At 41.2% G+C, this 72,089-nt stretch overlaps 3 protein-coding genes across 7 annotated transcripts in view; all 3 read right to left on the bottom strand.

The window, feature by feature from the left end:
• fgf24 (fibroblast growth factor 24) overlaps window positions 1–4,927 on the bottom strand; it is a 12,783-nt gene extending 7,856 nt beyond the window's left edge. Inside the window, exons 1-2 of the mRNA XM_034092341.2 lie at window positions 4,249–4,927; window positions 4,031–4,067 (exon numbers count right to left, since the gene is read on the bottom strand). Of these exons, the coding sequence (XP_033948232.1) occupies window positions 4,031–4,067; window positions 4,249–4,280 (69 nt within the window). The 5' untranslated portion in view covers window positions 4,281–4,927. The remainder of the gene's footprint in view (window positions 1–4,030; window positions 4,068–4,248) is intronic.
• Window positions 4,928–22,833: 17,906 nt separating this feature from the next.
• On the bottom strand, window positions 22,834–48,635 carry npm1b (nucleophosmin 1b). 2 transcript variants are annotated; one of them, XM_034093018.1, is made up of 11 exons: window positions 48,557–48,635; window positions 48,170–48,252; window positions 47,137–47,256; window positions 45,456–45,549; window positions 44,619–44,710; window positions 42,681–42,730; window positions 42,513–42,579; window positions 36,652–36,750; window positions 27,034–27,129; window positions 26,862–26,936; window positions 22,834–25,667 (listed from the first exon to the last, which is right to left on the bottom strand). In XM_034093018.1, exons 1-11 carry the CDS (start codon window positions 48,603–48,605, stop codon window positions 25,614–25,616), a joined length of 879 nt encoding a protein of 292 aa, XP_033948909.1. In that variant the 5' UTR covers window positions 48,606–48,635; the 3' UTR covers window positions 22,834–25,613. The 2 variants fall into 2 exon arrangements, with proteins under 2 accessions (XP_033948909.1, XP_033948908.1); XM_034093017.2 differs by lacking the exon at window positions 22,834–25,667 and adding an exon at window positions 26,041–26,255.
• Window positions 48,636–56,999: 8,364 nt separating this feature from the next.
• Window positions 57,000–71,268, bottom strand: tlx2 (T cell leukemia homeobox 2). Of its 4 annotated transcripts, none has more exons than XM_034093677.1 (5): window positions 70,133–71,268; window positions 62,915–63,127; window positions 61,794–62,031; window positions 57,783–57,963; window positions 57,000–57,365 (listed from the first exon to the last, which is right to left on the bottom strand). In XM_034093677.1, exons 1-5 carry the CDS (start codon window positions 70,635–70,637, stop codon window positions 57,357–57,359), a joined length of 1,146 nt encoding a protein of 381 aa, XP_033949568.1. In that variant the 5' UTR covers window positions 70,638–71,268; the 3' UTR covers window positions 57,000–57,356. The 4 variants fall into 4 exon arrangements, with proteins under 4 accessions (XP_033949568.1, XP_033949569.1, XP_033949566.1 ...); XM_034093678.1 differs by having other exon boundaries at window positions 61,794–62,028; XM_034093675.1 differs by lacking the exon at window positions 57,000–57,365 and having other exon boundaries at window positions 57,372–57,963.
• Between the last annotated feature and the right edge of the window lie 821 nt (window positions 71,269–72,089).

Below are 72,089 nucleotides of genomic sequence, written 5' to 3'. Positions count from 1 at the left end.
TAGTGCAGCCTTCTGCTTCAGATTGAGACAGCGGTATACTATGTGCCCCGGGCGATATTGAGAAACCTGTATTCCATTTCCACAAGCAAGCAAGCCACTAGCAATTATACACCTGAAGCATCCAGACCTGTTGCACTATCATCAAACAAATATCTGCCTGCAGGCCAAGTACGGTCCATAAATTAGGAAACGCAGCGGGCGGAAGACAAGACGGAGGGATGGCATGAGGCACCTCCAAAACAGGAGGACTTTCTGATTCTGCAAATTCACCTTTCAGAATTTAGTAGAAGGCTTTTTATGAGTCACCTAAGACCTGACATAAAAACCGAGGAAACCGCAGACTTCGACAGCTCGTCAGAAAAGCAAATGTGTCACCCAACATGTGGAAGAGGAAACGTATACTTTCAGAAGCCCAGGAATCTGTGTTCACGCCAAGATCCCATTTCCCCAGCTGTATGGTGTGGTAATTGCACAGTAATGGCTTTTTATGTGGCTGTTCTCAGGTGGCTAATTATATACACATTACATACCCCGAGTTCTTGTTATTCTAACTTTAGTAAATTAATGACATGTAGAAAACACGAGGGGAAATCGCGGGCTCGGAAGAAGATATCTTTAAGCTCGGACAGGAAAAATAAACGTTTGCAAATCAAATGGAGGCTACTAACATTAGCTCTTAAATCAGGTGACATATAACAATACTTTAAAGAACGATGTACAGAAAGGTGAGTTTTACACCGCACACGAAAAAGCAATGGTTTAACCTCCCAGAAAAGATAATTGGATGTTGAGTTTGGACACCAACTTTAAATGTCTTCTTAAGGACTTTGCCCTCCCATTTCTGAGCCACATTTGGACTTGGGGCTTTTTAAATAGTAAGGACTCGTTGCCTCATTATGACGTATTTGGTCTAGAAATGTGGACCTCAGAGGATTCAGCCCCAGAACTGGGACACAGCTCCTGTATCTTGACATTTCGGAAACACGCCCGTAATGTTACTTTTGGCAATGTAGAAAATGAGAGGCATGATATTAAAATGTATCGGCGACTAGTTTGTGATGTTAATAGTGACATCACACCTTAAATTGGGCCGACTTTACTTCATGCAATGGGATTTTTATTTGGGAAGCAATTTGTTTAGCCATGTATCTCTTATGGAAAATGATGTAAATAGACTTTTTTTTAAACTAACCCTAACTGGACTTTTTCTCTAGATCAGGTATATCTATCTGCATGAAACAACTGCTCAGCCATATGATATAATGTTCTCTTTAACATGTTTCTTACAAACTACTGCAGTCAACACCAAATTGCAGAGAGAAAATAATCAAGAAGCAGCACTTCCTAAAGATAACCCTGATAACATTTAGATTAGATCTGGGAACTGATAACCCAATGCAACCCATTCAATTCAAGACAAGGATTTGCCATGCTCAACTCAAAAGCAAAAGCTATTTGACTCATTCTGTCAAATGTATAGACAGAACTGCATTTACTGTACATTGGAACTTAATGGATGTTCAGTAAGTTCTGGAGACCAAGGAGCGGCGATGTCAATGGAGTTTTTCGTATAAATGTTGCACCCAACAGATAGTACTACTTTTATATTTGATGCTCTTAACATTCGGTGAGACTCCAGACAATGACTCATTTGAGAGCCGAGCAGTTAGCAGCAGTAGCCTCAACATCTGAACTAACAAAGAAAAAAGTAGCACCTCGAGGACTTTTCATTCAACCAAAAAAAAGATTCAAAGTAATCTTCACAAACCACTTGGATCCCTCGCTGTTACTAAAAAAAGATACAAAATCTCCCTCAGATTAGTGCAACCGCCTGGTGTCCATCCAGAACTGCACACACAAAAATGTGTTAAAAGGATTTCGAAAGACAAACATCGGCATCGTCTGTTGTCAACTTTCTCTCTGAATGAACCTCAAAGCTGACGAGCAAGAAAAAAAACCCTAACACAAAACAAACCGTGGCCTCTCTGGGCCGCTAAGGGATTTATCCCAAATCTCCCCGTCTCTAAACAAACATAAAGGTGTGTTTGGTAGACAGTTGCATTTCCATCAAGGGAAAGGCAAGCCTAAGCACATGGCTGAGGTGAACACTAGCGACAACAGCTTTTTTTTTTTTTTTTATCACGCTGTCTCCTTTCTTCAAAGACACAGCATGAAAACGGATATGGTTGAAACTTCAAAAGTCTGGCACTCATCTTCACCCAGGAAGCTTAGTTGTCGCATCCATCTAAGATACACCTTGCTATCTCTCAGGGTCACACACACACAGGAAAACACACAGTCTCACATGTTGGCAGTGCATTCAAAGTTTACTTCCAACTGTGGTTGCGTCTGTTGTCTTTCCTCGTGAAATCACAACCACGGCATGACACGTAGGAGCCATTAGCCGCAGAATGGGTCAACAACACGGAGAGGGAATGTGGAAGGGGGGCATTAAAGAACTGTTCCTGCATTTCTTCAGTTTGATCATTATCCTGAAAGCACTCAGGGAACCACAATGCATTTCCTTTGTTTGATAAATGCCTTTATCTAATCTGATTTCTTTCATAATCACATCAAACATGCAACATCCCATAACAAACATGGACTATTAATTATCAGTGCACCTCATTTGTCTGTAAGGTCATATTCTGAATGGGGTTCGTCCTCGCTTACATTTGAGGAGTGGTCAGTCGACACGCTTTGTTTGTGCCAGCTCTGTTGGAATAATCAGAGCCCTTAGACTTATATAACTTTTCTAGTTTTTAGGGTTCCAGGAATTCATATGTTGTTGATTCATTAAAACAAATCTGGATCAGACAATTGACTTTCAGGTTGGACCTGTTATTTTGTCAGAGAGCTACAGGCCCCCGACCGTGATGCCCTAAATGAAAAAAACCCTGTTGTCGGCGAGTAAAACACTAACATTGTGCAACCATGACATTTATTTATATAATTTACAAACAAACTTTCCCTCTAACAGGGTTGTATTGAATCAAAAGGTCAAAATGGCAGCTCTTAATATTGGTATTCTTTAGTTTCAGTGACTGAAATATAGCTAAGATAAAATGACTTTTAAAAATATATCAATAAGTTGCCAACTGTTGGATGCTTATTTAGAATAAAATATACCCCCGGAGTGAATAATGGTTAGAACCTTAACAACACTTTTAAAAAAAAACAAAAAAAAAAACGATCCTGTTTTAATATTTTAGATCAGAGGGAACTATTTGAAACATCAGCACGTGGAAAAATGATGATTCAACACGTCATAGCTATAAAGTGATCGGATAACTTTATGAGAGAAGGAGCGTGCTCTCTGCCTCTTATGAATCACTCCGCGCAATTAGGTGAGTGGATGCCTGCAAATCATTACTGTTCAAAGGGAGACGCGACTAATAAAAAACTAAAGCGCACAAGCAACCCATCTGTTCAAAGGACGAGTTAAACCCCAGGCATCAACAATATGTATTAAACATTTCTGTTGGAAAATACGAAAGCTACTAGTTTATTTCCAGGTTATAAAACTATCTTAAAATATTTTGTACAGGTATTTATAGCCTTTAGGAGATCAATCTTCAGACCAGTTTCCCTAATATCAAATGCGTTTTTCTTTTTCACTACGGGTTATATTATTTTAGCATTGGTTATTTTATGGGGATTATAATGGTAAAGTAGCTGTTATGATAATACTATTGCAGGGAACTGTTTTGTCCTTTTCCTTAAATGTATGCATGTTTTTTATATTATATCCCACCGGAAAAAAAGCTTAAGTGTCCTAGTTCTCTCGTTTTTTTAAATATCCTTGTTGATTTTATCCATTTATTTTTCGCATATCAAATGCTTTCCTTTTACAATTAGAAGCCGATTTTCTTCTCAAGATAATGTAATATGCAATTTGAAATCTGCCTTTTGTGCGACCACTTTAAAAATAACCTATCATCAGCATTTTTACTTTAAAAAGCAGCACAGTGACATGCAAACGCACACACACACACACAACAAAGGGAGTTGAACGAGGGAGTAAACATACCTGTAGCTGGAAATAGAGTACCAGAAAATGTAAACACCTATGTGGAGAGAGGGAGAGAAAAGGGAGGAGGGGAGTGAATCACACAGGCAATTACATGAAGAATACACGCAGCCTATCTGGATTAAAGCAATGCGCAAATATGAAGCTTTTAGCGACTTCTATTGGTAAGAATGCATGGTTTTATGTGAGAAAGGCACGCGGAGAAGTGGAACACTTACAGGTATATGAACCTCGAAGGCAGCACAGACATCTTGACTCGCAGAAATACACCTGAAATACACCTGCTTCCACAGATTTGGAAAGGTTGGCGAAATCGCCCCCCTCTCTCTTGCTTTCGCTCCCTGGCGCGTCCTTTACGCACACATCTCCGGGGGTAAGTAGGAGATTGAATCCCAGTGCAAGGATATATCACTGGAGAGCAGCAGCAACAGAGGCACGGAGTGCAACATTAGGTGTTTCCTTGTTGGGGTGAATTATCCAGTTTTTTTCTCAGCCCCGAAATCCCGGAACGTCTCCGTAAATCGGTGCCAAGCGTGGAAATGATTCACAAGTCAACCTCTCCAAAAATCCCCTTCGCTCATGAAAAAATATCCTTCGAGTTTTGCGCACCTATAGCCAAGTTTCCCCACAATCCAAATCCTACTCCAGAAATCACAGGCTCCTCAACTCCGTCCGTACCTGCGGGGGCTTTCTACACCTTGCATGTTTCATTTTATTCTACCAAGTGCTACGCTGGGAAAAAAAGTTAAAGTGGTGATAATAAAACGCCCTTCCACCACTCGCTAAAAGTGGGCAAACAAACTTATCCAGGCATAACAAAGTTATGTTTTTCAAAAAGAAAAGCAGAGTGGAAATCGCAGTCCCTGGAGAGGTTTGGGGGCTGGTGATGGCGCAGCAGTGCCTGTCAGTGGTGTTTGTGCGTCTGCGGCTTGAGATTTGGGCACAGAGAGGCTTTTTTGTTGTTGGTGGGAGGAAACATGTCAGCGGTTTGCACCTGATAGGGTAATCCTGGAGAGACCATCAGCCTGGAGAGGGTTTGTTCCTCTCGGTGGGCAAAGCGATGCGCAGTGCTCTTTGGTTTGGTTGCGTTTAGATTTTTTAAATTAATAAAATGTGTTTTCCTTTAGTCAGGTTGGATTTTGTTGTTGTTGTTGTGTTCGGCTATGGACAAAGACCACCTGATAAGAGATGGCGTTTGACGATATCCACTTTCTTTTCTAAATTATATAAGTTTCATTTTCATTTTTGCGTCAAACCATATGTTCAGGTTATATTATTTAACCCCTTTATGACTTAAATAATAATAAATATCAACAGGTATCGTAATTTTCTTCATTACATTGTCATGGTGGGTGTAGAATAAACAGCGGCTGCGTGACAACCACAGAAACTGCTCCTCTCAGTCGGGGTTTTAAAGCTCTACTGCTGGTTTGTGGATTGGCCTCGGCTCCTCCAGACAGCATTCAAATGCAGGTTGTTGTCGACCTCGATTTTTTCAATAATGTGCTATAACTTATCCCGCATTTAAATGAAAGAGAGGTGTGAATCTGTTTACGAGCTGGCAGCAGTAAAGCGAGCCCACATCCCCGCTGCCATCAAAAAAACAGAAAACCTTTGTGGTTCGCCTTTATTGTCCCATTAAAACTGGATCCTCGGCATTCCGGCCCCATTGATATTCAAAATGAATCTAAATGATTACATACAAACTTCCCATGTTGGGGATTTCAAAGGGCCTCCTGCCGTGAGTTTAGTGGGGACTGAAAGGAGTGTTTAACTAAGAGCTCCAGCTGCTGATCAGCATAAGGCAAACACACAAACACAATCAATTATTTATCTGGAAAAATATAAATGCATGGATTCTATTTATCTAAGTGTTTATGATTTATAACGACAAGTTGAGTCATGTGTGCTTTGTGCATGTTGTAAAGAGGATAAAGTGGGTTCATGTGGTGTTTACCCTGTGATTCATGGCTGTCTGCCTAACAAGAAGGCTTGATCCTGACAACCACAGTGCACTTTAATAATCCCTGGAACACAACTGGGGTAGAATGTCAATTTAAAGCATGACTAATTTAGCCTTGTCCGCCTCAAGGGAGGGGAAATCACAGCAAATATTGGGCGAATAGTAATTATCGAGGAAGATAATTTAATGATTTCTTCACAAATTTGAGGCATTGGTTCTGTTTGATCAAGTAAGGCTTACAGTTCAAAACAAAAGCACCTGACAACTGGTTTAAAGAAGGCAGGATGATAAACAGCAATTACCACGCCGACTGTGATAGAGCCAGCATTGCGGGGTCACTCACCGCCTCTTAAGCACATGTTTGTGACAAAGTTCTCAGAGCATGACTGTAAATCCACAACTGAGGGGAGAGCGCTGCAGCGAGCTTGATGTGGCCACCTGTGACTCACAAGGAGGTGGGGATGTATCTCTGCTCATGGCAAAGGGAAGATACACTTTTGTTTTAAAGAGGACTTTTATCATGAGTCACAAGAATAGGGAAATAAATAAGTTATGGCTGCAGGCCAAATGTTGGATGTGTCAGCTATGCACTTGTCTGGACAACCAGTGACATTGGCAGCTGGCCAGGAGTCAGAGGGAAATATTTATTTTAGAAATGTAAACTTATTTAATGGCACAAAAGAAAGCCCACTAGACCAAAAACAATTCTTTTCATACATGGAATCTGACTGACAAAAGGGATTTAAAAGGACCTACATGGAAGGACTCCATTGGCTTTGTCTCGCACTGAGAACCTGATTGTTTACATTGTTTATCCATATCACTGTTTAGTTGTTAAGCTGTTGGAAGGTTTGGCACCAAATTCACATCCAGTACAACCATCGTTTGGAGAAGAGAAGTCTCAGACAAGGTGCCAACAAAACACTTCCTCTGTAGGACGCTTTGCAGAGTTAGGGTTGGTTCACACCATTTCAACATATCGGTTTTATTTGTCTTTTTTTAAACCAAACAATAAAAGTATTGTAAGTAGTTTGATTTTGGATTATTCAAAGTAAGTGGGAATAGGAATTTGCGGAGGATTCAAAAGATATCTAGAATCAGTCAATGCTTTGAACACAAAAAAGTCAACTCCAAATATCACAAAACCGAACTGAAATGTAACCGCATGGCAAGAAACTTGGAAAACACGGACCCTTTAAAAAGGAAGAGAGTTCAGATGTGGATTGAAAACTACATTTTCACACCATCACTCAAAAAAGTTGGTGCTCCCGACAAATTGCAAATTGCCCGCTGACACTATATGAAGAAGAAAAAAAGATAAAACAGCGAGAATCAATCAAAAGCAGTATGCTGCTGGTCGAGCATGACAAGAGTGAGCTTTATGAATGGGGAGAGCTGTTTCTCAGTCCAGTTTCTGAGGCACGGAGGAGGGGAGGGGGGTGAGGCGAGGGGGGTGGGGGCAGCCACTCAAGAGTTGGGATAAGGTTACCCACAGAGATTAGCTGACAAGAGTGAGGGAGTGAGAAAAACAAGCAAGCAAGTTAAAGGTCTTAGTTTACCTGGCTTGCTGTGCTTGGCAGCCAATGAGAGTGCTTTGAAACCCAGATTCGCCTGAGATGTTCCTCGGCGGCCACATTGGCCAATTCTGTTCAGATTTCATGAATACAAATTCAGAGCTACAAAGTGGCGAATGATGTTATTTCGACGACTCCCAGACTCCTTTCAAGTCTTTGAATTTGAACCTCGCCGCGTCCCCGAGCAGCAATGCGTGTCTGTCCGCAGCGACGGGACTGTGGGAATGTCACCGAGGATATCTCATTGAAGCTAGAGGAGGAGGCATCTGAAGGCGGGCGAGCGCTCAGCGGTTCAAAGGGCCCGAGCAGGCATTTAGGGCTCCACAAAAGAACTTGGCAGATCAGTAAGTGAAGCCCAATGTACTACATTAGTGTCAGGACCCCCTCCGCGTCCCTCCCACTTTGCACTTTCATCTCTGACACGGACATATTGACTTAAAGGAAAGGAGGGGTGCCAGGGCCCGCCGAGGAAGGGTGGGTAGTGGCGGTGGGTGTCAGGGGGGGGGGGTATATGTGTCCCATTCAAATATCAAGGTGAGGCGATTGATGCCCAGGGGTGACCACTGACTCATATAAGCCACCCAGAAGCCTTTTTCTTTAACTAGAAGTCACAGGCCGACAAGCGTGTGAGACCCAAACGGGACGGCCCTCTTCCTCTCATCTCACGGAAATCAGCCTCACCCCATTAGTGTATGCTGACCCCACCCCAACCCCCCTCTCCAAACACACACCCACTTCCCTTTTCACACTGTGGGTGATGCCCTTCCGCGGGGCTACTGAAGTCCAACGGTTAACGTGGGTTTGGGTCGTGACGGGGTCGCGACACCTTGACATTGCGGAGGGTGACAGAGAGAGGAGCCAGAGGAGGGGGGGGGGGGCTATTGCCTGCTACCTCGGAGACCTTTCAAGTCTTACCTAAAGGAGAGGGAGGAGGAAATAAAAAAAAGCGGGAAGTGTTTTAGTAATTTGTCCCCCGTCACACGTTGTTTGCATGGAGTCATTAAGGGCCATTTAGGTTCTGCCTTGAAGGGAAGAGGCCAGAGCATTTGGGTGCGGGTGCTCGTTGGGAGAGAGGCCGTGGGAGTGAAGGGTGAAAATTAAAGCGTTGCTCTTCAACAAATCATCCCTGTAAGCGCCGCGTACATGCAGAACATATTACCGTCTCCATTGACTCGGGTCGCCTGTTTGACATTAATGGTGATTTGCTCCATGTCGTCCAGCGGGGAGTTGAAAGTTGTTGCTCTCTTGTTGCTAGTTGCTAACACGTGAAACAACTTTATGTGACTACACGAGTTTTGAAGACATCACTAAACTATTCTCGCTTGGATGAGATCTTTGGCCATTGTTCAGCGCAGAGTAACTGCCAACATGTGTCACCGTGCTCCAAGTGAATAACAATCGGCCGACAGACCCCATGTGTTTTCGGGTTTTGGCCGGTGGTCGACAGATACATGTCGAATCTCCTGGATGAGCAGAGGTAATCGAAAAGTCTCGTTTCGCTTCTCGGACTTGTGCCTTAATGACATAATAAGCCTTCGGAGCGGGGTGGACTGGTGGTGAGCGTTTGGGAAGTCAAATGATGTAAGTGTTCTTTGTCAGCTTCTTTTCCTCCCTGAATTGAACGACCCCATAATTGTTTTTCTAGGACTGCCATAATTACCACATTAAGTGGCTGGTTGTTTTGTAACGTGGCGTAAAAGTGCTTTGAGACTCACAAACTGGCCAGAGGCTTTGACTCATTCACACGAAGTGAGGAGGAAAGTAACTAAGTAAATGTACTCAATTACTTTACTGGAGTAATTCCCTGTTATGCTACTTTATACTTCTACTCCACATTCATAGGCAGTTATAGTACTTTTTACTTCAGTGTAAACATGTAACACTCATAGGTACTTTAAACATGATGTGCTTATATGATTTGATGCAGTGATGTATTATATCGCCCTGAGATTGATAAAAACAGGATCATATATTAAAAGAGTCCTTTTACTTTTGATACTGTAAGTAGTTTTAGCTAAGTATGCACTTCTACGAAAGTAACATTTTGCATTCAGGACTTTTCCTAAAGTGAAGGATCTACTTCTTCCACCTCTGGTTATCATTAAAACAGTAATTAAAACCCGTAGCTGCCCTGCTGTGTTTTAAATGCATCTTCCTGCCCTGATGAATGGCACTTTATAGATCTCATTAAGGACACAAAGGCCCCGCGCCGTAAATCAGAAATCAGCTTTGAAACACATTAGAATCAAAAGGATGTCGAAGCCCACCAAGAGTGCGACCCGGACTCACCCGCATGATTTGATGAGGACTTTGATTTGAAGTCATTACCTTCATGTTAGGGGTGAGAAGTACTAAGTGAGTGTTCAAAGGCGAAACCTGTCAGGCTAATGTTGATCTGATTACTGCTGTGTGTCTGAAAGCACTTCCTCAGGTGCAACTGGGCTGTTGTGCGGCTTGTTGTGGCAACACACTGGTCTCATCGTGTGTAACTCGTCCAATTCAATTATAACAATGTCGTTTTGAAAATGATGGAAGACTATTGAATTATTAAAAAATTAACCGTTCTATTTATGATGTTTTTTCCGAATAAATCCAACAATGTTCTCTTTTTTGATTAAGGAAAACATCGTTTTGCAACTATATTATCGACTGTGTGTGTTTTTAAATATGTATTTGAATGAAAAAAGAGGAAATGTAAGAGAATGTTGATTTTGCTCCAAATGAATGACTTCCTTTTTGCCAAAGAAAGTGTCCAAACCTGAGGACACCGCCTCATTAAAGGGGTAGGTAATTCACTCAGAAACACTTTGTTATATTCCATGGAATGCTCTTAACACCCCGATAGCAATGAATACATTAAATGCGGTTGTGTATTTTCAAATTCTAGCGCACTCGAGCTGGTTTCTCCATTCATGCCTTTAACTGGATGAATGCAAGGCCTCTCATTTAACCACAAACGGTTTACATTTATTTTTAACATACTTTTTGGCTTTAAGAAGACGTGCTTCGTGACGGTTGCTGTAGGGCAGGGGTGTCAAACTCAAGGCCCGGGGGCCAAATCCGGCCCGCGACTTCATTTCATGCGGCCCCACAAGAGCTTGCAAGAAATATGATATGTTTATTATGCACGTTGCCAGTAAACTACATGTCCCACAATGCATCTCAGAATTTGACTTTAATTTTTTTAAATGTAACTTTTCTTTCAAAATGTCACTTAATTTTTTTTATTTTGACTTTTCTTTTTAAATCATTTTGTGACATTCTCACTGAAGAGACTTGCAATAACTTTCCCTCGACTTCTGCTTTCAGGCGTAGTTAATTATGAAGTTATTACCCTATCCGATAATAATCCAAAGCAGAGGCAATAATGTAATATATAATACATTATTTTATATATATTAAATATTCATATATGCATTTTTATATAGTCTTACAACCGGCCCTTTGAGTGCAACCATAATGCTGATGTGGCCCGCGATGAAATTGAGTTTGACCCCCCTGCTGTAGGGTAATAATACACATTCTACGTGAACCTAAGGACCCAGGTTTCTGTTTTGCCGAGAGACAACCCCAATTGGGAGAAATACAAGGGGTCAGTAAGTCCACGATAAAACGCCCGATGCGCCCCCTTACAATTTAAGTTCAACAATAAGTCGCACTGGAGTGCAGCTGCTGCACACAAGTCCTTTTCCCAGTCAGGAAAGGTCCCACCGCAGTTTGGAGTCCCTCCTTGAGCTGCCTCTGCTCTGCTAAGCTAGCCTGAACCTGCAGTTCCACTCATCCTAATCGCTGAGCCCAATCCATTCCCCTGTCTAGCACCTCTTCAGAGGCCGCTCGCCCCTTTGTTCTGACAATACACAAACGACCATTCAAATGGAGGGACTCTGTAATCAGTGAAATACTAGCCTCTGGGCTTTGTAGAATAGAAGGAAAAGGGAGGGAGCGAGAGAGAGAGAGCAACATAGAAAAAGAAAATCCAACCATGACCAATCAACTCTAACTACCTGTCTGGCTTTTTAGCTGCAGATGTTATTTGGCATACAGGGGGGAAAATGTGCCCGTTCCAGATGTAAGATGTACAAAGGGAAGGCAGGCTGGTACCTCCACCCACCGGACCCTTCCACACCCATCCAGCTTTTGATATGGCTGTTTCTGCTCTTGCATACGGCATTTCTTTCTAATAAATACCGCACGCTGCATTTAGACAGTAGAGAGATAACACAAAATATGATTGATTGCAGTCTCACTGTCAAAGCATGCGCTGGATCCTGTGGTGCTGGATTTCACCTGGAAATGTTTCTGGGGCATGTATTCCTGTACACAGATATTCATATGGATGGTTTGTGTGATCCATTCCTGGAAAATACTAAATACTTGAGAGAAGGCTTTGGTATTAGAAATGCAGTCAGTCTAAACATTCATACACCCTGAAACGTCAAAAGTACAATATAAGAATATCTGATATGTGCACTTTCATTCAGCACCATGCAATAATAAAAAGTTAGCTGGGTATTTCAGCGTCTTAAACCATCTTGGATGAGGTGACTTTTGCACTGAACCCAGGTGGAATAGTTTGCTTTGTTGTATTTGTGTATTAGGTTCACTTAGTTTCACCCTGATCCACAATAAACAAGGCAGGGCCTGTCAACAAAACTCTCATGGGTCAGCGGGTTGTTTATTGAGCAGAGGATCGGTTACCTGTAGGGTGTTGTCGTCCGCAAAGAAACGTGTTTTTCTTTAAATTATTTGCCTGTGATTTCAAATCAATACTAATGAAACCAATGTACCTTGAAAGTGACCATATCGTGGTATTTCAAGACTTTCCCGGTGGTCAATTTAAAAAAAGAACATTATGTTGTTGCTGTTATTTAAAGTCAATCGACTACTTTGTCGGAACATTTGTATTGTATTGGAAATGTGTGTCTCCGTGTCATAACTGGTAGCATAAATAAATACATTAGGAACATGAGAAAAGGAGCAGCTAAGCTTAAATAAAAGCAGTCAAACCAGTGCATCAGGTTAGAGCCAATTGCAGTGTTGGTAGAACATGTGTTGTGGGTCAAGAAATGCACGAGCTCAAGCAAAATGAAGTGAGGGAAGCGTTGCCAATTGTAAGTCATCCCTCCTCCATACTCCGCTTGTGAAATCCATGTTTAAATCATAACTTCTCCAGCCCTGAAGCTTTGCCTACCAGGGAGGGGAGGAACACATGGTCGATCTTGTGTCCGTGTCTTCAAGAGGCACTTCCAACTTCTATAGGTTGAAACACTTAGCATAAAGTAGTATCCTATTCCTGCATTTCCTCCTACCTAGTGGTTAGGACATAGAGTGACAATCGAATACTTGAAGTATCATTTTAATGTTTAAATGTTTTTATTTTTTCATGTTTCAAATAAAGAAACAAAGTTGCATTTTTTGGTTTGCTTTTATCTCTTATTGCAAGTCATGCTCGTACCCAGACACTCAAGACAGATCAAACCAACACGGAGGCGTGTGGTGCAGTGGGTTGTGCGTTGGTGTTTGGATCAGGTTCAAACCCCACTGCAGTCAGCGTGTCGTTGTGTCCCTGAGACGCTTCACCCCAAACTGCTCCTGTGGGGATTGCCCACAGCACTGAGCATGTGAGTCGCTTTGGATAGAAGCGTCTAACAAGTGACATGTCATGTAATGTCATGTGTGTGAGGGTTAGTTCAAATGAAAGCATTGTCCCTTGTTAAAACGTTGCAGAGAATAAAAGGGAAGCGGGAAGAGATGTTGAGAGAGAGAAGCTGCAGGTGCACTCAGAGCTCGGGGGCTCAAGTCATTACATGATATCAGCTTTTTGAAGTTAGGGAAGTGACAAATTACCTTGTTGAACCGCACGGGTTTGAGTGAGGCTTGTCCGTCACATCATGATAGAATTGCTGCCGAGGGCTGCAGCTGATCTCGGACAGACAAGTGCGACAAAGACACATGTGCTTCCAGTTGAAATAAACTGGTAAACTACAAAGGAAGTAGACTTCTACCTGTGGTCACGTTAATGTAACCGTTTGTAGGATACATTTTTTGTGAAATAATAATTGGTTAGAACTGTTTTCATAAATGAATAATCCCCACATGTGCCTTGTCTTCCATCGGCCCTGTCCTGACTTAAACACCATAAAGGCACGTCAAACAAGCGAGACTTGTGATATTCAGAGTCACATCAGACCATGCTGCGACCTAAGCCTAACCCTATAGGGAGCATTTGAACTGTGACCTCTGACAGAAAGCTCGACAAGATCCCCTGAGTCTACTGGCTCTGCTCCTCCACCGAGGCCTTCTGCTCAACAAGATCATTACTTCTCTGTAGAGAACCATTTTAGCAATGTCCCTTCTTCCTGAATGTAGTCAGACTCCAGTTTGTTAGAACTCCAGCGGGGCCAAACAAAAGCACTTTTTCTAGTCTTCCTCAAACACTTATGACCCACTTAGTTCTTAGTACAGTATTGATCAGGGACCTTCTGGAACCGTGGCTGGCGCATCCGCACTGGACACATTTGCCCCACACTTACAGTCCTGTGGCGTGCCCACCACCATGAAAGCAACACACTACGACCCGACTCCAGTGGTCTCAGTGGCACACCAAGGCCTCCAGGTGCGCCTGCTACCAGACTTTAAACCCGTCCGACACCCAAACTTGACCCAAGGTCAGGAAAGCTTTCACAGGGCAGCAGCCACTTCTTGTTTCGTTGGGCTTAACCCGCCCAGGCCCCCCCCCCTAAGCCTGACTGCAGAAGGGAGGCCAGGTTTCACTTTTCTGAGCGAGTTTCACACCTAGCTTAAGAGCTGCTTTTAGGCAGCCTCTTCGGACAATAGGATCAGAGTTAGGGGCTTCGTGATGGCATTCTTTAAAGAGTTAGGTACCCTACTGATAATAAGGGATGTATTAATGACCAAGAGCAATAACAAGTATTACTTCCTTCAGAATGTAGACGAAATACAGTTTGAGTGATTTTAAGAAGGTTTCATAAGTGTAAATGTTGAAGCAGCCTAAGATGTTTCAACATGTATTCATAATATTAAACCATCAATATCTAGTTTGAGGCAAGGCAAGTTTATTTATATAGCACCTTTCAACACAAGACAATTCAAGGTGCTTTACAAAATGGAAAGGCATTCAGACAAAGGCATTTAGAAACAGTCATTTAAAAAGAAAAGATAATAAAAAAACATTAAAAGAAAAAGTACATGAATAAAAAGTTACAGTGCAGTTTAAGATATGAATAGTTCACACAGAAGTTCCACTTTACTGATGCCTTTCTTTAAGGCTTCTCCGAACATGAGCTGTGTGCGCTTGTATGGCACATACGTCCCGAGCAGCACACACGGAGAAAGCAGCCAGGACAAAGTCCCCAGACACTGGTTCCCTGGGGTTACTAGCCCCAAATGTTCATCAACCAAAAACGAAACACAACGGCTCAGTTTCAATTAAAAGCAGCGACAAAAAGAAAAGTCTTCAGCCTGGATTTGAAAGTAGTCCGAGTTGCAGCGGACCTGCAGGTTTCTGGGAGTTGGTTCCAGATGTTTGGAGCATAATAACTGAACGCTGCTTCTCCATGTTTAGTTCTGACTCTGGGGACAGAAAGCTGACCAGTCCCTGGAGACCTGAGAGATCTGGATGGTTCATAGTTTAGCAGGAGGTCAGAGATGTATTTTGGGCCTAAACCATTCAGCGCTTTATAAACCAGCAGCAGTATTTAGAAATCTCTTCTTTGACACACAGGAAGCCAGTGTGAAGGTTTGAGGACTACAATCAAAATGTTTCACACGATAAGTCTTTACAACAAGGTAGGCCCTTATCAAGGGAAAAGGGGATTTACAAGAACATTAATCGGCCGTACAGCAGGATCCAAAAATGCTCTTCTGGCTTTAACATTTTGGATGAATAACACGAGGTATTTTGGCTTAAAGTAATCCAACGGGGCCTTGACATATTGCTAGTTAGGATTTAACCTTTTAATTTCCTGTTTGAAGGCTCAAATGTTCTACTATGTTTTAAGTCAAGTGCTTCAGAGCGTGGTACACTCAAACAAGTCCAGGTCATAGTGATGGTTACCAAACATGACAGAGTCTAATTCAATTAAGCAACTAGACTTTTCTAAGAAATCTGAGCTGCCACTGTGCTCTCAGTCATACGCCTTCTGATTCTACGTTTGCTGAACAGAAATAACAACATATTTTCCGACTATATATCCACACAGATGTTTTATAGGTCGCTCTACAGTACATGGCAACAAAAAAAATCAAAGCTACTTTTCCAAAAATCGTCATAATCATAGGGAGATCATAGGGAGATAAAAATGTGGGAGATGAGGCCACAGAAAAAAGGTGAGTTCTCTTTAGCAACGACTAAGCCCTCAAACTCCCCCTGATCCGAGTCTGACTCCGAGAAGCCTCTCCTCTATGTCAGAGGGAAAAAGTTTGTGGGCAGAGGAATGCAGCTCACATCTTTGCCATAGCAGCAGGAGAGGTAATGCGCTCGCATGTTGGCGCTTGTCGAGGCGAGCGCACCTCCCTCTTCTGTATTAATAACCGCATGTCCTATCGCTGTACCAACTGGGCTGTGTTTTACTGGGCCAGGATCCTAGCTTACGGGAAGGTGGATGATGAACTCCCCCACCCCTTCCTCTAATTTACACAATTACTTCCCCTGATGTCTGTTTCGCTAAAGTGCTCTCAGTCCCTGAATGAACAACCCTCGCACATCCACACCCTGTCATCCCCTACATGTTGCCCATAGCAGCTAAACAAATATGAATACAGCACTTGAGATAATTGGACAATAGTGTACAAAGTCTTCATTCACATATAAATAGACTATAAATAAGTAAAAATAGCTCACAAATCCTGACGGGCGAAGAGTTGTCTGCTTTTTTGTGAAGGAAAATGTTTACATAAGCGCATCAACCCGTGACAATTGACTTCTACATAGAAGGAATTGTTATTAAGATACAGTCAACTGTCAAAATGTTGCCGTGAAAGAGAAAATCACTGGTGATGACAATGATGGCTTCCTTTTCGTCTAATATAAACATACCAGCATGATCGCTTTTTCCCCCTCAGGGCAAAGTCATTGTTCCATTTTGAAAGCTCTCTGAAATGTTCCCTTGATATTTGTTCCCCTGTGTTCGTTTATTTGCTTGTATCCAGGTGATGTGCCAACCTGTCACATCAAGCACAGACGGCCTTATTTCCTCAGAGCAAAGGTCAAAACAATTGTCATGGGAGGGATGGGCGTCTACGTGTTGGGGGGTGGAGGACTAGTTTTAGTTTGATGTGTTACAAACTACCCGAGGGAACAGACACTTTAAGAAAACATGCTCACTCCAACATGCCAGGGATAGGCGGTTTGACATCTTTTCAGATATTTTCTGAGAGATCTATTTTCTAATGAAAAAAAATCATGGATCTCTCGAGACATATGAATATATTTCCTATAAAAAGACTGTTCGTGTGTCAATTGAAATGTTCCTGGCTAGGGCGGTGGTGGCGAAGTCGATAGGGACTTGGCTTGGTAACTGGAATGTCACCAGTTCAAGTCCCGGCAAGACCAAGTGCTACCGAGGTGTCCCTGAGCAAGGCACCGTTCCCCACACTGCTCCCCGGGCGCCGTTCAAAATGGCAGCACACTGCTCCTAACACTAGGATGGGTCAAATGCAGAGAAACAATTTCCCCACGAGGGATTAATAAAAGTCCATCTATCGAATGCTTCAGGACACAAAAGACACAATCTTAAAAAATACAACATTTGGCCATCCGTCCAAATCATGTTAAGTCAAAGTACATGGCTGATAAAGGGTTTGGCGCAGTGGTTAGAGCGTTGGTCATCAGATCAAGGGGCGTTGGTGAACTCCAGTTCGAATCCCGCCATCGTGTCCTTGGGCAAGACACTTTACCCGCATTTGCTCCTTTGGGTAATGTCCGCAGTAATGACTCTTACATGTCTAATATGTGTAATGTGTACTTGTAAAGCACTTTGAGCACCTGTAAAAGCGCTCTAATTAAAAATGTAATGCATTATTATTATTATTACTATTATTATTATTACTTAAAGGTGGGGTAGGTAAGTTTGAGAAACCGGCTCGAGATCGCTAGAATTTGAAAATACACAACCGGAGAAAATCTGCCACTTCCTCACAGAGCCCCTCCTCCAACACACACGAACGCGCACATGACCAATGAGGGCACGAGATAAGTTTGTGCCCCGATGGAAGGCTGACAGGCAGGTAGGCCATCCAGTTGGATGGTTGTACTTTTTACAGTATTACGGCTTCTACAGATGAAATGTTTTTATGGATTTTTTGTCAAAGCACTTCAGATATTCATTGCTATCGGGATGTTAAGAGCATTCCATGGAATATAACAAAAAGTGTATCTCGAGCCGGTTTCTAAAACTTACCTACCCCACCTTTAAGTCCAACAAAATCCAAGTTATCTTTCACTGCCACTTGGAGCCGCCAAAGTGCAGATTCGACAACATGAAGAAATATTTTTCTACACATCTGCATGTCCCATTTTGGCGGACAAACACGGATCTGCTTTCCAACTTCACCCTTTCTTATAATAACACTTTTCACCCTTACTGTACTGTACTCAACCGCAGAATTATTATATAGTATTAACACATGTTAACAACACCTGTTGTCGTGAAGTGAGGTTTTTACAGACTTTTGGGTCGTGAGAAAAAAGAGGGCGGAAATGTACATGCCTGCAGAGACATGACCTTACATTTCTTTCCACCAGAGATGAAAATATTGTCCTCAATTATATTTCCTGCAGGTAAAACAACTACTAATGCATTAAAACAACACCTGAACAATAATAGTTCACACTTAAATAAATATATAACAACACAAAGATTTATAAGGTGACATTACTTACACCATGATAAGTACAGTGGGTTTAGTCTGACATCCACCAGTGCTTTTAGCTATCAAAACTGGAGTAGTAAAAATGCAGGCTGAGGCGTTGTGAGTGGAGTGTCAGTCTGACAGTAGTGTTAGCATTCCCCGAAGGCAGTTTAAAGAACAGTGTAGGATGCGGTTGCATAATCTGTGCCTCGGCTTCATGGAAAAGAGGGCCTGGTCTTTAGGAGAGATATACTGACACTTCCAAGACGTCTGGGAGAAGCATGTGGAGTAATCCTCCTGGCAGCAACACAGGTGATTGTATCAAATAGTAATGTGTGGCTTAATTGATACTAGTTGCTACACGCCATATTAACAAAAGGAGGTGAAGAAGAAGTGGTGATAAAATACATCTGAATGTTATCATTAATTTTGAGTGATTGTTCCTTCAAGCACATGTGAATAGTGAGAACAGATTGTCAAGATCGTTTTGCTTCATTTATAAATAGCTAAGCCGCAATGACCTTTGACCTGGATGCAAGTTTCTTTTTGATCAAAAGTTCCCTGGGAGTATGTTGTGTTCTCATCTTGCATTTTAGTCAATTTATTTCACATTAACATATATTATCAGTCTGGAGGAAACTTTACATGCACACACAACACGATGTAACACAGGAAAGAGAAAGCCCTAATAAGCGTTAAAGAGCCCCTTTATAATCAATTAAAAGGTTTTTCTGTGTTTTGCTTACAAAACTTTATAATTCACTTATTTTCCACTTCTTCTCCTCGACAAATATTGTTGTTTGTGTCTCTAAACCTTTGATAAAAACTCACATGCCAAGGATGTTTTATTCGTGCTAAATTGCCCCTGAAGATTACAAATGATTCACTGTGGATGAAAGACTATTTAATTCACCCCCTCTACCAACATACACATTATCTGGCTTTAATAAGGCAGATGGCTGATTGAGGCTATTTCATACAAAACTGCGCTTCAATCAGACATTCTTCATAGGGGGCATACACTCAGTCACAAACAAAACACACCTGTTCTAAGAGCGAGTGAGCGAGCACACACACACACACACACACACACACACACACACACACACACACACACACACACACACACACACACACACACACACACACACACACACACACACACACACACACACACACACACACACACACACACACACACACACACACGCACACACACACACACACACACACACACACACACACACACACACACACACACACACACACACACACACACACACACACACACACACACACACACACACACACACACACACACACACACACACACACACACACACACACACACACACACACACACACACACACACACACACACACACACTGGGGAAGCGATGGTCCTCAGAGGGAGGCGTCTCTGACTGACCTTCCTGTCCCATATCGTGTGACTGCAGGATTAGAGAAAAGGTCGATATTTCCCTAATGTTGTGTTTGGCTGCCACATGTACTGCCGTGCTACCAGCAGCCTCACATGCACACACACACACCTGCACACACACCTGCCCGGTCCCTGAGAGCTGTTACTGGTACACCGAGGCACTAACAATAACAGAATAAGAAGCACCATTAAGGGGTCGGTTCACAAGAATTACTAAAGTAACACATATTCTCACGTATAGCTGTTAGGGCATCGAGCCATCCAGACACTTTTATTATCTCAAGTGGAATTAAACTCGGCAAATGTCAATAGTACTTTGCATCCCTGAAATACACAGGTCAGAGAAGCTGTGGCTCAGGAGGGAGACAGTGGTCCTCTATCTAGAATGTCAATGTGTCGTTGGGCAAGATACTGAACCCCACATGGCGACATTGATGGCAAAGATGGCATCTGTGTGAATATGGCCCTATTGCAATGTTTCTTTTGTCAGAGAAATGCTCATTCTTAACCACGGTTATGAAAGGTTACGACAGTTCCTGCTTTGTCGAACGAGTGAAGAGTTCGTACCAAAGTTTGCCGCTGTATCCAACACCTTAGGAAAGGGAGCTTATTTACTGGAGACGGTGGTTTAATCTATTCTCAGTGGAAGTGTAGGGGTCAGTTTGGAATTGGCCTAGTATTCTCCCTGAACAGGTGGTACCTTGTGTGGCAGCCTCTGTCTGGATGTGTGTGAATGCTGACTTGCAAATGTCAAATGCTTAACAAATACAGTCCATTCACCAAAGCAAAATCATATTCTCACCTCCCTTCTCTTGCGTGAGACATGCACACAATTATAATTTCTCAAGTGGAGTCGAACTCTGCAAGTCTCAAAACTGATTTTTTTTATGTATGCATCACTGAGGTACACAGGTCAACTTGTAGGCCTATTATTATTTATATATACCCGTTTGCGCTTTGGGATTCTGCAGTGTGTGTGTGTGTGTGTGTGTGTGTGTGTGTGTGTGTGACATTACCTCCAGGCTGGTTCAGTCTAACCCTGGACTGGAATTCGAGTCGACCACAAAGGGGGGATTTCCACGTGCCGTCTTGTTTGGAACATAAAACGGTGCGTCATCCCGTGGCTGTATCCGCCTCACTTCCTCGCGGCAACAGGCGTTCAGCTGGCTGTGAAGTAATGCTTGACTCACACTTCAGGTAAGCGCTTAATTAATTGATATCATTAGGAAGTCTTTGAAGTTAACGTCTGGGCTTCAGTGCCATCCAGTGGTGATATCAAACATGGGCGGTGATTGAAATTAAAGGGAAGGTTCGCAATTTTTTCAAGAATGTCTTAAAATGATCCTTGCATGCATTACTGTCAGGTGCTTCAATGGTTTATCCACTTCATGGAGGCCAGGAAAATATAATGTATTACAGATATTTTAATGTTTTGTCCTCCATTGCCAACATAGAATATGCGTAAGAGAGTAATATCTTGACATTGGATTTAATCCGGTGGAAGAATAACGCTGTATAATAATGTTTTTAACTGAAATGAGTTTCCCCTGAATTATTTTATTCTAAACATATCCTCAGAAGGAAATGTTAAATTGTGTTATTTTGCTAATGAGGAAAAAATATCCAGCTTGATCTTTTTTGTCTTCTTTCTATAACCAATGAGAACATAATGGGAACAGATTCTGTGTTGCAAACATGTTAAATGTATGTGAAAATACAATGCTGCCAAGGATGCTTTTTAACAGTTGCCATGTGCTGCAATTACACGTCTCGTCTACTTGTAACTCTGAAGTTTAGGCAGCAGAATAATGCAGTCAAAAATCTAATAAACTGCAAAACACCAGCTTAAAACCTACGAACATGCAATTTCACAAAATGGGTCAATGGTATATGAACGTTAACAGTCTATGAAGTGATGAGGCTTAGTGTGCTTATCGCTTCTTCTTTGGTCATGGTGGCGTTTCATCTGTATAATATTAAATATGACATTAAAAAGTGGTCAATAACCTCCTGTCGAATCATACGGAGGCACTGAGGAGCCTCCGAGTTGTAGATTTTAAGCAGCCTGTCCACTCACATGTATCCTGTCTGTCCCTCAGAAACACAGCTAGCTGCTGTGATGATCCACCTCTCTTTAAAAAGGAGGAAAGTAAAAGTAAAAGTTACCCTGACCACAGAGGTCACAAATGAAATGTGAAAATACTCACTCAATGTCATTTAAAGGTGTGTTTTGCTCAAAATACCAAACGGATCACCCGTTCTATGCCTCGTATCCCTCTATTTCACTTCCTGTTTCAAAACTGCTGATTTTGGGATAAAGCTTTAAAAAAAAGATTAAAAAGGAGGGGTCTGAGCTCATGCGGGACCCGGCAGCTACTGTCTAAACTAAATGCTGCCGTGATGAAACGCCATATCATGGATTATCAAGGATTCTCTCTGAAACAGTTTGGAGCTCAAAGGCTTTCTCTCTTGCCGGTTATACCACAAAGGTGAGTTCCTTTTTACTTCCTGCTTCTTCACACACATGCTCTCCAGTACAGGTTAGCTCTGAGTGTTAGCATGCTAATGTGAACACCGACCATATTACGTCCAAAACAGTCGGGCATTGTTTCTGATAGCAACGTTTCTGATTGGGCCGTGGGTCCACATTTCAGATATTACGTCATATCGGACGCAAATCTGGATCAGCTCCGTTGTTCCCCGTTTTTAGAGATTTGGGTACGGAGGAAAAGAGAGAGGGTTTTATTTTCTGACGCTGCGTGAGTTCCCCGACACACCGGGGACACATGTTGATGTATACAAGACATCAAAAAGTGCATTTTGCATGATAGGTCCCCTTTAAAATAATCTCTTTGATCAGGAAATATACTTAACGTGGAAAACACAGAACACAGTATGTTGAGTACCTGTCTACCAAAAGTTTGCAATAGTAAAATAATTCAGAGGACTCATATTTGTCATACCAGTTTCAAAATGTTGGACTCAAAAGCAACTGGAATTCACTTTATTCAGGTAAATACAAAGAAAGAAATGGATGGATATGTCTCACAAGCTATATATGAATATCCACCAGGAGCATTCATGCATGAACTAATCAAAACAATTTGACTAAAGGGGCAAAATGCATAATCTACTCATACCAATATTACAGTGTATGACAATTTAATTTGCATTGACATATCTCTCGCGACGCAGATGTTCAGCAGAGGGCAACACAGAGGGATCACAGACATTATAAATAATATACCAGAATGACTTTATTCTGATACTACGGTAGATACTATCTGCTAGTCATAATCCAGAACATGTCAATTGTATTTTTGTAAAACAACCAAATGTCATTACTAAAACAAAACCCTTCACACATCAGGTTATCAAGACAGACGACAATCTCTTTGTCCTACAACACATTTAGGCGATGGCTTTCAAATTACATAATCAAAAGAAACATTAGGATTAAAATGAAAGCAAAACAACCAACATGTTTACCCACAAAGACGGTTTTAAAATGCAACACTTTCACACCTAACTAAAACACATGAAGACCATGAAAACAGATCCCAGCTACAAAACAAGCTATTAGCAAAGGGCGGATTACTCATACACATACAAATATATCTGTTCAGCTGCCGTACTAGTACATAACAGAACTAATAATGTATTTACAGGAAGAAGTCGGTTTCGTTTGAGAGAAGGGAAGAAGTTAATCAAATCAATCCTGGGGATGGCATCGTGCTCCTATTCAAAGATATTATCGATATTCTGATATTAAGAACATTATACGGGCGACTTTAAAGAAGAATGAACGTTTACAGCTAAGGAATTTGAAACATCCTTTACAGAGAACCAGAGGGTTTAACCGAGCGATTTCATTGGTTGGCGATGGTCTCCTGCTGCCAACATTTGTCTCATAAACCCCATTATACAGGACCATAAACACGGCGCGACGTCTGCTCATCAGGGCACTGATATAGAAGAGTGTGAACAATTATGCGGTTGAGTTTTCTTTACGGCGTTTTCTGTAAATGTGACGTGATGTTACCGTTATCGTCTGATCTATATGATTATGTTGTCATAAATAAGACAATCTGCCTTCATAGGCTTGTAACCAGTTCATTCAAATGCACTGAAGACGTATGATTAGCACATCGTAAATATACTCCTGGAGCTCGTTAACAAATCTATTTGCCTTTTTGTGTTGAATGTATATTACTTTAAAGAAAAGGGGTTTAAGTCGGGGCAGCTGTGTTGCTTTCATAGAGCTCATAATATTCAAGAATGCTTTATGTCCTTGTTTGCTACAGATGATTTTATAATATCATGGTCATTAAAACCCTCTCAGGTTATCACAGAAGGTGAGGAGATTGATATGTCTACTTAAACAAGGCCATTTGAAACACGGTGTGCAAGTGCAGACTCATTTAACCAGAATTACATTTAAATTGAAAGTAAAAAACAAACGACAGAAATGTCAGGTGTTCTCCGTAAAAACACAAATCACCTATTTCTTGTTTACTAAACAGATTAACGTGATGATATATGTAACACTAGTAAAGTACACATTCATTATTGTCTATGAATCTTAACGTTTGATATTGAGATTCAGTGAAAGGATTTTAAACATATCTTCGCTGCAGGAAACAAAAAGGTTACCCCTTGGTGGTGTAAAAAACGTTAATGCATGTTTGGCTGCGGTAAAGACCAAACTATAAGACAATTTAAAAATAAAATGGACTCACCTTACTCCAATACATGTTTTAAAACAATATGTATAAAGCAATTATACCGCACAAATTAAAAGTACAATCTTCAAGCACGCTTTGCAAGCCATTATGTTTCTCTAAGCCCGACGGAAGCTAAGATAACTAAACAAAACGTTAAAAAGTAAAACATCGTCAGTCCCTCTGCATCAGCTGCCATCCTTGTGCATACTGCTGCTTTAATTCCCATTTAATCTGACTCCGATGTATCTCGGTTAACAGTAGACAGATTTAAAGGCACATTCTGCAATATCTCCTATTGCATTGTTGACTTAACAACAAGGACACACTTAACAAGTGTCATGGACGCAAAGCACCTGAAAGCAGCAGCAGCAGCAGCAGTCTGCGTCACCTATACGTGGAGAAATATGACGTCATCTCACTTTCTACGGGAAAGGAAAGGAACGGCCTGTGTTGACAATTTCACTTTGTGCAATCGCTTTCGTTTCCATAGCTGCACATCGACAGTCGTTGCTGCATCTCGGTGCAAAAGCATCAGATTCGATGTCTTTGGCCGCTCCTTTTGGTTAAAGATGTTCCCTTTGTGCCTGAACAAATTACCTAGTTGACCAGATTTGATCTTTGGCTCTGAATATGTAACGACGTTGTTATTTATTGCATCAATAAAATCATGCATGTGCAACATTTATTACATGCAGGCGTACATATGAATAATTGCAGCATGTTGAGCAACATTCACATCTTAAAAGGCGTGTGCAGTTCCTTTCCTTGCCTATAGGTGGTGCAGATTGCGATGAAGTGGACGGCTTGTCTGATAAACATGAATGAGCGAGTTTGTGAGTTATGAACTAGCTCCAAAAAGGTGCTTCACATCTAAACTACTGAAAATGACCCCTGAATCACTAACGGCGTATTAACACTTAATAAGGCCGAAGAGGAAAGCTCGCAGACTGTGCCTTTAAATGTCTCGCAGGAGGCAAAACATACAAACGCTTCAAAAGAACAACGTGTGTTACTTCTTTTCAATCTTCAGTGTTTTTACAAAACTCCAAAGGTCCTTGACCACCTGAGGAAGATATAGAGAAAAGGGGAGGGGGAGGGGAGGGGTGAAAGCAGAATAGAAAATAAATGATAAATCGTCCAAATGAAGTGCTACAGCGCATTAGAGTTATGACTCACTTTGACTACAGCATGATTTCTGTGCGTCTCGCCTGTGGGAACGCGGAGTTTAGCCGGGGAACGACGAGGGGTTGGGTGGGGGCAACAGTACATACCAGAGTATATGACTAGGTGCTCCAGGTCTGACAGATCTCAGGCTTGGCTGATGAAACCAAAGCACTTCCACAGATGTTTCTACACACTGGGATCAACAAGCCCCCCCCACACCCCCACTCTTTCCCCTGTCCACCCAGCCCTTGTGCCGCACTAAAGAGCTTTCACCTGCTCTCATAGCTGTACATTGTATACACACACACACACACACACACACACATTCATGTTTTCCAGTGGTTGACTCCCTGCAGATGTTCTGATACAGAAAACACAGCGTTGTTATCCGACACACGGCCTTTAATTACAGACTGTGTGGAGATCATCTAAAGGGTGATTCATCCATGCTCTGCAAAACAAAGTGCAGGGGGCTCTTGTTTTTGTTCTGAAATGACAAGCAGCATTAGAAAAGATTTAAGTCCTGCGTTAAGGTCGGGTTGGTCAAAAGGCCTTGAATGTGAAAGAGACTGGTACCATCCACATACCGCCAGTCCCTTCATTAAGGCTACACAAGACACACACACACGCCAGTAAATCACGGAGAAAGAGTTCGCCCTGGCAGGTGTACTCCCATTCCATCTCAAGAGAGCCCGCTGACACAAAATGAATATAATTCAAAGAGAACACACTGTGCTGCGGAGACATTTGGGGCAAAGTGGACAGTACGAGGACAGTGTGAGGAACCATGATGCATTCCTGGGCATCCATCAAGGCAAAAAGCTCTTTGGGACGAAGGCTGATATAAATGTGAGCGTGGCTTCAAACCAAACTTCTGACGGTTATGAGATTTGATGCTAAGATCGCATCGGCAAAAAAGCAGGATATTGGTATAAATTGCACATATGATGCAAGAGGTATACAAGTTAAAACATGGGTCTTAGAATTAAACAAAGTCCTGTGTCAGATGCCTCGTAATCAGGGCTCTCAAAACCACGTGCCATCAATAACTATATCGTATACAAAAGACATCAAATGACTCGTGATTACTTACCTTTTGGTCTGCGATTTTAAAACAGCTCTTCAAGTAATTTTCAAACTTCTGCTCGGTCTTCGGAAGTGGTTTCCCCTGATGGACAAAGGGCCATTAAATCATCAGCTTATCCTCGCGTCACACATTCTCAATTAAGAGAGGTCATTTGCAAAAAGGAGGATGACAGCCTTACCTCCTTGGCGGCCGTTGACAACTTGCTCTTAATCTCTGTCAGAGAGGGAGATTTAGACGGGCCAGCCTGGGGTTTGTCTTTTCCTGGGGCAGGTGTCTTTGAAAATAAAACAACTAGATAAGAAGAACTGATTCATGTGCCTAATAGAGAGAGATTTAAAGAGTTGTAGATAAAGAGATAACTTCGATAAGGCCGCAATATGTCTTGTTTTACTCAGGGTCAGATCTTGCTTTTAACCTGAACAGGGTATCTGCAGGAATCCTGAAGTCAAATGTAAGACCTTTTTAAGACCTTCTTAAGACCCTTTCCACACATTTTAAGGCCTCATCGCCACTTTGAGTTTTAACCGGTTACCTTGGCGACACACTTCACCTCACATTGACTATATACAGTATTGATTGTCCTTCCTCCTTATCTTCCAACCATTTGGACGCAGACTTGCATTTCCCCATAACGATGTTGTTTAACAACCGGCGTAAACGGACTTCCGCGCTATCGAGCAGTGAGCGTGCGATGTCCTGTTCAGATGACGTCAAATCCAACGGGATGCCATCAATAAACTCCACAGAATCACACTACACACCTACGCCATGATTACATTCAGACAGACTGTAGAACACAACCTCTTTGGACCATTTAGATACTTATTGAAAACAAGCTACAAAATGTAACACCTTGGAAAATGCTGTTTAATATTTTTTAATACAGTGATTCTCAAATGGGGGTACGCAGCCCCCTAGGGGTACGTCGGGGTACTGCAGGGGGTACGTGAGATTCAAAAGAAAAAGGTTAATTAAAAAACACCATGCATGATTACAAAAATAATCTTAGTACAATAAGTTAAATAGAAAACACAATTGTACATAAAATATTCCTAGAACCACCAAGGGGGTCCTCATATAAACATGTCAAATGTGTGTATTGTATTTTATAGTTTTTGCATAATCAATTTGTTCATTGGTTTGTTAAACATATATTACTTCAATTGAAAAATCTGTTTTAATTTGTTTTCGTTCTCATGCATAATTACATTACATTACATTTAGTTATTTTACATTTATCCAAAGCGACTTACAATGACCGATTACAGGGACATTCTCCCTGGAGTAACTAAGGACGAAGTGCCTTACTCAAGGGCACACTAGTGGTGGTGTTCCTGGTGGGATTTGAACTCACAACCTTCCGATCTTCAGCCTAACCACTATCCGTGCATAAAGATGAAAATATGCTTAGTTTGTTGTAATTCATGCATGAAGGAGTTAATAAATCACACACTGATGGAACATCACTATATTATAATTATTTATAGGCTTTTTCTATCAAAAATGTTCGGGGTCGGTCAGGGGGTACATTACTGAAAAAAGTTTGAGAAGCACTGTTTTAATAGCCTTCATTTTCGCTAAATTGATTTATCAACTTTCAATACTTTTTAAGACCCCGCGGACAGCCTGCTGCATCTTTCTGTGCTCTTGTTTGAACTCAACACACTACTTGTTAGTGATAGATCTACTTGCTGACCGACAGGCAGCCGTATCATGACCCGCTCTGTCTGAGTCTGTGTTTCCAGGCTTGGCGTGAGGCACCAGCTGGACGGAGATAAAAGCACCAGAAAGGACAAATTGCTAGCCCAATTACACCATCTTTTCTTTACAAATACATCAGGTACAAATTATGTGTTTTATTGTTTGCAAGCAGGAGAGGGCAAGCCCTTACACTCCAATGAGTAATACAGATTGTTTGTCAAATGTGTTTTTTGCCCTCGATGTCAAATCCTAACGACCGAACCAAAGGAAATGAAGTGAAACTCATGTGTTTTTTTCTGACATAAAATTAATGACTTCCACAAGAAAAGATAACACCTTTTTTCCTCTTGTAAACATTTCTGAATGGTCAAGACAAAAAATACTGTGACAAGCAACCGCCATTTAAAGGGGTCCTCTTAGCTTTTGGGGGTTTTCCCTTTCCTGTGTTATATGTATGTGCATGTCAAAGGTCTGTGAATGCTCCAGAGGGAGTTTCTCTCCGAAAAACTCCATCCTTGCCCGAGTCATTGATTTATATAAAAGTCGTTGATTTATAGCTTGGACATAATGACATCACTACGCAACACTCACGCTTCTATTGGCTAGCGCTCCAACACCTTGCATGTGATTGGATAAGGGGCGGAACATCTCTCATGGCGCGTTTCCACTGCAGGCCTCGCTCGGGCCTCGCTCGGTTTGGTTAGGCCTTATTAGGCCCGGCTCACTTTAATGCTGCGCTTCCATTACAGTTTAGGAACTGGGGCAGTTACTATAGTAACGCAGTGTAGGCGGAGCCGTGACGTCATCTTCAATGAGCGCCCCAAAAAACAACACAGCCGTTAGCTGTTAGCACTCAGAGCTCACAGCTCCTCATATCTGTTCAGAAACTAGACAGAAGTTAAACAAGTACAAACCACAGACTGCCTGTGTCATGGAGAATACAGTCGCTGCTTTATTTATGTCTGTAGGCCGTTGTTGTGAGTGTGGACAGTCGGAGAATATATAACGTTAGCTTAGCCAAGCTCCATTTAGAAAACACGCATTTTAAAAGGGTTTTCCGCCTGCCGTCTGTCTGCAGACTTGTCAAAGCATTCATTCATGGTTGTTACTAACCGGTATCAGTATGTTGTTACTTCGGCATCATTTTGAAACGTGTATTACAATTAAATCACGGTCAAATATGTTCATCTTGTTGTAGTTGTAGCTCCCTTGCCAGCGATTCTCTTTAGTTTAGCATACTCAGCCCGACTCAGCCTGGTTGTTCCTGGCCCTAGAACCACGATTTAGTCGGGCCAGAAAAAAGGTGAAAAAGTAGCCCCGAGCCAAAACTAGGCCAAGTGGAAACGCAACCAAAAACGGGCCCCGCACGGTCGGCTCGGCACGCTTAAAGCGAGCTACCCGCTGCAGTGGAAACGCGCCATAAGCGGTTGACAACAGAGCCGGCCAGCTAACCAATCAAAGCAGACTGGGCTCTGGTTTCAGACAGAGGGTGAAAAGAGGTGCTGCAGCAGAGCTTTTTGAACATTAAAGCATGGAGACATGTCATAATAGAGACACTAAATACTAATATGAACCTGGAAATGAACAGAGTATGGCCCCTTTAAGTACATGGAAAGCCCATAAATACACATGTGTTGTAAGTGTAGCAAAGGCCTAAGTTTAAACAGACAAGTGGTCACTTAAAACACATTATGATACTGCTATGACTTGCATGTTGATCTGATTGATCAAATTAAAGGATATAATGTAAAAAAGGGCCACAATTTAGAGAGCTACATGAAGGATCGGGCCACAGGTGTGTTCAGAGCCGAGGCCCCAGAGGTCCTCAATTAGGAAGTGACACACACACACACACACACGCCATACATCGTGACTGCATGTTACACAAGACACAGAGCCTGTCCCTACATGTAAAGCCAGAGTGGAATCCAGTGAAATTGCAGGGTTTCATTGATAGCCAGACACACATTTCAGAGAGAAGAGGTGCCGTGTATAAAGAGACCTTTGAGCCTGCGAGGCAGAGAAGTACAGTAAAAGCTCACCAGCGAATGGACTCCACTTTAATCATTCGCTTCAGAACAATTGCCAACATTGTGGAACAGCATCCTCTTAGACCTTAGAACAGAAAACTATCTTCGCATTTTTTTAAATAAATTAAAGATCTTAAAGATGTTTTAACTGGGTCTAATTTGACTGATATCATTTTTGTGTTTGTATTGTAATCAACCTCTTTCTGTTTTGTTTAGCTTTTTTATTATATTGTTATGGCTTTTAATTCAGGAACATTTAACAGGTATCATTGTTCATGATGTATTGCATTTTAGCAAGTTCTTTTATTCATCATTTTAATATTGTTGTCGTGTTTATCCGCGTGTTCGTCCTTGCATGAAAAGGTGCTATACTAATACAAATGTTATTTATTATTCTACACTAGCATAGACCAGCGTCCACACGGCAGCGTGCGTTGAAGCTTGCAGGTGGGCGTGTCTGAAACTCGACCAACAACCAATCAAATGAATCTCCCGCCCCACACGCGGTTTGATTGGCTAGAGCTTGTACTGGCATATGATTAGATTGGCCATCGAAGCTGCAAAAGTTGAACATTGCTCAACTTTTGAAGCGAGCAACGCGACGCTCCCACAATGCAGTTCGGCAAAGTCTGACGTCACCCCATTCAAAGTGAATGGGCAGAAGCGTTGAAGCCGTGTGGACGTGTCGTAAAGGTAAAGATCTCCATTCCTACTGGAAAAAAGCATGCATTGGATTTGAATCCAGGTTTCTTCAACTTGTTTCAATAACTGTCATGTTATTATACATCAAAATAAGTTGCAAGCAAACACTTTTAGGTTGCCATAGAGACTTAAAGTTGGATACAGCTATAAGTGCTATAGGTCAAATCAATAAGTGTAAGAAAGCTGGTTTCTTAACAATCTCCTCCTTGAGCTTGTTTTGATAAAAGCAAGCAACAAATGTCATGTGTAACTACTTCAAACCCCTGTAGCAACGTCAGGCTGTAAAAACCTGCAGTAAGACTTGAAACAGTTAAAAGCAGGTGGAATCATCTGGAGAAAATAAAAATTCTCTCTCTCTCGTTTGAAAAATGCAATCATCTGTCCCTGTCCCCAAGAGATCTGCGTTTTATAGCGCAGATCAAAAGGTATAAAGTGAAGAAAACCTGACGCACACATACCACACTCCGAAAGAGCACATATGCTGCTGGCTCGGGGCCAAACAAATGTACTACGTATTTATTATTTATGGGAAGCTCTCTACTTCCAAGGGACAGCTGTGGACCTGAAACAGCTGATACACACACAACACAGCTTTTTCATCTGGACCCAGACAATGATTACAGATGCCACGAGACATGGAACTTAATCACAAGCACACTATCATTTGATGTCTTGTCTTCAATCCAGTGCAAACACATGGTGGGACACCTTTGCTCATCAGGTCTGTCCACGGATGTCATTTTGTTGGAATGAGAGCGTTCAGAGGCCCTCGCCTGGGAACATGTCAGCTCAATGGAAACTGTGACTTTAGTCCTATAAATTGCACATGTGAGCTTTTGGGATGTTTCCCAGTTCAATTCAGGAGATTAATTGTTAGAAGCCAACACGCTTGCACTCACGGGAAAGCAACTAACACTAACAAGGCAGGCACCTGCTGTAACACATGTCAATCAGTCGCTAAAACAATGACTCACACCCTTTTGGGATAAGCCCGAGTGAAGTGGTATATAGTTTTACGACTGTGACGTGTGCTCGAAGGCATCAGCGTCTCGAAAAACCCATCAATCACAACACACCAGCTGCGAGATAAAGTGACTTCGGATCGGCACATCTCTAGTTATCTGGTTCTCACGTCGAGCCTGTTACACAAGAAGGTGCAGCCCCACGCTGGGCTGCGAGAGGTGAGAACTGCGGTAACTGGCAACAGATCTGACAAGCCAATCTAATGACCAGTCACCTGCGTTTAAACAGACGCACACGCCCGCTTCCTCGCTGCTCAGGGGCATCTGGAAGCGCAAGCTGCACCAGACATCAAACGCTGGTAATGGGAGCAATTGGGAGAAGGTGTGTCCAGGAAGTAAGGGGTGTGAATGGGTTGTCGAGAGGGAACAGTTGTTGTGTGGGAGCGGAGAGGAGAGGGGACGGGGGCTTTTCAGAGCTGCGGAGAGTTAAACTGGCGGGGATGGTTTCAGCAGTTTAGCTGCCGATCGACTAATCCCCAAGAGCATTTCAAGAGCCACCGTGTTATGTCTGGACAACGGCCACGACAGAATTAGCCCCCACTCAGCGAGGACTCTGGCCCGAGGGGGGAACACTCTCCTGCCTCAGGAATTCAGAAATCCAGTGGCTCAGAGCGTTTCAAGAAAGATGTCCGAAAAGAAACTAATCATTCAGAATCAGAATGAGGTTTATTGTAGCTTTACATACGGAAGGAATATCATAAGTGTACATTGTACAACGATAGTAGAAATATAACAGTATACTAGAATTTAAAGGTGTCCTATTATGCTATTTTTAGGCTTATATTATGGGTCTCAGATATATAAAAAAACATATCTATGATGTGTTTTGCTCAAAATACCAAACATTTTAGACATGGACTGGATCAGCTCCGTTGTTCCCCCGTTTTTAAAGATTTGGATACGGAGGAAAAGAGAGAGGGTTGTGTGTTCTGACACTTGGTGAGTTCCCTGACACACCGGACACGCATATTTCTGTATACAAGACATCAAAAAGTGCATTTTGCATGATAGGAGACCTTTAAAGTGGAGAGCTGAGCAGAGGCGGAGTTGAACAGAAATGTGCAAAATGTTCAGAGGACTGTGCAGGATTCAGTTTTAAAATAAGATGTGCTCACAATGACCGCGAGTGTGTGAGACGTTGTGCCTTTAGCGCATGTAGCGGGCTCTTAACTCCATTTACAGGCGCAGTGCGTTACATTAGCGCATTATCATGAGAGCCATTCCTTGGACAAAACACGGTGAACCTTGCCAATTCTACTGTATTTTCTCCATTACCGTTTATTGCTACCTATAAAAATGGCACAGCTGTCTTGAAAGGCTGGTATACCAGTATATATTTTATCGTTAAATGTGTGATTTTCTTTCTTTTAGTACTTTAAATCTTCTTTATTTGCTCCTTTTTATAACCACATTCCTTTCATTATGTGTATATCTATGCATAGTTATACACCAAAGCAGATTCCTTGTAAGTGTAATCCTACTTGGCAATAAACCTTACCAACACATAATGCCTTATCCAAACAGAGTCTCTATCAAAGTCGTTTTTATCACAGTTTCACGCCTTGTGAAATGTGTAAACTTGCAGAGGATCTTTCCAATTTGTATTCCCTTGTGTGTGCGGGAGCTTTGGGGAGTCGGGGGGGGGGGGGGGGGGCATCAAAGCTGGCCGCAACTCTATCTGGCGGGGTCAGGTCGAGGGGTCGCGGGTTTAAACCTCGCCCCCAGGAAACCCGTTAGAGGTCAGGTGTGTTTGCTTAAAGAGAGCCAGAGTTCAAGCTGTGGGTTTTGAGAGGCGGCTGTCCGACACATTCCATCGGAGAAATTAACTATCAGGTTGAGCTAATTGCGATGAGCATTTATCACATTCCTCGGCTCTCCAAGGTTTCTTTGGTATATTTAAATTGTGAAAGCCAAAAAATGCAAACTATTATCCTAGGTCGTAGACACCTTTTCTCTTTTAGAATTATTTGTATTTAAAGAAACACACAAAAACGTTTTTTTAAAGTTTCATTTTATTAACTAGGTGCACTAAATTGTGCAATGCATTTTTCGTGCAGGCCGTACAAGCAAACAAGAGACAGAAGCATTGTAAATAATTACTTTGAAAATCATGTATGTGAATTTTTTTGCTCCAAATGTACCCATGTGAAATAAAAATGTAACAATTCAAGTACATTTTTTTTAAATGGTCAAATTTAGATCCCAAAAATTCAAGTAAAAAAAATTCTAATGGACAATTTCGGGGTTTAAAATTCAACGTCAAAAATGTCGATGCAGCATCATCCGGGCTACCCAGACAGGAAAAGCAATCGAATTTGTTTAACTTGAATTGTTACATTTTTATTTCACAAAAATTCAGATACATGATTTTCAAAGTAATTATTTTCAATGCTATTAATTCGGTGTCTGATCAAATTCAAATACTTCTGTCTCTTGTTTGCTTCCATACCTTACCGTTTAAATCAGGAGTGTCCAAACTTTTTTCACCGAGGGCCACATACAGAAAAACAGACGAAGGGCTGGGCTGCTCACTGGAGGTGAGGTTTATTGCCTCATAAGTTAAGTTATAAGAAAAATCTATCAAGTGTAGGTAAATGATGCTTGATACGTGGATATGCTTTAAGAAAACAAACAACCTGCATCACAGCTCTCCAGAGGGTTTACTTTATCTTGCATGCAGCTCATTCCTGGTTCCGTGTTATGGAAATAAGTTATTGGGCTAAGATTAGTTTGAAAATGTTTTCACCTTTAATTGACTGCATTTATTAGAAAGTTGGGCTTAGGGTTAACACGTGAATTAACACACGAATACAGCTGTGTAGTATATTTGTATATACTTATAATTAAGAAGTACAATATAAGACAAGCAAAAGTGTCTGGTGTGGGCCGTATTACATTATACTTTTAGAATTAGCTGCGGGCCAATTAAAAGTGGGCCACGGGCCGCATTTGGCCCCCGGGCCATAGTTTGGACATCCCCGGTTTAAATCCCGTTAAAAGTGGGAGTTTCACATCTGTTCACAAAGAAGTACAAGGTTTTCCATGTCATGCTCTTTACTGCTTTTCTTTCTGGGGAGTTGTGATCACAAATATGTGTAACAACAACATATATGTCTCTAAAACCTATTTCTCAAATTACCAAAATCGATGGTTCAACGATTGCCAAATATGCTGTTCATCTAAAAACAGTTAAAGTTAGTTTAAATGCTAAAATGAGTTCCTGTTGTCTCTGATTTATATCATATATTGAACTGAATATATTTGGGTTTTGGAATGACACAACACATTTAAAGACTTCACCTTGGAGTGGGATGGACATGTTCCACATTTCATAGACTAAATGATTTATTAATTAATCTAGAAGTTAATCGGCAGATCCAGAATCAAATGAATTGGTAGTTGCAGCCCTAGATATCTCTAATTGGTTTTATGTCACATTATTTTTGTTTTAATCTGAAGACCAACTTCACTGCACCTGTAAACCGGTGTTGCTGAGAAACCTGGCTCTTATGGCGCATTTCCACTGCAGGGCCTCGCACGGCTTAGTACGGTATAGTTCGGCCTTGGTAGGCCAGGCTCACTTTATGCTGCGTTTCCATTACAGTTTAGTAGCTGGGGCAGTAACTATAGTAACGCAGTGTAGGCGGAGCCGTGACGTCATCTTCAATGAGAAACACGAAACCAACATCAGCCGTTAGCTGTTAGCACTCAGAGCTCACAGCTCCTCATATCTGTTCAGAAACTAGACAGAAGTGAAACAAGTACAAACCACAGACTGCCTGTGTCATGGCGAATACAGTCGCTGCTTTATTTATGTCTGTAGGCCGTTGTTGTGAGTGTGGACGGTCGGAGCATATATAACGTTAGCTTAGCCGATCTCCATTCAGAAAACACACATTTTAAAAGGTTTTTCGCCTGCCGTTTGTCTGCAGACTTGTCAAAGCATTAATTCATGGTTTTTACTAACCGGTATCAGTATGTTGTTACTTCGGTATCATTTTGAAACGTGTATTAAATCACGGTCAAATATGTTCGTAGTTGCCAGCGATTCTCTCACTAGTTTAGCATACTCAGCCCGGTTGTTGGCCCGGAAAGAACCTCGATTTTGGAGAGCCAGAAAACTTTTAAAAAGTACCCGCTAGCCGGAACTACGCCTAGTGGAAAGTTTCACCAACCAAAACCGGGCCGGGCACGGCACGGCAGGCTCAAACCGCGCTGTAGTGGAAATGCGCCATTAGCTGACCACAGTAGCTGACCCTTTCTCTACAGTTTAATGACTGTCCACTAAATAAACGAAATAACCACGAGGAAACAAAGCTGAGAAGTTAAAACAGCTTATACCTTAACTTGAGGTTTGACCGCTGATCCTGATGGTTTTCCTGCGGGGCCGTTTTGTTTCACCGGAGTCTTGTTGGACTTCTTTGCTGAAAACTCTGGGCTCTGAAAAAAGTAAAAGAAACACAACAAATATATAAATAAAATATCACCAGTATGACATTATTATATTTTGAGGAAACAGCTGAATTCACCATTTTGTTTGAATGAAAAGCTCATACAAATAAATGTAATTAAATATATAAAAATGTATGCTTAGTTATTCACAGAAAATTGAACGTGAGATAACAGAAGGAGGAAATCATACAGACGTCAAAGCAGCTATAAATGTAACTAACCCTCTATAAAAAAGTATGCTGACTAACTTTGAACTAACTTTGAGGTACTTCAGGTCAGATTGCTGGCTAATTACAGTATTTAATAATATTGATATCCATCATATCCCTGTTGTTTTGTTTCAAGCTGTGACAGTGGTTTCTTCCCACAGGTTTCTCCTAATATATTCTTTTATTTGATGTATTAAAATACAGTTGGTGCTCTGGTAGTCGTGTCATGTTGTTTTGAAAACTCCCATATCACAGGTCTAATTGTCAAGCCTGTTTTACAGCTGACAAATTATAATTAGCTTGTTACATAACGGGAACCACATGTGTAGAAGTGTTTGCAATTGTGGTTACTTTTCTTGACTGGATTGCCATGAGCTGTTCATCATTTTCACTCAACCATTTTATGATTGTAATCATTTCAAGGATGCACCTGCTGGCTAATGTTAAAAGCCGTTTTACCCATGTACACAAAAGCGTATATTCTACAACAACAAAAACAACATAATGTCACACTAAAAGCTAAAGGAGTAGTGGCAGTTCCAATGTTAAGAAGTTATTGTGAAAAGAAAGTGTGTCCATTTAAACTGAATTGATATAGAATGAAATCATCTCCCAGCCGTTTTGATGAAATGGCTTACGATACGAAGCACGAGAAACACTCAGTAATTTGTCGCTGATAGGACACTTGTCCCCCGATAACTTATCATAGTTGCTCTCCACACTGGAGGCCTTCCTGTCAGGTTTCCATTGCTCTCAGTCACCTGTGTAATTACCTTGTAATAGCCGAGGCAAGTACCTGCATTTACCGAGCACCAACCCTCTCCTTGGAATGGGCTAGCTGTGTAATTGCCTGTGTTGACATAACTGCTACAAGGCAATTACACGTTATTTCCTCGAGCAATGCCTGGTAATACAAGATGCTGTGAGGCAGTTTCAGGGTGGTTGCAACGCTTTTTTTTCTCCATATTTAAACATAAAGGACCGACAACAATCATGTCAAAGGGAAACAAATTATTAATATAATTTGACTCCCTGCATCTAATGTTTTTAAAGACTTTTGAATGATTGATTTAAGACATGTTAATACCAATGGAGGCCTTTTGTTTGGATTCATCTTTGTAAGACTTGTAGGCTGGAGCCCTGAAGTTACATCCTCTTTTTCTGCTGTGTTCTCAGTGCCAACACTCGCACAGATTATGATAATTGTCTCAAATAATAATGTCAGATTTACTTGTCATGGCAAAGCTGTCAACTCAGACATCTAAATACAAGGCCCCATACACCTCAGGCTATTCCATTTTAACACAATGTGGTCCAACCAGAACAACAAAGTATTCAACTTTATAAAACGTGTTTGCGCTGCACAGAACAAAACATAAAAACCATGCGAGGAAAAACACCGAGTCCTGTTTGGATCAAATATATCTGATCAAAGAACAAATAAATCAGATTTAAACTTGGACGACTGTGATGCCAACTGTCTATAAACAACTCTGTGGACATATTTTAAAAAGGACACTGTGAAATATCAATGTTTACAGTAAATTTAATTACTGGCTGCTTTTTTCATTAAAGTCAGAATTCAGGGAAAAAATATTTAATTATCTTTTCAGAAAATGTCAGAATTCTGACTTTAAAGTAAGAACTTGTAAATAATCACTTGTCAATCAGAAATGTCACATGATGAGGCCACAATCCTCTTTCGTAAAAAACAGAAATGAAGTTTGTTAAAACAAGAAAAGGTACAGTCTAAAAAAGATTAAATAAAATATGTAACATATTACTGAAATAGCTGTAAAAAGATCTTCCCAGCCCAACTTTCTATAGTTTAGTGCTTCCATTAGTAAAGACTGAGACAGGTTAACTATGGAGATAACGAGAAGGAGGGTAAAGGAAAGGATTAAGGTCATGGAGGTGGATGTATCGGAGGAGAAGACAACAGAATAAATCAACAGGTGACAGAAATGCTCAGCTGTCATCTGACCCTGAGGCGAGGATCGCGCTCACGTCGCAGGTATGCGCATCTGCCCCGCTTTGATCTTTTTTGGCTGGCACAGTTTGCACAAAAAAAAAAAAATCACAAACAGACACCGAGGTAAAAAAAACGAGGCCGATACACACATGCACCCACACACTTGCAAACAGTTGTGGTAACACGCAAAACAAGTGTTCAAAGGCAAAGGCCAGGTGCAAAGCTGAAATGGCATGAGAGACGATAAAAAGAACCGATCATATTAACAGTGGGATGACAGAGGGACAAAGATATGCAGAGGGACTGAAAAAAATGGGGGAAGGTGTTTCCCATAACTGGTGTGTGTGTGTGTGTGTGTGTGTGTGTGTGTGTGTGTGTGTGTGTGTGTGTGTGTGTGTGTGTGTGTGTGTGTGTGTGTGTGTGTGTGTGTGTGTGTGTGTGTGTGTGTGTGTGTGTGTGTGTGTGTGTGTGTGTGTGTGTGTGTGTGTGTGTGTGTGTGTGTGTGTGTGTGTAAATACTGTAGATATGTTTTAATAATGTTTGCATTTGTATTTAGATTTACAGTAAGTGTGCATGCCTACAGTATATCTACTTTTGAGTGTGTTTGCATGCATGTGTGTGCGTGTGTGTGAATAGGATAACATAGTGCCGTCTTGTTGGTGAGACGGTGAGAATTTAAGCAGATTACAGAGAAGAAATCCGATCATTACGCCACACAGACCCTGTGTTTTACTCGTGGAAAACAGGTGGGTACATGAGGGAACAGGATGAAAAAGTTCCATGTTGTGTCTCGAACGGAGAGGTGGACGGTCAGCGAGTGCACGGATGGGAAGGGCCTAAAGCGAAATGCCACTATAGGATTCAGTCTGTGGGAGTTTAAGTGATGTTGGTAGAAACAAAAAAGGGGAGCGGGCCGGGTGGAGGAATTCCTTTACCACAAAAACAAAACTGAAGGAGCGCCCTGACACCTGGTGGACGGCAGGGGACTGGAAACACTAAGTAGGATTATTCTAGTGTAATATTAAAAGTTTGGTGACCTGAAAAATACATTTAGTTTGGTTTTAACAGTGATGCAAGAAAAGAAGTCCCCAAACATTTCAAAATATTATAAAAAGGAGAGATTTATTTCTTCATAATCTTAAAATGGAGAAAAAAAATGACAAAAAAAGAATTTCATTCAAGTCTATTTGACTTTATTCAAACAATTCTCTTTGAAGTATTTGGTGTCGTCTATACCCTGTTACGTGCCTTTTGTATTTTATTTGAATTTCATTGCTACTCCCACTCATAGTCTGGACTCTTTGAAGTAACACAACATCCGGCAGTGGCTCCGTCAGTCAGGCTTGGACTGGGAGCTGTAGGGTCGTCGGTTCAAGTCCCCGACCAGACCTAAATATGGAGTGTGGACTGCTACTTGGAGAGGTCCCAGTTCGCCTCCTGCCCTGCCGTGGTGCCCTTGAGCAAGGCACCAGACACCCCCCTTCCCCGCCGGGCGCTGTGCAATAGCTGCCCACTGCTCCTAGTGCTAGACTCCTGGTACTATGATGGGTTAAAAGCAGAGAACACATGTCACTGTGTGCTCTGCATGTGAGACCATTAACGAGGGTTTCATCCCTCCCAATTATATTCTAAACTGTATCCCAGTGGCGGTTCTAGAACATTTGGCATGGGGGGGGCAAGAGGGCATGGGAGGGCGGACAGTACGTGGTATTTTATACTGTATATAACCTATGTATTGTTAAATCATGCCCTAACACAAGTGTTCTTAATGCACAAGAGAAACAAGGTGTTCAGACACACAAACTAAAATATAGTATGAAACAGCTCAATACTCATGAGACCCTAGAATTCTGCTTCCTGTAAGTACAGTAAGAGTACTTATAAATGACATCACCCATCTCTTCAGAGAGCTACAGGTGACCTGTGCAGCAACACATTTCAACACATATGTGTCAATACTAAGAGTCGCTACATTGAGCTGCTGTAATGGAACATGTAAGGAGAATAAAAACATACCATGTGGTCCAGCTGGAGCCTCCTCCGCCTCCTGATGCCTGCCTCCTGACACTTCATCTCCTCCTGGCTTCCTCCTGCTCTGACCCTCCTGGTCTCATCTCCTCCTGGCTTCCTCCTGCTCTGACCCTCCTGGTCTCTTCATCTCCTCCTCTTCCTCCTGCTCTGACCCTCCTGGTCTCTTCACCTCCTCCTGGCTTCCTCCTGCTCTGACCCTCCTGGTCTCTTCACCTCCTCCTGGCTTCCTCCTGCTCTGACCCTCCTGGTCTCTTCATCTCCTCCTGGCTTCCTCCTGCTCTGACTCTCCTGGTCTCTTCACCTCCTCCTGGCTTCCTCCTGCTCTGACCCTCCTGGTCTCTTCACCTCCTCCTGGCTTCCTCCTGCTCTGACCCTCCTGGTCTCTTCATCTCCTCCTGGCTTCCTCCTGGTCTCTTCATCTCCTGGCTTCCTCCTGCTCTGACCCTCCTGGTCTCTTCATCTCCTCCTGGCTTCCTCCTGCTCTGACCCTCCTGGTCTCTTCATCTCCTCCTGGCTTCCTCCTGCTCTGACCCTCGTGGTCTCTTCATCTCCTCCTGGCTTCCTCCTGCTCTGGTCTCTTCAGTGAACTCTCTTTTCCTCTTTCTGTTCTTCCTGATCACTTCTAAGATATGTCTTTTTGTTGTTGTTGACTCACTTCAGCTACGTGTGAAAAGCACTGGTACAAATGCTTGTATAACTTCACACGTTAGGACCACGTAGCTGATAAGCAGCATATCATAAATATAACATCAGAAAGTATTTATCAAGCGCACACAGGCAGCTGTGTTTAGATCCAGTTTGACGGTAAAGGATGTATGGTTTAATGTATCTGCCTCATTGCTGTGATTTGTAGTTTACGTGGATTTAATAGTACCGCATAGTTTAGCAAATAAAGTGATCGATCTCCCAGCTAGCGCTGTCTGCGTAGTATTTTGTAACGTAACAGCGACTGTCTGTTAAACGCTATCGCTTCAAACGGCAGCGTTTCATTAATTTTTGTTTCAAGCCCTCGTCCTTAGTAAAAACAAAACTAGTGGAAAGGGAAATGCTCTCAGGGGAAGCTGATCCACCTTCAGGTGCTGGGACAGCTCGCTCCCTCTCTGCAGCGGTGTGAGCCGGTCTGTGAACGCCGCTCCGCAGTTTAATGCAGGGCCGTAGCTGCATTTTTAACGGGCCTAAGATGATATTTAAAATGATTCACTTTTAATTAATGAACTGCTTGTTTTGTTGCTTGAGAAGCTTGTGGACATAGTGTAGGTTTGTTTCTACAAGTACAGTTTTAGGGACACAAAAGTTAGGGGGGCAGCTGGGGGGCAAGGCTCTAGGACAGCTGCCCTCCCTTGCCCCCCCGTAGATCCGCCCCTGCTGTATCCCAAAAGAAAAATGTCCTATTGTGTACAAACATGATGATCGTGATAAAGACGTAACTCAAAAGGAGCTTTAATTCTCATTTTATTCAGAGAGGCTTTTCTTGACATGGTACCAAATGTTGCGTCCCACATCTTTTTTTATTAAACACAAAAAATAAATTAGCTTACTTTTTTGAGCTCTTTTCCAACATTCTTTTGAGGCGTCACATCATTTTCATCGCTGTCATCGTCTTCACTAAAGATAATAAAAATATAAGAGGTGAAAAACAATCCAAGTTGTCTCTGCACATACAAAGAAAAATAGGCATACACAGTGAAATTAAGCATAAAACGTACTCGTCATCGTCGCTGTCGTCATCGTCGTCCGAATCCATCTTCAGTTTTTTCTACAAGCAGAAATAATAATTCCATCATCTTGAAAATAATAACAGCTTTGCACAAAACAACCTCTAAGTAACTATAACCCTCTTCTCAATATTAGGCACTTTCACACCGCAGCACTTTTTCCACAAAGGTTCATCAGAACTTAGTTCCTGAGAACTCTTTAGTTCTCATGAACTAAGTACAGATCGCGTTCACACCGGAATAAGTCCCTGGGGGAGGATTAGGCAAAATGAAGCCTCTGACGTCACTTCTTCTTCTTCTGCTTTGGGTTTACTGGCAGGCCGCAAACCACTTCACGGCGTATACTGCCGCCCGAACTCCCCGGCCGGAAGTCCCCGGAGTTGGGGACTGTGGCGATTTACTCAGAAGGCTTCAGTAGAAGCCTTCTGAGTAAATCGCCAGAACGCCGACACCTCCTCATCTCCACCGCTCCCATGTTTTATTTTGTGTTGCCATAAATTAGTCTCTCTGTGTTTCTGCGCTGGGCTAATGCTAATGCTAATAATGCTAATGCAGGATAATAAAATGGCGGCTTCACAAAACTCTTTGGGAGTTTTACGGGGCGTGGTTTCCAATCCGCCCAGCCAATCAGAAATAGGAACCTTTTTCTCCCACGAAAAAGGGGGTAAAAAGGTTCTCGTGGGCCCCGTCTCAGGTCGGTTAAATTAAATCCTTGCTTCCCTCACTTGCGTCGTTTCCCTGCGTCTAGTCCCTCCCACCAGGGAAGCATGGAGTGACGCAAGGAAACCACGAGAAGCAGGGAAATTAGTTTTAAGAGCAATGGGACGTCCTTTCCTCCGGAGCGTCACGTGAAGCGACGTCCATTTGTGATGACGCCGCACAGCTGTTCGTCTGGCAGCAGCTCTGTCCCCGTTGTTTTCACAAACACCCCCGCCTCTGTTAGTGCACATTTACTGACACAAACATTTGTATCATCTGTTGTAGACCCCAATAAATTAAATAAGAACTCATTCTCAAAATAGATAAACGCCATTCTTAAAATGTATAAACGAACAATAGTTTGACTAATATTGATTAGAGAGGACAAAATAAATAAAATAATTGAGAGAAGAAAAAGAGATATGTTATCTATCAAAACCCAGTTAGATTAATATTCATTGGATTGCACACTTTGTTTGTTTGGATATGCAGCACATTAACATTTTAATAGCACTTAATGACTGACTGAATGGAAATGACAATAAATGAAAATGTAAAACGAAAAAAGCGATCATGAAAATGCTTCCAATAAATGAATAAAATGATTTTTGACCACTTTGTTGTTCAGATATATCAAATATTTGATACATTAATTTAAACAAAACACGGTATAAACCGAGGAGTGAGTCCCGTGAGTTTCATGTGTTTTCTTCACTGCTCTCATGTCAAGAAGCATCAGATCAGTGCATGCGCTGCATCGTCCAATCAGTGAGCGATACACAGTAAGGGGGCGGGGCGAGTGTCTGAGGAGGATGGTTTGGGGGTTCTTCGGTTATCGCTCCTCCGGCAGAAATAAGAGCCATGGGACGGTACTCAAGATGGCGCAGACAAATCAACTTCCGGTGAGACCGAGGACCGAGGAGCGAGGAAATGAAAATAGTCGACCTGAGACGGGGCCATGAACTCATTTTTGTTCCGGATTATTTTGGTGTGAACGCAACATTTCGGAACTATATCGAAAATAAAGTGTGAAAAGTACTGCGGTGTGAACGCGCCTATTGACTTATTGTAACAGCTTTTTATCTCGTCAAATTCTAGCGCACTCGAGCTGGTTTCTCCAAAATGACATACCCCACCTTTAAAATAAAGTTTTTTAAATGATTGACTAAACTTAAAGCGGTAACTTTCCCTGAGTGTTGAAGCAGTAAGTAAACACACTGAGGTAGCTACCAAAGGAGGCTTCTTCCCCGACATCAGGCTTGCAGGCCGCTTCACAGGTGACGAGTTGTTCTCCTCTTCTTCATCGTCTGAATCCTTCACACCTACGAGGCAAACACTGGTTACAGCACGGCATAGAGATACTTTCTGATTTACCTCGGCCAGGGAATCCACATAGTGCACTAGGGCTCTCCCAGAATATCCAAATATTCGTTCGTTGGAGTACTATTCGGGTTTCAATTTCGTTATTCGGATATTCTTTTTTTTCAAATTGAATTAATTGAAATCTCCAATATCAACGTAAGAGCTTGCGCCTCTTCGGGGGGTGCTAACACTTAACCATAAACGTTATCGTTTACTTTCTCCGTCTTTATATGTAGATATTACTTCCTGTCAACTGCGCTAACTCTCCTTCAAAATAAAAGCATGTCCATAAAGAGGAAGCCAAGCCAAATTACAGTTAAGACACATACAACTGCAACGAAAGTAACAAACACAACGCGATATCCTTTTCAATTTCAAAGAACACAAATTGGGTTACATTAACAAATAACTATAAAACAACAATACTGTAGAATGACAAAATGAATGCCGTGAATACCCCGAAATACACGTGTTGAAGCGGTTCGCTGCTGATTACTAAGCTGGTTTCTCCATTCTTACCTACCCTACCTTTAACTTCCGTGTGAATGTATGTGGAGCTAACCTGCTACATTAGACGGACACTGTGTGAAGAGGTACATTTTAACGATGTGAGGAAATGCTGTGCGTGTTATATTTTGTTCCGATATGTCTGTTATTCTAGAAGAGGCAAAGGAAATAGCATATTACTGTAGACATGATACTCACTAACGAAATGCTGCCCGCTGATGTGAACTGGTCCAGAGCCAGACTGGAGACGGAAGGTGACTGGAGGCGTGATTTCAAATCCCCCTAAAGTCATCTGGACAAATAAAACAAATTAACAAAAATATCACAGGTCAATTAAATCAACGCCCTTTTAGTTCTTGTCATGTCATTAAGCATGACAGAGGCTTAAAGCTACTGTGATGTACTCAAAATGCTACTCAAAATGTCCATATACTGCTCATATTAGGGCTGCAACAAACGACTAATTTGATAATCGATTAATCTATCGATTAATGAAACGATTAATCGACTATTCGGACTATTACTGTATGCCTTGCACAATTTCTCAAACGCTCTTATTTAGCCATCAACTTTTAGATTTAGCTTGAGGTTGTTGTAGGCATGTGGAAACTAACAATGAAGACAATAAAGATGAATACTTGATTCCAAAATACATATATTATTGAAATAACTTAAATTGTGAACAAAACTAACATTGCTTTTTATTCAAATTTAAATAAATAATATTTCACATCAAAAGAAACAACAGTGGTTTAACAAATCGTATTAAATAATCTGATGACAGAACTGTAAACAGAATAGCTGAAACTTTAACAAACTAAATAATAATAATAATAATAATAATATATAATATTTTTATAGCGCCTTTCAGTAAACCCAAGGTCGCTTTACAAGTCGGGTAGGGGGGGGGGGGGAGTAGGGGAAAAAAGGCAGACAGGTTAAGGGGGTGGGGGGGGGAAGTAGCGGAAAAATAAACCTATTGAACTAACTATACAGTGGGGAAAGCCTTGGTAAAAAGGTGCGTTTTGAGGGCTTTTTTGAAAATGTCCAGGGTTGGGGCGCTGCGGATTTCGGGGGGGGGGAGAGAGTTCCAGAGGGGGGGATGCCGCACTGAAGGCTCTGTCACCAAAAGTCCGCAAATAACTCTGTTACCTCTAATCATTATGTTTGTATAATGTAGTTAACTCCGTGTGTTTCTGCTAGCATACATAACACCTGACGTGGAAACGTTACTCGTGGACGGGGCTACAGAGCTGCTAGAAAGACAGTCGAACCCGGTGCATTCCTCCGTCTGGATGTGGAGCACTTTTGCTAAATGTTTAGACAAATTGCTCGTGTTACCGCCCTTACATGCTAAACTCTTATTCCACTTTTGGCAACGAGCAGTCTCCACATCGAGACGGGTAAAGTTTAACCACCTCGGAGCGCGTTCTCTCCGCCATCTCCCACGTGTGTGTGTTGCTGCATGTTGCAGCTGCCCGTGTGTAAACTGCCCCGCCCCCTCGCAAGCAGGCGGGGGAGAGAAAGATCGAAAATACATCATAGACGCATTTGTTTGTCTTTTTGCATATTAGAAACGAGTTGGCGACAGTAAGACTGCGATATAATGTCTTTGTAGCAATAAAACATGACATATATTTTTTAAATGTCTCCAGTACCGATACAAAGACCAATAAAGTTAGAGTTTAACGGGGCGTAAAACACACGTGATGACGTCACCAACAAATCGACGACTGAATTAGTTGGCAACTAATTTGGTAATCGATTTTAATCGATTAAGTCGATTAGTTGTTGCACCCCTAGCTCATATATGTGCCTTTTCTTTACTTATATAATATTGTGTGGTCCCTTAAATACGTCACTAAATGCTGTCACTCACAGAGGGCATGACGGACGGTTTCAGGGCAACCAGTGGGACTTTGGTTGATTTCCCATCATAGGTGAGACCCTCCACTTCCACCATGTGGAACTTATCCTCAGCCTCAGCCCCCAGACACACCTGGAAAAGAAACACACCAAGTTGGATTCATCCGGATAATATTGCTCCTGATATCCCTTCACATTATTTTCTCACTTATAAGATGTTCTAGATGATTAGTTCCTCCCTTAAGGGTCTACAATTCTGAAATACCTGTTGGTAGCTTCGAAGTACTAAGGATTGTACTTTGAGTTTGCTTCAATTGTGAACCCTTCACTACATACTTTACTGGTAATAAGTCTAGAATGCCATCCTTGTGTTCCCAAGGTAAAATTTATATATATATATATATATATATATATATATATATATATATATATATATATATATATATATGCAATATAAGTCCTTAATATTCATGTCACCCTTTAGATCCGTCTTCCTACTCATTTAAATATTTACGTGTAAGAAGTTGTTCTGTTGCTCTCGTTCTGTTTTGAGTTGGTCTATCTGTATTTAGAGCTAATGTGTCTCTTGATATGAACTAACAATGTAATAGACTTGTAATTTATATCTTTGGAGTCTAAAATGCAAAAGAAAAAGGGGAAATGGATGTTTCAAAAACAAATCAAACATTGAAAATCAATTCAGCTACTGCAGATATATCAATGTTTATAATCAGGAAAACTATCTTACGAGGCCATTTTGGTGGGTGTAAGGGGTATACAATCATCGGGATGTAAGCTGTAGATGGGTATCTGATTGACCCAAGTGTATTGAAGTGAAGCAATTTGATGGGTATCCTCGTATTAAAAGGACATTAAGCTGGGAAACATGAAACCCTGTGAATAGCCAATTCCAATAAAGTGGCTCAAGTTTTCAAAACAATCTGCTAAATAATACATATCTAACCCTTGTGATGTTTCCTCTTTAACATGCATATTGTTCAGAACATCTACGTGCATAGGAAAGTCAATAAAAGAGCCATCCTTACTGCTTTGAGTGACAGCTGCTGCTCCGTATCATCGTCGTCTACGTCAACTCTGAACTCCCGTTTGTCGGATTTGAGGGTACAACCTGCAGAAAACGATACGTGCAATGTGTAAATAACATTATATTTGTATTTATATGGAACACAACACACACCTGCATACACTACACTGACATGCAGATGTTTACTCTTTGCTAAAGCTGTTGTTTCTCTATGCTTTGTTTGACTAGCTAACAAAAGAGCTGAATTGGCGCGAGTTGGGGAAGGCAGGATTTAAGATATGTTCTCTTGCAAAAAATAGATACATGTCTACTTGTGCATGATAATATGACAGTTATATTTCTTGTGTGACCAAAAATAATTGAAGTTTTCCTGAATAAGCAAGCTTACCAAACAAATACATCTGAGGTCTGCTCAAATTTGAGATATCGTCCTCCATCTTTGTAGTGGGTGGGCTACACTTCCGTAATCTGGTTTGACTGACACATGGCTGAGCCAATGGGGAAGAGAACGTGCCCGACGTTAAATCTCACTTTAGCCAATAGGAATAAAGAATGGGCGGGACTAATGTTCTTACGTTTCAACACTAGATGGAGGTGTCGTAATATAGATTGAGGACATCCTAGAAGTAAAAAGCCTACTCAAATCCAACTTTAGTGATCACAAATTAATACACATTGTATCTTATGCATCTTCCTGCAACACAGTGTATTATTAGTATTATTATTATCATTGTGGCTATCTATTATCTATAATTCAATTTTAAAAAAGTGCAAGGAAATAGCCAGACCCATCATAAGAGGCATCAAGATGGCAAAGGTAAATCATGTTCTTGTTTTATTATCAAGCATACAATTGAATATAAGTATTATAATGTTTTTGTATATCTGCAAGTTATTAATACAGTACTTTTCCTAATGACTTCTTCAAAAAAGCTTTACAGCTCCCCCTTATGTCTATCACTTAATGTGCTGTTTGGACTAAATAAAAGAGGCCTTTGGTCAGTTATATTAAAAGTGCAGCCCAGGGGGCAGTTGCAGCCTTAAAGCGTCTTCTGTGGTTGTTAAAACATATTGATAATAAAACAGAGAGCCATTGCCATCTCAGATATTACAAGAGAAATTATCAAAATGTAAGCTGCACACACATTTATTTATTTATTTGTATCAATTGTTGGTTTCAAGGGAAAAGCTAAAAACAATATCAACACAACTCCTTTTTTCGGTTGGTTCATTTCAATTACAACCACTTATTCTCTTTAGGGGAGTACACTATAAATCAGATGATTAATTATACATGTAGCTCAAAGAGCAGGGAACAACCCATAGCCCATCTGTTATACCATTCCTTTATTGTAAGCATTGTGTTTTTATATTTTAATACAGTGGAATACTTTTCTTTTTGCCCTAATTATCATAGCGGTTGTCATAGAACTGGTGTGGATTTATTGTTTTGCTCAAAGGAAATCAGATGTTTTAACTGAGTCTTTTATCCAAATTGACTGAAATACATTTCCTTATCGTAGAGATGCACACAGGAGCATGTTGGGGCTCAAAGACACTTTGACATGTTGAATGCAGGGGCTGGGATTGAACCACTGACCCCCTGATTGTCAGATTAGCGCGCAACCCCTCAGCCACAACCGAAGTACACAAAGGCTGGTTCTTAGTTGCAGGGGAATGAATCAAGGCCGTTAAGTAGTAGGCATTGTTGGAAAGTAACTGAGTAGATTTACTCAACTACTATACTTCAGGACTATCTTGAGCTTCCTGTTCTTTACTTGAGTATTTCAATGTCATACATGTATTTCTACTTAACTACATTTTGGATGCAAATATTGTACTTTTTACTCCATTTATCTGACAGCTTAAGATACTAGTTACTTTGCTGGTTCATATAATTAATACAAAATATATAAATACTAAATGATGTATTCAAAAAAGATACATAGCACTAGCAGTAAAAAAGTCATTTAAGGTAGCTCCACCTTTACAAGCTGGACAATTCAAATGGAAAATCTGCATATTGAATACATTTACTTATGGTACTTTAAGTATATTTGGATGCTAATACTTTCATACTTTTGCTTAGTTACGATTGTTAATACATGACTTTACTTGTGGCAGAGTATTTCTTACACTGTAGTATTGCAATGTGTACTGAAGTAAAGGATCTGAGTACTTCTTCTACCTCTGGTAGTAGGACCATGCACTTACCAAGTGTTGGCTTTATTTAATTTCTGTTGCAAAAGAAAACATCACACACACAGAACAAAACGGCTGAAATTGTGAAACAGCATCCGAGTAGTTTAAATGTGAAATATCTCTGTAACTGTAATGATTGCCTCACAGTGTGTAAGTTGCCGGCCCGTATTCAGCAGGTGTTGAGTCACTGATCCGCAGCACAGTGTCACCCAGAAGGAATGAGAAGCCTTCATGCATGCCTGAGAGCTTGAGAAGCATTAATGTGTCACAGGCGGCCAGGACACGTCTGCAGAGCCGCTCTCATGAAAGACACCATGGACTTACTCAACACATTTACTTTGCAATCATCGAGGTGTAGAGATATATGACTTTCTAAAAATACTTTTTATAACTTCTGTTAATTTTACTTGCTTAGTAATTACCTGACAACAGAGCATGTTTCCAAGAAAGTATACATTTGTATGAATAGCTTTTACTACTACTGTAATCATTTTTATATTGATATAGAACAATGTGCACATTATTACGTCTTATCTTTATTTAAATATTATTATTCTATTTGTATTTTTATTTGATTGGACATTTTGTTACAACACAACTGCTTATGCTTATATAAATATGTGTATTTGATTATATATTTTTTATAAATGTATCTTTTAATTGCACATTCTTACATGGACTTCTTGTGTTTATATGAACAAATATGTTTTACTTATTTTCATTTTAAAACAGAGCAACTTTCAGGGATGAATAAAGTATTGGGATTTTGACCAATTATTTACTACTATTAACTATAGACTAGTTTATATTCTTGATCAAAATGTTCCGTACTTGTTTCTTAACTTGCTCTCACCATCAGAGAAAAAATACCTTCTGCAATGGTCATAGCAAGATGTTCATATTTATGTGTGCATGTGCGCTTTTTGTCCCTGCATTAACATGTGTGACCATGCATAAGTGCAACTGTTTGCACATGTTTACGAGAGTGAAAACATGCGTGTGTGAGCGTGTGCACGTGTGAATAAAAGAGAGAGGCTCATGAAAGCGTGTCATGTCAGCAGGTTGAGATACTCTGAAGTCTCGGTCACGCTGTCAGACTGCGGAGAGAGTTTTTCTTTCTTCACTCGCCTTGATGGAAGTGACTCGATGCTGCAGCATTTTCCTGCTAGGCTACAACAAGAAATATATATTTAGTAATCTCCATATCAAAGAAGAATATGGTGATTCATAGTCTAAGGAATGAATTGGTCCTCTGGTTAAAAACATGCATCTGTCTATCCATCAACATTTGAAACAGTCTCCACTCAGGATGTTACCTTATTTAAATAAAGGAAGCCACAGGACATCATAAAGAATTATATTGTATCCTGAGCAGTAAAACATTCATAGACAACATAAAAAAACTAAATATTATAGGGCCATTACATTTATCACCGGGGCCTTGTGGTTCTGAGTCATTGCTAATGCTCGGTGATCAATATGTTCAAACATAAATGGCTCTGGGAAAAGCAGAAATACCCTGGTTTTGAAATGTTTACGATTGAATACCACTGTTCCATCGGAGTTGAAATGTGTTGACCTGTATAGTCTTTTACATGTTTCTATGAGTTAAGGTGTAAGAAACTAAATGTATGAATGTATGAGTGAAAGTCGAAATCACCCTTGGCCGAGAATTTAATTCAAACATTTATTTTAAAATCATTATTCTATTTTAATACCATATTCCTTGAAATGTAATATTTCTGAAAGCGCAGGATAAATAAATAAACAATGTAAGGGTATTTTCAGACAAGGACTATTGTCTTCCATGAATATATTTGTAGTAGAAGTGTGTTATAAATGTGTCTGTTGATTGTATATATATATTGGATATACATATTTTATACATATTTGTATTTTTGTATTCGGGGTTGTTGGAAACGTTATTCCGATTTCTCTGTCTGTACACACAAACTGAAAGATTGACATTAAAGTTGACTTTGACTTTTGACTTTGACTAAATGTATAGAAATTGGTTGATTGTTCATTTTGTTTTCCACTAAATAATGGGTGAAAAGATGATAGTTGTTGTTTCTCTTCTGTAGTTATTGACTGAATGATTGATTTCATGATATGAGGTGTTTTGATTATTTGTGTGTGTTATGTTTATGTGGCTATAGTGTGTTTGACTGCATGTGCTAATCTCCTCCCTATTTATGAGACATCCTCATGAAGACATAGAGACTTCACTAAGCATCTGATGGAAACTGTCAGACATCAAAATCCCTCTGCAATCTGCAAATGCTATTTTCCGCGACACAAAAACTAAGAACTTAAGTCAACGGAGCTTTCGTCAACAAAGTCAAACATGTCATCACATAAGCAGCGATCTATTAGACCTTGGCAGCCATTGGTCTCTCCCAAAATGTAGTGGCTACAGCAGCTGTCATGGCCGTCAGGACTGTGGACTGATATTATTACATGTGCTATCACGTCGAAGAAAAACAATATCACGCCAAGGCTTGCATCAGTCAGGTGTTGTACCACTGAAATGAGTGGCAGATAATCCCACTTGAACATGTTGGCAATCAAGCCATAGTTAAGTAGACATGGTAAATAAAACAGACTCCTCAGTAAACCGCAGCTAATCTTTATTTTAACAGTCCTATTCAGGCTCTTAGCTCTGAAAGGTAACAACTAAAACATAAAACAAACGAGAATCTCTTTACTTCAATGATGTTTCTTTTCTATTGGATGCTTAGGGCTAGGGTTAGGGTTAGGGTTAGGGTTAGGGTTAGGGTTAGGGTTAGGGTTAGGGTTAGGGTGTCTCCAATAAAAGCCTAAGTAATGGTTGTGGTTTCTGTTAAAAGTGTGTGTTAGGTAGTCTGTAGACATTCAGCACCTTGGTTGTTAATAACCTTAGTGTTGGACTATCTAAACAAACATAATTCTACAAAGTGCGCATTTCATATAAAATAGGACATTTGCTGGAGGCCTGCCAGAATGTTTATCAGCCCTTCTTCAGGCATTGACCTGACTTTGCTCCGCTCATCGAAGCCACAACAGCTGCCTGATAATGACTTAAATGTTGACTGCGTTTCTCAAGAATGGAAACAACTTGTGGGAGCAGACGGAGCGTGACACAGAGCACAACACAACGTATGTGGTGAATAGTTTTTCTTTCCTGGTGCTTGATAGGAAGTCTGATATACCCTGAGCCTCTCTTGTTCATCTTGTGTGGTGACATTGTATTGGATGAGGACAGGGCTCTTTGGCGGCTAGAGAGGGGGTGAGAAAAACGAATACACAGCCATGACAAAAAATCTTAAGCACCTGTAGTAAAACACAATGCATCGCCTTGGAAACAGTAAAGGGAGGAATTTCTAGAAAATGGGCCAAGTCACGTCTTCAAGGCATCGGAGACAGAGATTAAAGCAGCAGGGAGCGGAGGAAATGGGGGTGGAGGATGCGTCACCTGGAGAACTGCCTGCTATTGACAGGATCCCAACCAGGCAAGACGCCCTGAACACTGACTAAACGTAGGCGCTGTTTTTAAGGAGAGAATGCCCAAGGTTGTTGGGGGTGGCTGCAGTTGCAGACAGCTGTTTCGAACCAGAACATCAACCTACTCTGAGCAACAACTAAGAGCTGCCAGATGCTAGGTACACAATGTTTACCCTGGAGTTGGCATATTTGAGTATATATATTGAAAAAATGAGGTATTTGACAGCAGCATGCATGGTCATGTAACATCGGGACATCTCTAAGAGGTTGACCAATCACAAAAGAGCCGGCCAGCTAACCAATCAGAGCAGACTGGGCTGTGGTTTCAGACAGAGGGTGAAAAGAGGTGCTGCGGCACAGGCAGTATGAGAAGAATAAAGAGCTTTTTGAACATTAAAGCGTGGAGACATGAACTCACCAGGTGACATGTCTGAGTATGCAGGATTATTGGCATAAAGAAGTGAATCTTAGACACGTTCCAAATTGTTTCAGAGTAGATGAAAAGTATCTTCTCCTAAGCTCAAGATCCTTTCATATTCAAATCCATTTCCCTGACAGATGTTTGCACAGGACCTCTTTAGTGTACTTATGTAAGCCAAGTCATGTTATGGATGTTGCTCATCAGCAATGCAGATTGAGGCCTAATGAGCAATGTACGGAACTCTTTTGAAATGACAGTAATAATACAAACCAAATTGAACAAATACGGTCGTCCCATTTCCCGTGACTTTCATGGTGGTGAAGCTCATTTACGGGCAGGGAACCTGAATGATGTGTTTACTGCATTCTAGATAGCTCGTTTTTGTTATGACTTGAGCGATAAGCATTCTCCTGATAGGGTGGATGTGGCGATAACAAATGTTTATGACTGTCTGGTGTGTATGTGGCCGAGATTCACCTAGACAACAATGGAAGCCGTTTCCAAAAATAGTGTGGGAGCTTACGTTCAGAAAGGGTGGGGTTTGAAGAGATAAGGCTGGTGTCATCGAGGATTCAATTATACAGTATGCGTAGACTTAGTTTACATTTTACCTCAGCTTTTAACTTGCTTGACCTAGCTAAAAAATAACATCAACCTGAACATAAAACATATGACAAGGTTTTGTGGTATTGTTCTGGGGTGTGATTTAGGCTGCGGCCCCACGAGGACGAAAACGGCTAAACGCATAGGATTAACGCAAACGCAATCGCAAACGGCTTCCGTCCACATGCAATAATTATCCGGATAGTGTCTGTCCACACGAGACCGCTCCGTTTAGCTCCAACCGCTGGAGAAGCTGCAGTACATATGCAGGAGCCTCTACGTGGCGCTGTAACTTCCTCCACAAAAGCAGCGAAGAAGCATGGTTGTCATGGTTGCCCTTCTGTTTATTCTCCGCGGTGGGGGCCGAGGGAACCGGGCAGAGTTTTTCGCCAGTCAGCGTTTATTAAAGTTGAAATCTTCCGGACAAAATTATAAAAGTGCCGGTCAACGGTCTTCTTTGTTATTTATTGAGCTTTAAAACAAATGAATAACGACTCTATATAATATAATGATAAAATACACGGAGCCTCTCTTTTTCCTCCTTCTCTTCGGACAGCGCCAGTGTCTGTCTCATGCAGCAGCTGATCCAGTAATGAGTGACCCGGCCGACAGTAAAAAATAAACATATTTATAACTAGTTTAGGTAGTTTGAGAGGTAATTAAAATAGCTAAGGGTGATGATCTGACTTGACGTGTGTGTTTTGCTGCAGCGGGAGGAGCTGCAGGTGAGCAGAGCTGCGTGTCTCCGTCCTGTCAGATTAGACTTCACTCGCGTTTAGGTCCATATCGAGAGAAAGATAAATAATCTGAATTCAGGATGCAGTTTACTTTGACGTGGGGGTGAGCAGCAGAGGTGGGGAGAGGCGGGGCTATTGCCTCATCATTATTGCTGTAGATGTTGCACAAACAACTGTAGCATGGTCAATAGCGTCCGGAGCACGATAGCAACTCTGCGATCCGCCATTGTTGTTGTTGTTGGTGGCGAAACACTTCAGCACTGGCGCGGGGTAAGCGGAGGTGAGCAGAAGAGGTGGGGAGAGGCGGGGCTATTGCGCAATCACTATCAGTGATCTGAAAATGTCCGTATAGGGCGCACACACGGAGCTGTTTGACCCCCCAGAGAGTGGCGTATGCATTTCTATCCACCTTGGGACCCGTTGTCGTTTCCTCAGTCGTTTAGTGCCGTATTCGGTCGTCCTCGTGTGGCCGAACGGTCTATATGACACTAAACAGTAACGCAAACGACCGAATTCGTCCTCGTGGGGCCGCAGCCTTAGGTTCCTCCTGTATGTGTCAGCAGAATGACTGGATAGTGTAACGATATGCATTTCATTAGAAACAACAACAACAACAACAAAGGAGCTTCTTGCTTACTGATCATCTGAGTCTTGCAACAGCTGATTTCAAACTATGCCAGAAATGCTGTAAGAGATTCAGCTCTCGTGTAGCATGAACCAGGGGCGGACTGGGACTAAAAATCAGCCCGGGAAACTCGACCGGCCGACCGGCCCAACTCGGTACCGCTAGTGAATTGTCCGACCGGCCCACTTCGGTACCGGGAAAACTCCCGGTATTCCCAATAGCCAGTCCGACCCTGGCATGAACCCTTACTCAGTAAAAAGTTGATGGGGACACACACTTAAAAAACACGTCCTTTACAGATAGCACTAGAATAAAACAAAAACCATAAATAAAAACCAGGCCGCTGCATTTAAAATATTCCCTCGGCAGCTGCACAATCTGTACTTCCTCGTGTACTCTCGGTCTAATTTGAGCTGGCATCAGTTTTCAAACCTTTATTTATCCAGGGAGGGTTTTGCTGAGCATGCTCGCTGTTTTTTCGGCAACGCCCTCCTTCACACTCACACCTGGGAGCTGTAGTCATCAGTTTTTATGGATAAAGAAAAAGGTATTGCGCTGTCCTTCTGATACAATTCAATGGTATCTTACCTTTGGGTGGTTTGAAACTTTAATGTGTAATCATAGCTAGATCCCATGAGGCTAACTAGCTCGCTGAAATCATAAAGTATTATTGCACGGTTATCGTAATGGTGACAAACAACAAACAGGCAGTGGACGAAAGAACGATCCAGAGGAAAGCAAAGAAAAACAGAGAGGTGTGTCATCTTTTTCAAAAAGTCACAATATCATTTAATATAAAACACCTTTAAATTGAACATAATGAGGAATTCGTCATCAGGAGTTCCACCAATCCACAACCACCTGAACACCGCAATCCACCTCCACGGTAGCGTGGTACCTCCGAGTGCACACAGAAAAGGGTTGAAACATGCATTTTACTACATTGTACAAAGTCAAAAGCGAAAAACAGGAGGTATTTTTTTGCCATCGCTGGCAGAGAGTCTCTGCTGCCTCGTGAGGGATCCAGAGGCAAAGGGGGGACAGTCTTGATAGGTGGGCATGTACAGAGGTGTCCTTTTGTTTCCTGGCACTTATGGATAAAGTGCCCTCCTCTCTTTTAGATCAGCTGAAGGGAAAGCGGAAACGTGGTGTAAGGCAGGAGAATGACTCAACATACTTTAGATAACAGTTGTATAATGTGGCTCCTCTGCAAACAGTGTGTTGTAGGTCTTGGCAGTAACAGATACTAACACTCCCCCACCATGTTGCTGGTAACGATCAAAAAGTGACGAAACACAATGTCCATTCAACTTCCTGTATCTAAGACAATCCCATAATGACGCTGCGTTTTTGAACGTCAGTCATGTCAGAAATAGGGAGGACATTCTTCCCTGTTGTCCATTCACACTGACGACATGTTTCAATCTCAGCTTGTTCCCTCCCTCATTCACTCCCGCCCTTCCTTCTTCACACACGCACACCAACACACACACACGCACACACTATCTCACACTACAGATGCCACGGAGGTGACGGAGGTCACCTTATTGTCGTCTGCCCAGGGCTGCAGGTTCTGCAGGGCGTACAGCGAGGAGTTGTGCAGGCAGAGCGGGTCCGGCTGCAGAGGCTGGCTCAACGTCTTCTGGAAAGCTTCCTGCTGGAGCTGCAGCATCAGCCGGTTGGCCTGCTGCCTCTCGGCCTCTCGCTCCTCTGCAGTCTGTCTCCTGGGTGGAGGGGGGGGGGAGACAACAAGGGGAGAGAAGAAGATATAAGACCTATATAGCAGTCGTTTGTCATGGGGCATGTACACAACATTTATTAATGCCGCATGCACCAGCAGTGTGTTTCCCTTATGCTCATAAAGAAGCAGAAGCACTTTCTTCAAGGGTATAAATCACGATCAAGCAGTAGTGCTTTACCCGGGGGTCCGGACCCTACAGGTGGCCACAAGTTACATCTGAAGGAATTTGAGATAATAAATGTTTTGTCATTTGTTCACCCTGAATAATTGTACCTTCTGAAGCCAACAACTATTTTGATATGACAAGGTTCAAAGAAAAACGTCTTTGGTTGAACTGGTAACTATCAAACACGTTATACAGCTAGACACTGCTTCGTTATTTATTTCACATTAGCTAAATAAGGTTTAGCTCATTTGACTTATTTAAAGCCAATGCACCATGCAGGTTTCTTGCTATATTAAGTTTGTGTCTTCATGGTTTGTTGCTGTCACTTTGGATACAAGTATCAGCTAAATTAAATGGTATGAAGTTAACCAAAAAGGAAGAGAACCACTTGAAAAATGTTTGAAAAATTTCTTAATAAGAGATTGCCACATAAATAATAAGGCTATTCTAATAGTTGTAACTGATGGATGAATAAAAAGAAATAGAAACAACACGAGCTTGAAACAGGATGTTCAGTATTATTTATGATACGTTCTTTGGCAGTTATACGTTTCTTAGAGAACTTGCAAGTGAAACATGTTCACTTGCACATGTTGCTGCTTTTACCGTTCATTCAACACCTGTGCCAGTTTCCCTGTGTCAGCTCCAGGCCAAAAGACAGCTGATCGGGCTGAGTGACAGATGCTGGTAATGGGAAGTGACTATCGAAGGGGAGGAGGAACCAACACTTCCTGCCTCAAGGTGAAACGTTACATCTGCTTGTCTTTGTTTCTTCTCAGAACAGCATATGTTAACATACATAGTGTCGTTCGGTGCTGATTTCAACGTTTGAGAAGTGGCACCGACGGGTGTTTTCCTTCAACACACAGAAACCGTTCATGACACATGGTTTTAACGGGATATTAGGGTTTGTGTTGGAAGGTATCCAGATATAGTTAAATGAGGAGATAAAGGTGGGAAAAGGGTGCAAGTATTTGTAAATCTTTTTCAGGTCCTCCTGAGTTGAAGTTTCTATACTTTTAAAAGCATCTCCTGGCAGATGTTTGAGTGGTTAATCAGCATGTTCTACTTATTTTACCCCGCTCTGAATAATGATCTGTTTGTTATAATCTGCAGTGTGAATAAAGCCCGATTAAGAAATGACTATACGCTTTTGAAACTATAGTAATGTAACTAATAATACCATCCATAACAAACAAATAACTGCCTTCAAATTCAACTAGGAAATCCAAAGGGCAGGTAGGAATCACGGGCGGAAACACACCTCTCAAACACTCTTTCATGCACACCGACCTCCATCCATTAGCCACACATTATTGTTAACAGCATTATCATAATCTGATTCCCTGGCTGTTGATTCGATCATCCTCTTGTTACTAGCGTAGTCGTCACGCAAAGACATCCCTCATGCTCAACCTATCAGGTGCACACGACAGGGGAAATGCATACATCTCAGCAAAACTAGGAAATCAGAAAAACCAGTTAAGCCAATTCCCCCGTTTCTCCTGACATGCCGTTTAGTCGTGGATTTAGTTACGTGGGTTTTTTCAAGCAGATTCCTTTTTATTACATTTTTTAGTAACACATATATATTTTCATTGCCACAGGACGTAGTGGAATTGTTTAACTTAATGTATAAAAGGGATCATCAAACCAAATTATATATTGTCATGTTTTTGTACATATTAATATGTTGTTATGTTTGTTTAAGACAAAGAAGCCAAAGCACGTGTAGATCTTAACCGTCCAAAACCTAAGAACAGAAGTTCTTTAGTGTTTCTAACGGTTATTCAATTGAATACTCATTGGAAAAAGCTTTAGCATCATTTAAACATTAAAACTCTAAAAGGCAATTTAGCTGTTTATAATATGTTTATGAAAAATGAGTCCTGTCCCTTTAACTAAGGGCAGGGCTTCTTAATTTGATTTCCTGCTCATTTACTTCCAAATGGCTATAAACAACCGTTAGAATGAAGTGTGTGTGTGTGTGTGTGTGTGTGTGTGTGTGTGTGTGTGTGTGTGTGTGTGTGTGTGTGTGTGTGTGTGTGTGTGTGTGTGTGTGTGTGTGTGTGTGTGTGTGTGCGTGCGTGCGTGCGTGCGTGCGTGCGTGTGTGTGTGTGTGTGCGTGTGGATGTATGTGTGTGTGTGTATATGTGTGTGTATGTGTGTGCGTGTGTGTGTGTGTGTGTGTGTGTGTGTGTGTGTGTGTGTGTGTGTGTGTGTGTGTGTGTGTGTGTGTGTGTGTGTGTGCGTGCGTGCGTGCGCGTGCGTGCGTGTGTGCGTGCGTGTGTGTGTGTCTTTGGACCTGGCAGTCAATTCCTCCTGTGAGTGTTTCGATATTGCTTTGGACAGCATGTTTCTAAAAGGCCTTTCAGGAGGCTCAGGAGTAATTGTGCTTGGTCAAGTAAACTGGCCTCGACTGACAGCTAAGCTAAGCAAAATAGGTGTTGTGTTGTACGACGCCTCGGATGCTTCAGCTGCGGGCCATTTTACCCGTGTTTAAAGTAAAACATCGGTAAGCATTTTGGACCTGAGAGCAAGACACAGACGCATTCAGTGTCGATTTATGGCACAGCGGAAGGAAGGAGTGGCTCTCATACAGACAAAGAGCTTCTGGAACATCCACCACTTTGTTTTAAATACATCACGAGGGAGAAGATATGACATTTAAAAGATTGAACAAATTATGCTTTTGGTTCCCTTTTCTCCACTTTCAAGAAATGCTTCCACGAAGGGCCCTTCAACTTGTGTTTAGAGTCAAATATTGATAAGAATTTAGACCAACAAGCAACACACACACACACACACACACACACACACACACACACACACACACACACACACACACACACACACACACACAGTGTTGATTTGTGGCAAAAGAAAAAACAGTAGCTCTCAAGCAACTACTAAAACTTCTACCACATCGTCTTTGTTTTGGTTAAGTAGATCATGAGGGGAAGATAATGAGCCAAGCATGGTACGTAGAAGACAGAAGGATGCTTCTCTTAACTTTTCCCCCAGATAACACCTAAAGTCTGCCAGGAATCTTACCGCCATTTTGTCAGTCTGAGGAAATGGGTGTTGTGTTCACCGAGACCTCAAGCATTTTGATCCAAGAGCAAAACACATTTATGGCACAAGAAAAAACGGGAGGAAGGAGATCTACCACATCGTCTGTGTTTTGGTGAAGGGAGAAGATAGGAGCACATGGCACGTAGAAGAGAGAAGTATGTTTTCTGTTTCCAGATAACACCAACATTTTGACTGGAATCTTATCACCATTATTTACGTCTGAGCCAAATAGCTGTTTTTGTTGTGTGACGTCTCGAATGCTTCAACTGCATTTCATTGTACTTGAGTTTAAAGTAAAACATTGGTAGGGATTTTGGATTCAAGAGTGAAAAAATACAAACACATTCAGCGTTGAGTTATGGCACAAGAACAATCGTAAGAAAGAGTGGCTGCTATGAACAAACATGCCGTCTTAATGATTTAAAAAACACTACAGCTTCTTTGTTTTGCTTGAGTACAAAGTGAGGGAGATGATATGAGCGTAATATGGCACGTAGAAGGTGTAAATGACTTTTGCTTCCCTTTCTATACTTCCACACCAGATAACAATTCAAGTATGGCTGGAAACTCACCGCCATTTTGTCCGTCTGTTCTGAAACCAGGTCTTGACTTGTGCGTCCGTCATCTTCAGGGCCTTTGCCAAGGTTGCACGCTCTGCCGACGCCAAGTACTTCTGGCGATGAAAGCGTTTCTCCAGTTCGCAGATCTGCACCCGGCTGAAGGAGGTGCGAGGCTTTTTCCTCTTGGGCGGCGTCCTGTTCTGGTAAGGGTGGCCGATACGACGGGTCACCGAGAAGGGTGAGAGGGCTGCTGAAAGGAACACAACACGGATGTAGTTGATGATTTTAAGGAATTTGAGGACTGTGTTCAAACTTACATCAAGTTACTCCTTTAAAAAGTAAGCATTAGCAATGAGTGTATTCTTAAGTGAGGTGTTTGGACTAACCTAACCCTAAGTCTTAAGGATGGATATCTATTAGTGTAATTTCCATTTCTAAACTTCAATGATCTGTGCTTGTGAAATATAATCGTATTTCCCTTGAGGTTGTTTGTCTACACTGATGTTATCAATGCCATTTTGTTTCCCAGTCTTTAGTTAGATTAAAGAATGTCCATTTGGTCTTAACTCTGGGAAAGCCAGTGTGTTGGGAGAGTCTAAGAGAAGGCCCAGAAGCTGCCATTTGAAGAAGATACATTTCATTACTGCTAATATTCCCCTGCCAGATTTTGAAAACTGTTTTGTACAGAAAAGAAAAGTCATAGGGAGACATTTAGAAGGAATCAGTTTTAAATAAAATTCAAGAAAGTCATCTCTTGCCACAGGCAACACTTCCAGATCAATTCTGCTTTTGCAATATTCTTTCACATTTTCATATTTCATATTTTGATGAGATTTATTTCGAATGTGTAAAACAATGATACAAAAAAATAACAATTATAGTGAAATTTAACATGAGAATTATTATAGTATACAACATTAAGCAGTGTCAAATTGATATACCAACATATTACTGATTCTAAATTATATATAAACAAATGATTACACACTTAATTACACATCCGAAAAGGGGAGTTTACACTTATTTAATCCCACCCCTTCTCCCAAAAAGGGGTGTTTTTTTGTACTTTTAATATCTAACAATCACATGGGTGAGGTAGGGAAGGTTGATGGTGGGGGGAAGGGGAGACTCACCTGGGCAAGCCCCCTTCGGAAAAGGATAGTCTGCTAGAAAGCCATTGGCGTCTCGCAGGTGAGCGAGCTCGGGGTAATAGCATTTAGCTAACGTCTCCACCGTGCTCCAGACAGGGACCCTGCCGATGTCTCCTTTGGGGAGAGGACAGAGGGACCCGGCGGACCCCGGCCCCCCTGTGGCCTCTCCGGCTCGGATATCCTCCGCCTGCTCCCCTAAAGGATAGGGAGACACATTCAGGTTCCACATCTGGAGCACAGCAGCAGTGCGGGCGCCAAAGCATACTCAGCTAATCACATGAAGGAAGCCTGAATGATGAACAGAGGCTGCTCTGATCTAATTTGCTGCTCCTCTCTTAAGTTAGCATTGAGAAGGGTTTTGCTACAAAATTACATATCTACCATTTAGAAACATAAGTGACAATTAGCAAAGATGAATGAAGCAAAGACGTTAAGCCAATCAGAATCAAGGAAACCAAGTTGACAAGTTGACAATGTTGACAATGTGACAAAGGTATACTTCACTATAAGCTATTTCAAACCATTGCATAAGCAACCTATCCAGAGTCCTTCAATGTAGCAGAGAACAATGTTAGCGATTAAACTATTTGTAATTTTATAAGAATAGTTGCTATCACACGAATCACATTTGAAGATATTCAATTTTTTCACAAAACATCTTACAGAGATGAATCAAGCACACACTTGTTAGCCAATGAGAATCATTCATTGACACTGTGGTGAAAGCATTCTGACTATAATCATTGTACCTAATTGAAACAATGCCAGGACAAATATCAAACCTATCCCTCAAGCTAGCACAGCACAATTTCAGAAAAATACAATTATTTGCCATCAGACAAATAAGATTTAAAGATTACATTTCTGAACAAAATATCAAACAGTAAGTCATTAAAACTCCTAGCAATAAAATATCACGGGATTGATCAAGCAAAATGACATCTTTCGCAGAATAGACCAACTACAAGGTGTTGATGTTGAATTTGAGGTAGTGATGTATCCTTCTAAATAAAGATATACATGTATGGACCGGACTGTTTGGGGACTTCCTTTGTCATTTTATTCCTTTAAAAAAATATGAATTGCACGCTGCCTTGAGCCTGCATAGTATTCTATCCATGCCCTGTGGTTCACGTTCACATATTACCGTATGGGTATTAATAACAAGAAATCTCCTGCATCATAAAATATCTATGAACCCTGTCTATTTTGTCAGCCATGGGTAAACAGAAGATCGATAAATGTAACGGGATCGTTCTTGGCCATAGATCCACTCCCCAGCCAGATTCTCATTTTGAGGCAGAATGTAAATCAAACGACCGGGAAAAACCCCGTTCTGTCTCTCGGTGTCATCCCTCCCCAGCAAGTTGTTTGCCTCCTGTCTTACAGGGTGTTTATTTGTTTTTGTTTTGTCAGAAAAGCTCACCAGAAGCCAAAATGAATATGAAAACATCTGCATAGGTGTCCCTGGAGGGGGCCACGTGCCGCTCTCAGAGTTACAGCGACCTGGAAATTCATTTGCCACACAGACGATGACAATTTGAATGGAACACGAAGCTATTATGCACTCTGCAGTCATTTCCAGGGAGCTGCCGACGTCCCCTGATGGTGCTGAACACGAGTGGCAAATTGAAGCGTACGAGAGCAAATGATTTGTCAAATAAAGATGAATAGCTGCTACAGTAGGTCACATAAAGTTATCATTACCTGGGTGTAAATTAGCAATGCAAATTTAGTGCCTGAAATTAAAAAAACTCAATACATTTGATTGTGTTGTGAGCTGGATTTACACGTCTTGTTTTCATTCCTCTCATTATTATTTTTAATCTGCTGTGGTAATATTCCTATCAGGTTTCACATTATGGCTTTCTCTGGTGCTCAATAATAGTAAAAATGGTAATGTTATCCCTCTAATATTCCTTTTGGGGCTTGGACAGGCTTTAATCATGACTTTATGGTGACAACATCCCCGTGATGTTTCTGATGCTCCTATAAGGTGCTCACAGCCAACTGTAGCACCTCTGTGGCCCTTTATAGGGACTTTATTGCACTTAATGGTATGTTTTGTAAACCTCATGATTATCTGTCTTATGGAGAGTTTATACGATGGTTGTATTTAATTGGTCCTTTTTGATGCCTAAAACTATGTGTAGCCTTACGGGTCACATGCTGAGAGCGAGGCCTGTTGTTGCTCCCAGCGGCAGGTCTGGCTAAATAATACTGCATTAGACGGCTATTTCAGGCCATCTGTGAGCTAACTAATGGACCAGGCACATACAAGCACGTTCAGAGGAAACCCAACATGCAGCAGGAGGCTCCAGACCTGCCAACTGCACAACAGCTTCGCCTCAGAGGGCACAACGCTGAGAAATATATGATACAGTGACACTTTAGCAGACAGTCTAAGGCTCAAGAGGGTAAAGAGAAAGATATGCATTCAGGTTTATTCATTGGTTTTATCATTTGGACTGTAAGCCATAAAGGGCAAGCAATTCTGTAATATTGTGCTTCTGTGGTCTTAAAAGCACAACATAATCTGGATTTTAAATCAACATTAATCAGAGACTGTACTGCTTTAGGTATATTGAAATTAAATAAATGGAGTAATCCATGATATTCCTGTATTCATATATATAGTATATGGCACACAAATGTATTCATTGTGTCTTTATATTAAGCCAATTGTGTATTTTGTGTTAAATCATGAGTTAAAACTGCTATTTCACTGCAGTAATTTATCAGTAAAAGAATAAGGCAATATGATTGTAAACAGTATATTTTACTAAGGGTAAAACATTTAACGAATTGAGCTAGTCAAACTAAAACAAGATGACAGAATTAAAACAGATGCAAAGCTGTGTGTAGCTCATGGAGCTTTACTCACAACATTGCTGCCAAGATTTGAAATCCCAAGAGATAAAACGCGACTGTAGTGAAAGATGCAAATAGGTACATTAACGTATTTGTGTTGCTCTAAATCCCGATGTTAGGATTTAAAAACACAGTGAAAAAAAACGGTTTAAGTGATTAAGCAGCGTTTGTGGTGGAACATATTTAAATTCCCGGGTTTGAATATGTACATAAACGCATCGAATGTATTTGTGTAGAACAAATCTTGTTCCCAAAAAAATGTAAACAAAATGATCTGGCTTTTTCTTCTCCTCCTTAAAAATTTAAAATAAAATGTGAGAATACTGAATCAGCTGCCTGGGTAACACAATTTAGCATAACACAAAATAAAACGCTACCATGGAGGATGTGTTTCCCGTAATAAAAGCAGCTATACTTAATAACACTTCTCTGTGACAGCGCCTCCCTTCCCCACTGCGGATATTACCTTTGGAGCAATCTAATAAATATATCCGCGATGGATTCTAAAGGGGATATTGAAATATAACATGAACATATATTGCTATTTATTACACTATATGCGGGACAAAAGGCAGGGACACTGTCTTCTGTCACACAGAGAGTCAGCAGCACGGAAACGCGAAGAGGAAATAAAGTCACATGTTTCTGTGTGCGGCCATTAGCAGCCAGAAGGAGAAACATTGTTTAATTATGTTTTTTATTGAAGCTACGTGGCCTGTAGAGCTCCATATTATTGTGTATTTCTACCATGTTATTATGATGATGATATGTTATTATGGTTATCATTATGGTTATTGTTATTAATATTACATTATATGTTTTGTTTGCCCGTTATGCATGACTTTGGTTTTACATATAATGTGAATCAACGAACTTTTTGAACATCATCTTCAATTGTCATTTATTAAATAACTATTATAGCCTTTATTTTGTATAATAATAGGCTTAAATACAAATAAAATGTTTAGTAAAGTCACATTTTGAATGAGTAGAATGAGACAGTACGAGAGATCAGATATAGAGAAGTTACTGTCACCAACATAGGCCTATTGCTGCTATTACTGATAATTAATGACGATAATTATGGGTTAATAAAAACGTCACATTTGCGGTGAAACAAGATCAAATAATGTATATAATAACTGCCATCATGAGTAGCCTAATTACAGAGAGGAGTTAGTGATCAATAAACCAAGTAATGGAAATACAAGTCTTGTTTTTTTCTTCTGAGATGGATGAAATGATTCATATTGCCCCAAAGCGTAATCCTCAAACAACTTCTCGTGATTTACAACCTGAATTTAGGCCACAAGGACGCGCGCGCCAGGGTGAGAAACGAGTCTGTTTTGCAATTTAACTGGTTTCTTTTACATCTTGCGCAAACACACACACACACACACAGAGACACACACACAACACACGCACGCACAACTACCATGGCTGCCAGAGCTGGAAGCCTTTGGCTAAATGTTTAGCTGTTTAAATCTGCAAGGGGCCGATTTTCTCCTCCGGTTTCAGCTGGAAACAGAGAGACATTTAAAATGGTTCTCTGCCCATCAGGGTAGATGATAGTCCATTTGATTTACGGCCTTGTGTGTGTGTGTGTGTGTGTGTGTGTGTGTGTGTGTGTGTGTGTGTGTGTGTGTGTGTGTGTGGTGTGTGTGTGTGTGTGTGTGTGTGTGTGTGTGTGTGTGTGTGTGTGTGTGGTGTGTGTGTGTGTGTGTGTGTGTGTGTGTGTGTGTGTGTGTGTGTGTGTGTGTGTGTGTGTGTGTGTGTGGTGTGTGTGTGTGTGTGTGTGTGTGTGTGTGTGTGTGTGTGTGTGTGTGTGTGTGTGTGTGTGTGTGTGTGTGTGTGTGTGTGTGTGTGTGTGTGTGTGTGTGTGTGTGTGTGTGTTGCTGAGGATCAATACAGTGGAAAGATATAAGCTGTGAAATAATTACAGCGACACAAAGCTGAGAGAAATTAAACGAGAGGCCCTCGGTGACTATGAGCAGAATTGATAAGCCTATTTACACTGTATCTTTTTGCAGTTGACATATCGTCCCCCAGTATTTAATAATTAATCAGCTAGAAAGAATAGTGAATATTTAATGCCTGGAGAGGTGGTGGTGGTGGTGGGTGAAGGGGTGAGGGGGTGTGTGCGTAAATCCATGATGTTCTTCATTTTCATCTTCATAAGGATGAGGTCATGAGAAAACCCCCTCCTCCCTAAACTAAATTAATAAAGATAGAACAGATAACAATATAAATTGTCATTGCCACAGGAGACATGGTCTTTCACTCACGAATAATTATTCTAAGTTACATTATGTTATGCTATTTCTACCGTCTTTATTTATTTTAATTCAAATACAAAAAATATGGCTTTTTCCAACATCTGGCAAAAGGAAACATATTAGTCTTAGAGTATTTTGGAAGCCACATTATTATTTATTTCGATAATGTTGTGCTGTACTTGTCAAAATAATTAAATGAATTCAATATGGAAGCTTTAAATGCCTAGCAAAAATAAAAAGCACTGCATAACAGATGCTGTAAGTGTATGACAGTGTGTGAACCTAAAAGAAAATGCAACCATATGAGCTAGAACCCATTAAATGAAATGTACTATAACACGGACTATTTTCACTTTAGAATACCACAGCATTACATTGAATTGTGAAAAGAAAATGCACCCTTAATTTCTGTTTATTTAAAAAATATTCTTTTTTTTTCAGAAATGAAACGAGTCTGGTTATTCCACTAAACGGTTTGAATGGATAATCCCCAATATTAAAGTCTTCAAATCAGCTGTATTAATGCTTTGTCATTACATTTATTAACTGTATTTTGAAATTGCAGCAAATTAAAATCAAGTATCAGAAACAAAAAGGATTTTACTTTTTGTGAATTATTAGTTTTTAGAGAGCTATACATCATTATTTAGTATGTATCTCGAAATTGAAGCAAAAAAGTATTATTATTAATGGAAAACGTGAATGTATAATAATAATAATAATAATAATACAAATACAACCTGTTATCTTCCACTTTTGTATACATGTTAACCTGCCATATCTTATTACTATTATGACTCATCTTCCTGTTTTCTCAATTGGCTCACAGAAGAGAAAAATAAAATCATTCATCCTCATGAAAAGCCGGGCAACGTCGTTATCCGTCATCCGCTGTAAATGGAGAGTGATGGTCCAATACTGATTCATCAGCATGTCCATGTCAATCCCTCCTCTCGTCCATCACACTGCCCTTCCAGCTAATAAAACTGACTCTGTGTATGCATGAGATGCGTTATAGATTACAAGCTAAAGATAAAATCAGCTCCTCTCTGTCGAGCTATTAGGGAGCCAAGTTTAATCCTGTATCATCTTTTAAGGGACTGTTTTACGCGTAAATGGCAGAAATTCACACCTGTAAGGTCGTATGGGAAATACACAATAATGCTACTCTGCTTTGGGTTGATTGATTATGAAGTTGATGCAAATGAAACACAATAGGAACATCATGGATGCGTAAATCCATTATGTTCTTGATTTTCATCTTCATGGGGTCATTAGAAAAAGACCAGAGGAACCACCCCCCCTCCCACCCAAACTAAATTAATTAAGAGAATAAAATATATAATAATATAACATTCTCATTGCCACAGGAGACTAGCTCTTCACTCACGAATTTAATGAATACTTTTTAAAACGATATTGTTGTATGAAATTTCAAAGCCATATGCAACGAGAAAAGTATAGCTAATTTAAAATAGGGAAACAGAAAATAGGCATTTTGGCTGCCACATGACGTTATTTTGATTAATGTGAACCGTACCAGTCAAAATAATAAAAAAAATTGAAACTGTAAATGTCTCTCTTTGGGACGATTTATGAATTAGATGCATAGGAAACACCAATCAGACTACAGTTGTTGCAGGATAACGAAGGAAACTATTCTTACATGTTAGTCTGTCCTTGGCTAACAGGAAACACTTCACTATAGGGGCTGTTTTACACTTAAATGTCAGACATTCAAAACTGTACCGGAAATATATAATAATGCTACTCTGCTTTGGGTTGATTTATTAGGAAGGAATTTGAAAGTGCTTGAGAACACACTGGATAATACTTGGAAACACAAATCAGACTACAGGTGTTGCAGGAGCACAAAGGAAACCATTTTTTCTACATGTTAGATACAAAGTATGGAAATAAAAGCAATGCAAAACAGATGCTACGGTGTTTGAACTTAAAACAAAAACTGAATAACTGTGGGGTTTCCTTCCCTGAGGCAAATGTAAAATGTGTGATATTGGGATATATAAATAACCTTTGATCGAGTTGTTACCTGTTAGTCTTTCCTTGGCAAACCTCCTACTGCTCTCCATCCACGGGAAGGTGAAGTTCCCCGCGTTCCCCATCCCCATCCCGGCCATAGAGGCGATGCCGGGTCCGATGCATCCCGGTTGTGTGGAAGGGGGCGGATGCGGCGCTGCTGCTGCGGGCGGCGGCGGAGGGGGCATGGGTCTGTGCGCCGGGACCCGGATCACCCCTCCGGCGCCGCCCGAGTTCACGTTAACGTTCATGTTCATGTTCATACTAACGTTCATGTTCATGTTGACATTGTAGGAGCCGGCCAGCCCCGCCGCCATGGAGCAGGCCGGGTTGTACACGCTGTTGTACCCGTTGCTGTAGACATTTGGAGCCAGCGCGTAATCCGGGTCTCCGGTCCGGTTTGGCAGCATGCAGCCGCTGGACTGATCCGAGCTGTTGAGGATCTGGTCGATGCCGAAGCTGATGGGCTCATGCTGCTGGTGCGTCTGGTTCACCTCCTCGATCCCGGTGTGCTCCATAGTTTTTTTTTAATCGGGGATGTGTTTCAATATCAGTGTAATTTTGTCATATGATAATGCACGCCTCGGGAAATGTGTGTGTGCTGCAGTATTTGGTTTTCAAGCATCGACACAGGTATGTTCTACTCCCGGGAAACCAATAACGTGTCCGGTGCTATCCAAAATCTTGCCATTATTTTTGTCCAGCATTGGGATCGGGTGTTCCCTAAATGAAATGCCTATCCATCGCGCTAAGAAAAAAGCGTATCCATCTTTAACATTGTGCTTCTCCCAGTGAACTACACACAAGGCAGCCTATCAGCAGGAAAACAAAAAGCCAAAATCCTGAGTACTTACAGACACAAATCCGTGCTTTTTTGGAGGGGAAGCAGTTCTCTGGAGAGGCTTGATGCGCTTTGTTCGCCTATTCTGGCAGACACGATCCATACGCAGAGGGCATGGTAGGATACCCAAGCTCGTCGCATGAAAATCAAACCACAGACAAAACAAAACAAACCCAAAGAGGCGAAGAGGAAGCGCTGACCTCGCTGCCGTGGATATTAATTGGAGGTGAGAGCGAAAGATGGCTCTGTTGTGCTGAATGGTGAAGTGCGTTTCAGCAGGTGAGACAACCCTCTGCGTAAAAGCTGCCATTCGGTCATCCCCTCGCATCCCTCCCTTCTTCCCTCCCTCCCTCCCTTCCCTCCTCCTTCTCCTCTGTAGGGCAGTTGTTTTGCTCGGATGTCTTAAAGAAGCCGCAGCTTTCTTTATTTTATGAAGCTTTCCTGGTGTTAAACGGGAGGTTGTGTGCCTTTTAGCGCTGCTGAAGCTCCGGGTCAAGCTGTTTTCAAACTGGTTCGCGCATGTAAATACGGAATACAATCAAAAGAAAAAATACTTATGTCTAATATTTAATATATTATTTTCAGTTTTATATTCAACGAGAAATGCATGTATCTACAATGTCATAAAAATATATAAATATATAAGAATCAAATGAATTGTTTATGTTATTAATTAATTAGTTGTTGTATGTCCTTTGTGAGTTTGGAAATGGGAATTCGTATTAATTAAAATAAATGTTTGGGTTCCTTTTCTGAAAGGTTTTCCAGGTCAGGTTTGCTATTGTTGGGACATTTAAAAGTTTAAAAAAATAAAATAATAATAATAATTAGAGAAAACAACAAAACGAAAAAATAATACAAGTGCTCGTTTTGTATCTTCATTGTTATGCATTGGGTCATAGCCATTACATTTAGGCCCCTGGACACATGTTCTATAATAAGATTTAGTTTGGTGACTTTCCACCTGAGAAGGCTCCTGCATTTTGGACATGATTTGTTAATTTGAAATCCGTTTAGAAAGCATCCATTGAACCCGGGTGTATTTATGTGTGTTCTCACTGCCTGTGCAATTAAACCAGCCACATATTCACCATCAAGAGTTTCCCAGCACACCAGTTTCCAGAGCACC

The sequence above is a fragment of the Pseudochaenichthys georgianus genome, chromosome 10 (assembly GCF_902827115.2).
Source record: "Pseudochaenichthys georgianus chromosome 10, fPseGeo1.2, whole genome shotgun sequence".
NCBI lineage: Eukaryota > Metazoa > Chordata > Actinopteri > Perciformes > Channichthyidae > Pseudochaenichthys > Pseudochaenichthys georgianus.
Note: the sequence above shows the minus strand (reverse complement) of the source record. Positions and strands in the feature narration are given on the sequence as shown.

Bases quoted from the DNA above. Each gene is read 5' to 3' on its own strand.
- npm1b (XM_034093017.2), bottom strand. From the start codon at position 48,605: ATGGAGGACGATATCTCAAATTTGAGCAGACCTCAGATGTATTTGTTT. The intron at 45,550-47,136 runs GTGAGTGACAGC...TTATTTGTCCAG, and splicing joins AACCGTCCGTCATGCCCTCT to ATGACTTTAGGGGGATTTGA. The intron at 42,580-42,680 runs GTACGTTTTATG...TATTATCTTTAG, and splicing joins GACGACAGCGACGATGACGA to TGAAGACGATGACAGCGATG.
- tlx2 (XM_034093675.1), bottom strand. From the start codon at position 70,637: ATGGAGCACACCGGGATCGAGGAGGTGAACCAGACGCACCAGCAGCAT. The intron at 62,032-62,914 runs GTGAGTCTCCCC...TGTTCCTTTCAG, and splicing joins TCCGAAGGGGGCTTGCCCAG to CAGCCCTCTCACCCTTCTCG. The intron at 57,964-61,793 runs GTGAGTTTCCAG...CCCTCCACCCAG, and splicing joins AACAGACGGACAAAATGGCG to GAGACAGACTGCAGAGGAGC.